Source organism: Crinia signifera, chromosome 19 (genome assembly GCF_055691185.1).
Source record: "Crinia signifera chromosome 19, ASM5569118v1, whole genome shotgun sequence".
NCBI lineage: Eukaryota > Metazoa > Chordata > Amphibia > Anura > Myobatrachidae > Crinia > Crinia signifera.
In genome coordinates this window covers 11,526,336-11,598,424 of record NC_139226.1, presented here as the reverse complement: position 1 = coordinate 11,598,424, position 72,089 = coordinate 11,526,336, and the positions used below count along the sequence as shown (strand labels likewise).

Below are 72,089 nucleotides of genomic sequence, written 5' to 3'. Positions count from 1 at the left end.
TGTAATTCCATTACAAACTCCTGATATATGTGCATTTGTCATTTGCAGCATCTCAGTGTAATACCAGCAACCACATGACTGCATAGTAATAGGACACTGTGCTGGCAACAGCATTGCAACATTGTTCTAAACTCTTTGCTTCTGTGTTACTACTTACAGTATATCAGTAATTTGATGTAACAATAATAAGTGGGATAATACCACATTAGAAGCATATCTAATATTCCCTTATAAGGTATATTTTCGCTAGCTTGCGATCAAGTACATGTAGCTAAACGATATAAAAGTACAGCAGCTATTAAACACACGTTTACAGTAATAGTGACTGTTATACTTCTTGTAATGGGCATTACGGTGTGTAATGGACCCGATTTTTGCCCCCTATGCGATGAAACATTGTATAAGCACCCTAAAGGGTGCTTTCAAGCGTGGCGAGCCCCGCGAGGGGACGCGGATACCTTCACAGGTATCCGCATCCCTTCGTGGGCTTCACAGGTATCCCCGTCTGCTCGCCACGCTTCGAGCTCGCCACGCTTCGAGCTCGCCACACTTTCTATTCTCAACTCCACACCGACGTGGATAGTGGGGGTATGAAAAGGTCGGAGGACGCGTACTGCCGCCCCTCGTGGGCTCGCTGCGCTCACCACGCTTCGGGTTCACGTTTATAGTGGGGGGGTGGCGTGGAGGTGCATTTAACATTGTAAGCACCCATCAGGGTAATAAATTATACAATTTGTAATCGCATCGCATTGTATGGCATTGTATGTCGTATACAATGTCATACAATTTTAAAATTGTATGACATTGTACAATATCGCGCGATATCGCATCGCATGCCTTTTGGTATGCGATGCGATGGGCGCCGCTATAATACACAAGTACCCCAAATTTAACCGTACTTGTTTCCTAGCAGGGTGCCCAGTTTTCATACGTATGCTACCGTACTGAAATCGCATCGCATGGGCCGTTTTAGTGCGATCGCATACGATTTTATAGGGTGCGATGCCATGTCATTAGCTATACACTTGTATGACATACAATGAGGTTTTACTGACCCCCCCACTATCCACGCCACCCCCAAGCGTGACCAACGCAGCGGAACGCATCCTCCTGACCTTTTTATACCCCCACTATCCACATCGGTGTGGAGTTGAATTAATATAGTGTGGCGAGCACAGCGAGCTACTGAGCCTGAAGCGTGGCGATCCCCGCGACGGGACACGGAATACATGTAAAGTAATCCGCATCCCCTCGCTGCACTCGCCACACTATTTAAATCAACTCCACACCGATGTGGATAGTGGGGGTATGAAAAGGTCAGGAGGACGTGTTCCGACGCCGCTCGCGGGGGGTGAATAAAACCTTATTGTATGTCATACAAGTGCATAGCTAATGGCATGGAATCGCAGCCTATAAAATCACATGCGATCGCATGCAATTTTGCGGGAGATGCGATGCGATACCCTGGGGCCAACAGAGCAGTGAATAAATTACATTAAAAAATTGCATTGCATCGCACGGCACTAAAACGGCCCAAGCGATGCGATGCGATTTTAGTACGGAGAATAGCCCTGTACGCTTAGAGCGTACTGGGCACCCTGCTAGGAAACAAGTACAAGGGAGAAACCTCCACATGAGTGACTTAGGGCCAGATGTATCAAGCTTCAAAACTTTATAAAGTGGAGAGTGACAAACAACCAGTCAATCGGCTCCTAACTGTCCAACCAGGTCCACAAGAAGCCTAAAAAGCTTCTTCCCTCAAGCGGTTCACCTGTTGACACATGAACTCATGAACACCTCACTGTCTAGTCGCGCCATAACCCTTTGCACATAATGTAACACGGTGTCCCCTCAGAAAAACTTCCTGTATTACTGTACATGTTCCCCCACCTGTTTATACTATATGCTATTTACTTGTTACCCACCTGGCTGCTGCACAGCAAACCGAAAACCAATTCCTAGCATACGCAAGTATACCTGGCCAATAAATGATGATTCAGATTTTTTTTCAAACCCAGCCTGTAGCATGGCAGTTAGGTGCTGATTGGCATTGGCAAGTGCATATACAGTTGCTGATGTTGGAGATGTAGGGAGCAACACCACAGGGGGGGACGGTGAAGCTGTAGTTCCAGTTGCCCAGAAATCCCCCTTCCCCACACACACTTATACCCCTTTCACACCAGAAATGCAGAGACAAACCCGGGAATTAAATTCCAGGGACAAGCAGGGACATTCCCGGGTTGGGACCCATTCACACATGCTTTTGAAGCAGGGACAACTCGGGTCAACACCTTTCACACTGAACCCGGGATGACCCTGCATTTCTATGAGAATAGCATTGAAAATGACCTTTTTTAGGCTCACATTAGATTATGGATTATTAATAATTAAGACACAAAACATTTGTAGTATTTAAGCCTTTGTTTACTTGTATAAAACAAATTAAAAGGCATATGAAAGCATCTTCCCCTCTAGTGATTAATTGCTCTCTCACCTCCTCATTTGTCCAAGACATGGCACACATTGCAGGCTTTCAGGGGTTAAAATGCACTTCTGGGGTCTGTGGTGCCACAGAACATGCACACTGTCTCCCTGCACACTGTATGCTGCCTCTGGGCGTGTCTGTGAGTGTCCACCACAACAGGAAATTGCCCTGCGAGCAAATCAGCACTAGCAGAGGCAACACGGGAAGCAGGGACATGTCCCTGCACCTTTCAAACCAGCCAGTAGTCCGGGAAGGACCCGGGAGCAACCCTGCTACCTAGCAGGGTTGAATTGCCGGCAAATTAACCCGGGAATTTGTCCCTGGAACCTTTCACACCAGAGCTAGTCCTGGGTTGTTCCCGGACCCAACCCGGGAATTTAGGCTGGTGTGAAAGGGGTATTAAGGTGCCCATACACGTTACAATTATTGTATAAATAATGTATACAGTATCGCATCTCATGGCATCTCGGTTTTGCGATGAGATGAGATCTAGTACAAAAAGTATGTGCAGCACGTACTTTTTATACTAGATCTCATCTCATCTCATTGCAAAATCGAGATGCGATATTGTATACAATATTGTATGCAATAATTGTAACGTGTATGGGCACCTTTAGGGTTGCCACCTCAGGCATCTTCGATTCCTGGAGATTCCCCCAACACACACACACACACACCTTCATGTGCGCGTGCGCTCCCGGAAAAGTGGGCGTGGCTTTGTAAAACACACATGGCCTCTTCAGAAAAGTGGGCGTGGCCTCTAATACAGACATGTATTGAAGTCCCTATTATTACATTTAATAACACATTTCCCCTACTGACAACTCCTACAGAGATACCTCATACATCCTCCCCTCACACTGACACCAGTGAAAACAACTTCACAGCAACCTCCCCCACCCCCTCACTTCTCTAACATGCATATCTGCCCCAAACACTGACTGTCCACACACACAAATCCCACCCTCAACACTGGCCTCACCATTTCCTCAGCTGACAGCACAGAGTGCCCCTGGGATTGATACACAGTAGCAGCCGGTTTATCTCTCCCCTCAGGCTCAGTTTGGGAGGAAGCGCTGCTGCAGCATCCTCAGCTGTTAGCTGCACAGTGCTCCTCCATCCTCTCCTGCAGCCCAGTTTAAATATTTCTGGAGGTAGAGGGAGCTGTGTGGCGGGCAGCAACTCGCAAGTGCTGGAGATGCACTGTGCATGCCCTGTGCCCTTTCTGGCACCCGGAGCTCACGCTCCGCTGGAACCACCCTCCCTATGCCCCTGACAGTGTGCACACTCAGTTTGGAGGCTGTGGAGGCTTTCAAAGTCACCCGGATTCTGGGAGAATTCCAGAATCCGGGAGACTGCAAAAACATCCTGGAGGGTTGCCACCAATTCACGGAGAATCCAGGAAATCCTGGAGAGGTGGCAACCCTACACACACTACATGTGGTGTAAAGGGTGAAATGAATCTGTGCACATGCCAAGTGGCAGCAGAACTTCCTACCATGTCTGCTGTGTGTGAGTGTGGATCTGAGCGCTCACTCAGCAGAGTTATATAAGTGGCTTACTGTGATGATTGGGCTTGCATAGGTCCTGTGTATTGTATTACATAACCTGCACTGTGATTGGAGCAGACTATAGTTGCATGCTGATTACGCATTAACTGCATTTCCTGACGCACTGCAGGATATACATCCGATTCAGATGGATTGGGCCATGATCGCATCGCATTGGACCAGCTGCACATAAGGTTTGCTAAATCTTATGTGGAGCCGGGCGGGGGACACCGCAAGCCAACCAGAGAGGCAGGCAGGGGAAGCCGGTCAGCAGGGTGGCACATTTGAAAAGATCCACAGGTGGAGCTAATTATAGCACTTAGCTGCATCTGTGGATCTTTTCAAATGTGCCTGAATAATGAGTGCACCTGCCAGGTGACCTGGAAAACGTGCACTGTTGGGGGGTACTTGAGGACCAGGGTTGGGAACCACTGCTGAATGGTCCGGGCATGTAGCAAAAATGGAACAGTCCGGTCCACACCACGAGGCTGTAATCTCCCCTTCCCCGTGTCCCTGGGGAAAGCTATCACAGGCACTCCCCCTGACAAGACACCCCCAGGATGGGACACGCCCTGGACAAAACACCCCCAAGATAGGACACCCCCCAGACCGGACACTACAAGCTCAGGAATGCAAAGTTTAATGTATGGTCCGGCGTTCCGGGGTCTAGTCCAGTTCTGGTTTTCACTCACTCTCCCACAAGTATCGAGCAGGGAGAGTCACGGAACTCTCATTGGGGAGAAGCAGCAGTCACAACCTTGCTATCAGGAACTGTCACTTTCCTCTTTCTATTACCTAAGCAGCAGTCACAACCTTGCTATCAGGAACTGTCACTTTCCTCTTTCTATTACCCAAGCAGCAGTCACAACCTTGCTATCAGGAACTGTCACTTTCCTCTTTCTATTACCCAAGCAGCAGTCACAACCTTGCTATCAGGAACTGTCACTTTCCTCTTTCTATTACCCAAGAGAATACATATGGAACGGAAACTGGGTAGGACTACTGATAGCTACAGCTATGCTTGCATGAGTAATTACGTGCCACGCTATATAGGTGATGCGGTTTAAATATTGACTTGAACTCTCTCTGACTATGCTTTAATACAGGGATGGGGAACTTTGGCCCTCCAGCTGTTGTGGAACTACACATCCCAGCATGCCTTGTTACAGTTTTGCTATAAGGCCATTCTACAACTGTTGCAGGGCATGCTGATATTATTTAGTTCAACAACAGCTGGAGGGCCGAAGTTTCCCCATCCCTGCTTTAAAACCACCATCAGGGTAAGGAATGGGATCATTGGACAGGCAAGCATTAGGTCGACCTATTGCTTGTCTATCCAGTTACAGTATCCCCAGGGTAAAACCCAATAGGATACTGTCTCCTTAAATAACTCATTACATTTATGCTGCTTTCAGACCGGAAAACTGGCTTTGACCAGGTATTTTAAAACGGGTCTGCCAGCTAAAACCCCTTTCACACTGCATGTCTCTAAACGGTATTTCAGTGCAGTGAACGCACTGCATGGAACACGTCGCAACCCAGGGAGCATGCTGATCGACCAACACCATCTGGTAAGAAACCACTATTTTGTTGCTGCACACTTACAACTGTATTGATCCATACCCTTATACCGGAGGTACCCACATCCAGCCCAACACAGACGCAAGGACCAGCAGTGGTGAACCCCCAGCCTCAATCTTACCAGCTGAACCCATACCCAGCCCAACACAGATACAAGGGCCAGTCGGGGTGAACCCTCAGCCTCAAGTTTGCCAGTTGTGAGTAGCAGCCCGTTGTGGGACAGTTTCGCTATTAATTCACCATTTCACAACACTGCATTGGACATCCAACCACAACACCCAGCCCACAGTTATTGTTCCAGACATCAATAACATTAAGCCAGGTTTTAGTTGGAACCAGCAGATATTTACCCATTGACTATTCCAACCCCTGAGCGCCAGTACTACCCCCTTTTTTTGTTCTTGTCGTATCTAGGGGGGAACAGGACTGCCCCTCACCAGTACAGGCAGCTAAGGGTTGCTCTCTCAGAGCGCCTTGTAATCACCCCAATCCCAATGTTTTTGTGATAACTTAAAACAATTTTCGAAGAAGACTTTTTTTTATACACGACTCCTTTTTAATGTATATTTAATACAATGTGTACATTTTATACTGCTATTTGAAGCCATTGCACTCCTGGTAAGTGTGCTTCCACAAAGTACAGTTTTTATTTTCTTTCTCTGATAATACAATGTCCTGTATAAATGACCATAGGGCTTGAGCAGCGTTCTATACCACCATGAGCCAGCCCCTCCCCAAAAGCACCTGTGACATTATTAAGTCACACCTAGTGGGTGATGACCAGTGGCGGCTCCAGAGGTGCGGCTGCAGCACAGTTCATAATTCAAATAGGGAGAAACACCAACTGCCAGTGAGTCAGCCTGGAATGGCAGTTGGTGTTCCTTCCCTATTTGAATTTTTAACTGTGCTGCAGCTCCACCCCTGGAGCGTCTTCCAGTGGTGGCCTAGAACTAGGAAGTAGACCACTGCCCAGAGTGACCTATGGGGGCTTTGGGCAGCTCTGCAGCAGTGCTACTGGCTACAGAGGATGCTCCAGGCACCCTGCAGGCCACATGCAGTACAGACAGCAATGGTGGCCACAGTTACAGTCCTGCACGCTGCCTGACACCACCGTTTGCACACCACAAGTTACAGCCCGGAATGGCTATAATTGGTCAATGTATTAAAATCATGATTTCAAGAGTATTTGAAATTGCCAATTATATTTAAATGTGAGGTGTTTGCACTTGCTGCTATCAGCCGGGGCTATATAGATAATTGTGAGTGACAGATTTATTGCCTCTGGTTTACCAGATAATCAGGGATTAAGGGCTGTAATTGACACCATTGTGGTAAATGACTGGTGAAAGCTTCCTGTTGTCGGATTAATTGAGCATGAATCATCTGCGGCGAAAGCTCCCGCAGGGCTCTAGAGTCTGTATTACAGGCATCTCTTGGTTAGAAGTCCCTGGGGAAGGTTATTTATACCTTGTATTTATATGACCCGTGTCAAGAATTTAGGACTTGTGGCCTCATATGTTCAATGAGCTCCTCAGTTACTTCTGGTATCTTTTCACTGAGTTCCACAATGTGCTATTTTAAGGCCCAGTCACACATTGAGATGTATTGTAAGCAATGGCGGCTCCAGAGGTGGGGATGCAGCACAGTCCAAAATTTAAATAGGGGAGAAACACTAACTGTCAGTTTGGAATGGCAGTTGGTGGCAGTTGATTTGCCTCCCCTATTTGAATTTTGAGCTTCTTGGTGTATAGATCGCCCATACACACATAGCAATCTCTGCTAACTGATGTTTTGTACGCACTTGCTAGGCCATCTAACTAGATTTTGCCTGCATGTGCTAAACAACTGAGGCGGCCATGGTAAATTAAATCGCAGAACCGCGCCTCATTATCGCTATGGGGTGTACACCCGGAGCTTCATTTCTAAGTGATCTAGATCGATCGCTTGGAAAATAGGCAAAAATCGCCCTGTGTGTATGCCCCTTTAGAGATACCCATTTTTTAAAGCGGCAATCATTTACATGGCAAATTCAACCTGGTTTTGCATTGGAATTGGTTGCCGCTTTAAAAAAAAAAAATTAGAAAACTCTCCCAACATCTCTCACATTCTGATTGTCACACCCTATTACATTTGGCCCCTGTGTCCCTTATTAGCCCTGTAAAGAGGCAGCATAAGAGAGACGAGGGCCTGTGTGCAGGCTCCGTGTGGACCCCCTCCTCTTTGGCAGCGCGGTAGACTCTGACTATGGCCCTTATTCAGATCTGTTCTCAAAATGGGCAAAACCATGTGCACTGCAGGTGGGGCAGATGTAACATGTGCAGAGAGAGTTAGATTTGTGTGAGTTATTTTGTTTGTTTTGTTTCTGTGCTGGGTGAATACTGTCTGCATTATTTTTACACTGCAATTTAGATTTCAGTATCAACACACCCCACCCAAATGTATCTCTCTGCACATGTTACATCTGCCCCACCTGCAGTGCACACGGTTTTGCCCATATTGAGAACAAATTTGTAAAGCGATCAGATCTGAATAAGGGCCTGTGTGTGCAGATCTCTGGGAGCATGGCATCCGTGTCAAGGTCCTTGTGGCTTTTCTACTCGTGAAACTGCCAATGAATGTGGTATAATCATGAACACTGTATAATAAATCCTGTACATTAGTTGCTACAGTTTTTCATTACCATTGGTGTTAATTGCTACTGTAACAACATCCAGTGCCAGATAGAATAAAGCAACACAGGCCAGACACTCTGGGAAATGTGCCAAAGTCAATTACTTACAACCCACATTGAAACAATTGTTACAAGTTTAAAATCTTACATGTCCAGACGGGGTTAATGGGACTTAAGACTCAAGCCAAAAAACATTGGTAACAATAAACCATACTATATCTCCCTCTAGGCCAGTGATTCCCAAACTTTTTTGAATGAAGGTACCCTAAAAAATCCAAAAAATTTCACGGCACCCCTAGACCAAAAGTTTCTTTATTGAGAAATTTAGAATAAAGTAATTTGTGTTTATACGTCATCTTTATGGTGAGAGACAGGATTTGCTTCTGTTTTTCCACCTATTTTATTATTTATTTACTGGTTTTGTCTATACAATGATCATAGAGAATTTGAATAAGTCCAGTACCACCAACCAGAGGCACCTCTGCAAGTGTCCGAAGCACCCCTGGGTGCAACGGCATACAGTTTAGGAGGGATGCGGTCATTTGGTCTACAGCATGATGGTCGACAGTCATTAGGTCGACACCATTAGGTCTACATGGGTCTAGGTCGACATGGTTCTAAGTCGAACGGTCATTAGTTCGACAGGTCGTTAGTTCGACAGGTCATAAGTGCGACAATGTCTTGGTTGACAGTCAAAAGGTCAACATGGGGTTTTTCACCGTTTTTTGAGCCGACATGTGCCGACAGGCGGTATTTCATGCCCTACCATCCACTAGGGCGCGGTGAGAGAATAAAATAGTGTGAAGAGCGCAGCGAGGAACCGTGCCCGACACATCGCGAGCGATGTGAAGGGATGCGGTGCACTTCAAACTGTTGACATTCAGGTAAAAAAAAAACTGTGAAAAACCCCATGTCGACCTTTTGACTGTTGACCTAGACATTGTCGAACTAATGACCTTTTGACCTTTTCCCATGTCGACCTTTTCCCATGTTGACCTTATGGTGTCTACCTAATGACTATCGACCAACATGCTGTAGACCAAATGATCCCAACCCAGTTTAGGAACCACTGATTTATACCCTATAGCAGGACTGGGCAATTGTGGCCCTCCAGATGTTGAGGAACTACACATCCCAGGATGCTTTGCATTAGTTTTGCTATGTGGCCATGCTGAAACTGATGCAAGGCATGCTGGGATGTGTAGTTCCTCAACATCTGGAGGGCCGCAATTGCCCAGCCCTGCCCTATAGTATCAGTATATTTTTCACGGCACCGCTAGGCCAAAAGTTTGTTACGGAGAATTTCATAAGAAAATATTAAATGAAATAAGTTGTGATTACATTTTATCCTTCGGTCCAGTTATGTGCTGAGGAACATGATTCACTTGTGTTTACCCACATGTTAGGATTGGAAACCACAAGCACCACAAGCACCCCAGGGAGCCTAGGCGCACAGTTTGGGAACCACTGCTCTAGCCTAAAACTGTTAGAAGCAGTGGTTACATAAGGAAAGCCCAATTAATAGATACATAAAGGAGATCCTCATTAAACCCTATATATAAGCCTACTTGCTGATACCCTGTTTTTCTGTTACGTACAACCTCGTTAACAGCTCTACTCCTAAAAGTTTTTCTTGGAAACTTTATTATACTCTATAAAAACAATATCCCAGTTTCTAGGGTCGGACCCAGCTTCAGACCCCATCGATACCCCTTTTACACCATCGCAAAAACCATCGCAAAACCCGGGTCAGCGGCAGGTCAGACCTGGGTCAGCGGAGTCTACCCATGTCCCTTTACACGGGACTTCTACCCAGGTTGAACACGGCTAGGACCTGGGTAGAGGGCAGTGTAAACGGGTATACCGGGTCATCCGATTACCGTTTACATCAATGGGGGAAGCCCAACCTCCGGACCGCAGCATCCGCAGGTTTAGACTACAGCAAAGGCAGGGAGGAGGTGAATGGATGCCTATGTGCAGGATCCATTCACCTCCCGGACGAGGGCTAGGGGGGTGCACAGGGGTTGGGGGCAGCCCAGCAGCTTACCTTGGTGCTGGGCTTGGTCCCAGTGCTGCAGTCCGGGGCCCAGCGCGGCAATCCCGGTGCTTGGAGATGATGTCATAATCTCCAAGTGGCAGCTCAGGAACCGCTTCTGTCGGGGGGAGGAGCGCCGGTGAAGGTTCCCTTGTAGGACACCGGCGTAAAAGGTAACAAATGCCTTGTTGCACCCAGGTTGAAGCTGGGTCCAAAAACCTCGGTGAGACCTGCCGTTTTGTTGTAAAAGGGGTATTACACAGCACTTCGACGTGGGTCTGCACCATTCACACTGAACCTGGGTCAGCCCTGCTTTTTCTTGTGGATGTCATTAAAAATTACCAGTGAGAGAGATACCACCTGGTTGCTGCACAAATGGGGATCCTGGTTGAATTATAGGCAGGGGGGGGGGGGAGCACCCACAGTAAAGTACAGGACAGGACCAGGAGGGAGCGTGGCTAGACGACATAGGGATGGGGTGCCCATGGAGGGGGCAAGGAGGTGGGAGCTGTGCTCTGGGGAGTGCGCCTGCTCTGCGGGACGCAGCTGTAGGATAGGCTGGGGATGCACTGCGGCCTAATGCTGGAGCCAATCTGACTGGTGCAGTGACCTACAGTATAAGGCTGTAGTCTTGTTCATTGCTGTGCCATCCTCTCACCCCATGTGCCTGGTAGAGCCGCACATGCAGGTAGAGGGGCTACAGGTGTGCAATCACAGCATTAGTCCTAGGCATAGACCACCTGCACTTATGCATGGTGCTGTCACTTGTCCTATGGAGAGGGCAAGGATGTGGGAGCCGTGGGTTGACCAAGTGGGAGGGGGGGGGATACATGGAGGTAACTACCCTTTCCCCCTACAGCGGTGGGGTCCTGTGGCGAATGGGCAGTCAGCGGCGGGGTCCCTGTGGCAGATGGGAAGCGCTACTAGTTCCCATCAGCTGCAGGGACCCTGCTGCTGACTGTCCATCCACCACAGGAACCCCGCTGCCTCCCCAGCGCTGCACAGACCCCGCTGCGGCGCTGCTTCTGGGAGGATACCACCAACTTCACCCTGTGCTGGCACCATTTACATCGGCCTCTACCCAAGTCCTAGCCATGTTCAATCCAGGACCTGTGTAGAAGTTCTGTGTAAATGGACATGGGTTGACCCATTTATACCGCCACTGACCCGGGTTTTTGTGGCGTTGTAAAAGGGGTATTAATAGGCTCCACTAATTCTTCAACATGGCTCATATGTAATCATTCCAATGGAAATTGATACTGTTTATGGGAATGTACAGCAATACAGAGATTCTGGCTGACAATAAGAAAGATTGCAGTGGCTGATCTGGTAAAATATTTATCATTAACCCCATCAAGGGTCATCTTCGGATTTTTTTCTACTCCAAAAAATTCCAATTGAGTTAAATAACTATTTCTGTACTTCGCTTCAGTGGATACAAACGGAAATGAGATGACAAATGCATAAATGTTTCCACCTGACTACTGGCATTAATCTACAATGATCTAAAAAGAACCGCCCATTACCCAACAACGTAGCTAAATTTACATCTCATATTTGATATTGTGCAAATAGCGACTATATGAAGAAAATGTTATGTAACACCTTTATTGTGCAACTTGTAATTCAATCATACAAGTGTTACTACAAGAAGAAAAGAATGAGACAATGTATGCAGACATTTTACTATTGTTCAATGCTTTATTGTAATTTCTCCATTAATTGCAATACAAACATTTTTGAAAAAATAAATAAAAATAAACATCTCTCCTCCTTCTGCTGTCTCCAGAAAGTACAACGATAGGACAACAGGCCCAATAGCACTCTACCAAACTACAATATATAAGGGGATGTGGAATAAAAAAAATGTAACCATAGATTTAACTACACCCAGAATCCTTTACAGACGCATAATATAATAATACAATTATATAATAGATATATCAATAAATTATGGAACACCATGCAATCCCAAAATGTACTATTAAAGTTACATAAAAAGATATAGGGTGAAATTTAATAGGAAGAGCGATTCAGAAAGTGAGAGATTTGGTAAGACATCTCCAGTTTTTTTTTTTTAAAGCGGCAATCATTTACACTGCAAAACAAGTTTGATTTTGCTGTGTAAATGATTGCCGCTTTAAAGAAAAAAATATTACCAAATCTCTCACTTTCTGAATCTCTCATCCAATAAGGTTCATGAATATCAGGTAGACTGAGTCGTTTTTTAATTAATCGTCTCGCTTGACGATCACAAAGATATATCTTACTGTAACACAAACTAATGTGTGTCATTGTTGTTTGTATGTGATTTTAACCTCTCTCTTTTTTACCCACAATACTTTTGTTCCCTTTGCTGACCTCACAATAAATCAATTACTGTAGACAAAGGGAAATTTTGAGTAAATAATTAAAAAATGCTATTGCACCATTATACAACAGGGTGCGCCCAACCTACGCAACCCCATTTCTCTTTTCTTTTGCTCTTCGACTTCTCTACTGCACATGGACAAATCACCGCAAACATGGCCGCCACACTATTGTCACAGAGATTTCTGCTTCTCTACTGCACATGGACCAATCACCGCAAACATGGCCGCCACACTATTGTCACAGAGATTTCTGCTTCTCTGCTGCACTGGCTGACACGGGATTCTGGAGTTAAGTTTAATTATGGATTTAGGGTGGGCAGTATGCTTGACACCCCCCATGTGCAAGTGTGTAGTCCAGGGAGCCCACCACATGCTATGAATAAGAAGCTCCACCATTGTGAGTGACACCAACCTACCTCCATGAGAGTGCTGACTGCAGCTAACCACAGGATTTATATTTTACTAAATGATTGTATTTTGTTCCCCATTATCCTCCAGCTATTCTGTCATACTTTATGCTCCCCCCAGTTTATGTAACCCACCCGTACTTATTAAAGGAGCGTAGATTACCTACAGTAGTACTAAATACTTCCTCCACCCAAGCTGCTTTTAAAGACTTTAATGTTAGCTTGTGGTAACCTAACCTATGGGCGGGATGTGATGCCAACCGAGTTTGGCGGCCGTGCGGGATGCCAGACGAACTCGGACCTTTTTCTAATGGGGTAATCACTTCCAAGGCATGGATTTTCCTTGTGATTACCTCTTTAAGAAGCGTCCACGTTTGGCGGACGCCCCACTATTTCTATAATTAAATGAATGTTGAACCCTAAGTGTAGTGAATAGATGATGTCAATCCAGTATGTTAATAAACCCTTCAATTGTCAATATTTATATACCGGTTTCTTCTCTTCTCTCCCCAGGATCAATAAAAGATGAAGTAACACTGGGAGTACATCTAGGAGACTACATCTCCAATCATAAGGGGCCTACACACGTAGAGATCTGCTGAGAACACTCAGAATGCTCAGCATCGCTCAGTACACAGTGATGTGCCAACGCTGAGCGATCTGTCAGGGCCAGTGTCCTGTGTGTGGTGTGAACACTGGCCCTGACCAATTGGATATTATTCGCCGGGTGATATCGATGTGCGGGGCTGTGCATCGCTGTCGCCCCTGCACATGGAGTGATGTCATTTTCTATGTGATCTAGTGATGTCACTACGTGTGTAGACCCCATTACTGTGGAATGGATCTCTCCCTTTCACTGTGCCACTTGGCAACTGTTTTATGGAAACAATGTATCAGTACCATCTGCACGTGGGAATCTATTACTATTAATCCAGAGATGCAACAGATTTCCCAATATTGGTATTGCTGCAGCTGGATATTATCCTGGTCATATAATTCAGGTGACTCCTCTGGTTATTAAATCCCTCTTATAGAAAAGTCTGAAAATCCCAGCAAATACCATGTCATTTTGCAGAGAGAAGCCTGACCACTCTTCACACAGAAGAACAAATTACCGGGTTGATAATTTCTACCCTGTAATTTGCTGAATAACATGGGTATTCCTTCTGTGTGAAAGGGTATTAATTTCCTATTCTCAGTATTTCTCTTCTGAAATGACTCTAACAAGTGATAGTGTGGATATAGAACCTGATCCACATGAGTTGTAACTCCTGGCGGCAGGCTGCGGAGAGGGGGCGGGAAACAGCACAGGCCAAGGCCACACCCACACCTACCCCGGGTCCTACCCCCGTGATGTGCCTGCAAATCGAGCATTACATGTACTTGTCTCCATGTAACACGGCATCGGTATCACTATTGCAGCGGCCAGTCCACAGTTGCTGAGGACTTTGCGATGGATCAGACGGGCGTTTGTCTTCTTTTCTGGGCGTCCCCTTCGCTTGCGACGATTAGCAATTCCATAGCCTGAAGTATTGCACCAGCATAGGCGTGTGTGTATAAACCTGAATTACTTCAATAAATCAATGAAATGATCAAATAGAAATAATTATTTAAGAACTACTTAAACTCATTATAGCTTGGCTTTGATCTAAGACAGAATCTAGAGGAAGTTGTAGAACAAGTTACGTGGCTGTTGTGAATATGATCACCCGAGGGCTCAGTGCTGAGCGGAATCCAGGTTTCCTGGCAATGCCATGGAGAGTGCTAGCAGTTCTTAAGGTGCCCATACACGGTACAATTGTGCTGTGCAATGTGATACGCGCTCCCACGGGCATCCCATCGCACAGCACATAAAGTCTCTGAATCCTGTACTTTTTGAACTAAGTCCCGATCGCATATAATGGCAGATGGTCAGTCTGAGGAATGCCACCATCAACAGGGCTGCCAAAAGGGGGGTGCTGTGGGTACAGGCCTCTGGAAGGGCCCATGCAGCTAATTTTGCCCACCGCAAACCCCCCCCCCCCCCCCAACTGCCTCTGCTGCACTCAGCCTGCTGAACAAAGCATTTCCCAGAGCGCAGACTTATTCAACCAGGATGCCGGCGGCCAATTAAAATGCTGCACCGGCTTTTGAGCCAATCAGAGCTCGCGTACCAGCAGCCAATCAGAGCTGCTGCCGGTACGCAAGCTCTGATTGGCTCAGCAGCCGGTGCTGCATTTTAATTGGCCACCGGCATCCTGAGTTGAAGAAGAAAGGAAATAAGTCCCGGTCCCCAAAATTCCTGATGGCAGCCCTGACCATCAATCTAGAATCACCACATATCATACTAAGGACGCTGGTTTTGACCATAATGTCTCATTAATGATTGCAATAAAGAGCACGAAGCACAACCGTGTGTCAGTATTTGTGTGTAACCACCATCACTGTTTTACAGTCCTTACCTGAGGATTCATCCACTTTTCCAAAACCGCAGACATCCACACTCTACACACAGGTCATCCTGTAATGCTGGGGTGATTTACCACTAAGGGGGTACATAGTATGAGAGAGGGACCTCTATGATATTGTGATCAGCAGACATTAACCACTATGGGGCCACAGGTATCATTTGGAAAGAGGGAACATTCCGCTGTCCACCGAGGGTTCCCCAGAAGTGGTTGCAGCCAGAATGAAAGGGGGAGATATCCCCCCATCCCTGGGCTACACAATGGGGGGGGGGGGATCGCATACAGTTGTCAGAGAATAACTATCAAATTATCGGACCAAAAGATGTGATTCTTCTTTTGAGATATGTCGACAGTCAATAGGTTGACAGCATATGGTCAACATGCACAAGATCAAAGCAAGAAGTTGACCCAAGCAAAAAGATGAAAAAACATCAACATGAGTTTTTTACGATTCTTTTTATTTACTTTACTTTACCATACAGGTGAACTACGGTGGGAAACTGGTTGCACTAGTTGAGGGTCCACATGGACACAGACACGAAAAACTTGTCAGCTTTTTGCTTGTGTTGATGTTTTTCCAGGGTTGACCTTTTGGTACCCATGAGTCTCTCTGTGTCGGTAAGGTGGAGATAGAACAAGGTTAGTTCTCTCTACTACTTTGCAGACTTTTTCTCAGAGGGAGATGTGTTTAATGGGTGTGGTACAGGGGTCCGACAGCCGGGATCCCGACAGTCATTAGCCCGACATCGGGATCCCGAATGCCCGGACTCAGACAGCATGGTGAACGCAACAAAGCCCCTTGCGGGCTCGCTGCGGGCACGGTGGCTTGGGCACCTGTGTCAGCGTTTTGACAGTTTAGATCCTGACGTCAGGCAAATGAATGTCGGGATTCCGACTGTCAGGACCGCATCCAGAACCCGTGTTTAATGGCACAAAGATGTCCCTGGTACTGTGACAGCGTCTATTATAGGTGACATTTAAGTAAGCTCCACCCAGCTGAGTGCCTGCAATCTGTGACAACCACAGCACTGATGTGATTAAAGAGTCGTTGTAATCAGCACAGGACCAGGATAATCAAAATAAGTAGCTGCAGTAGTAACAGCTTGGGCAATAAAGATAATGGTTTTTATTGAGTGCAGTGCCAGGACTGGAACAATGATCCTTCCCTCTCACTATTAACCACTTACTGGTCACCATGATCAGTCACACCTCGAGGTCCATACACACTGGGTTATTTTGATCTCAAAATCGCCTAGTGTGTATGGGTGGGCGATGAGCGTTATTGTGCTCTCCCACATCATTGCCATCCTTCGTCCGCCAGCCGTTGTCCTGTTTCACAGGCTGAGTAAATCGTTTCCCACAGTCTCCTACCGTGGAAAGTGGTTCACCCCCAGTAAAAAAAAAAAAAAAAAAAAAAAAAAAAAAAAAATCGCTGGGTCGGTTAAAAATCACTCTGTGTGTATGCACCGAGTGATTTATCGGCTAGCGATATTCAAAATCGCCAAGTGCACATGCACCTGAACTCACAGGACATCTTCTATATGGGGGTTGAGCATGTTGGAGATCTGCCCCCCCCCCCCCCCCAAATTAGGCATGATGATGTCACACACATAAGTTTGGACCTAGTCCGGAGGGAGGGACGAACAACACACTCAGCTGTCCCCGTCTCTGCTATACGCAATAGGCAGTGTGTATAGTATCTCCAATTGGCGGCAGTGGCTAAGCTCAGACTGAGCCAATGAGTCTCCGGGACGCGGGACATTAATTCATGTGACTTATTGTGTGCATGGCCGAGCGGGCATCAGCGAGTGAATCATGTCGGCAGTGGCCACACTTGTCACTCGCCTCTGGCCACTCGGCCATGCACATAATGAAAGAGTCGGTGACAGACTGACAGCTGCCACCCATAATAGGTACCGCCCCTAGGACTGTGCCTCAAAGGCTAGCGACAAATCTGTCCCTGGACTTGGCCTTCACAGAAATTGTAACAAACTAATACAATAAAATGTTACGCAATAACACTATAAAACACCACGAGAGCAAACACAGGAGTCACCAGTAGAGTTTTATTCAGAGGTGCTTATCAGTGTAGTGATTACATAGTAGAGACGGCAAATAGTGAATCAATCCAATAAGTACATGTAATGTAAAGGAATATAAATGTAACACAAATACAGAGTAAATAAACTCAACAAGCGATTAAAAAAAAAAAATCGGTACTTGTGAGTTATCCGGGCGTCCGATTTTTAAATCGGGTCGGATCGGGACATCGCATCGCATCGCATGCGACCATCGGATGCGATGCGATGCGATGACCCGATTTTTCCATAGGAATCAATGTTAAAATGGACTGAGTCCATTTTAACATGGAATTCAATGGGAAAAAGGGTCCTTTTCATACCCCTACTATCCAAGTGGGCATGGAGTTGGATATAAACCTGTGGCGAGCGTAGCGAGCCACCGAGCCCGAAGCGTGGCGAGCCCCGCGAGGGGACACAGAATACCGTCCCCTCGCAGGGCTCGCTACGCTTCGGGCTCGGTGGCTCGCTACGCTCGCCACAGGTTTATATCCAACTCCATGCCCACTTGGATAGTAGGGGTATGAAAAGGACCCCTTTTTCCATAGGAATCATTTTAACATTGATTCCTATGGAAAAATCGGGTCATCGCATCCGATGGTCGCATGCGATGCGATGCGATATCGCATCGCATCGCATCTGATTGTATGCCTTAACTTAAGGCATACAATCAAAAAATCGGACGCCCGGATAACTCACAAGTGCCAAAAAATCAAATACAATATGATAAAATCAAATAAAGCAGACTTTACATTTCTGAAAATGTAGTAAGACGAGTCCTTGGGGCTGGTGCAGAGCTACCCATTTGTCATGTTTTTGTTTTTTAGCAGGGGGGCAAAACACAGATTCCATTATTTATTAACAGTTTCTTATATAGTGCACACATATTCCGCAGCGCTGTACAGAGAATATTGGACCATTCACATCAGTCCCTGCCCCAGTGGAGCTTACAATCTATATTCCCTACCACATATACACACGCACACAGACATGCAAGGGTTAATTTTGTTGGAAGCCAACTAACCTACCAGTATATTTTTGGATTGTGGGAGGAAACCGGAGTACCCGGAGGAAACCCACGCAAGCACGGGGAGAATATACAAACTCCACACAGTTAGAGCCATGGTGGGATAGAACCCATGATCTCAGGGCTGGGACACAGTAATGTAACCATTACACCGTCCGTGCTGCCCCAGATTCCATGATGCGTGTTTGTGGGTTGTCCTTTGTGGCTTGGCACCATAGCCTATTTTTCAGGGAAATTTTTATATTTTGTGGGGACAGCTGCTGGTAGAGGCTTATTGGTAAATTTTGGTGGATCTATTAACCCATGGCAAATTACTGTGGCTAATCGAATTCTCTACCCCAATACCCCCTCCCCCAACGCGATTTTGAATTGCCACTTTGACAGTGTATATAATATATATATTTTTTTTTTCATCCTCCCTCTAGCACAGTGGTGGCCAACCTGTGGCTCTTGAGCCTCATGCGGCTCTCCCCCTTGTAAAGTGCGGCTCCTGCTCCCACTGCTGCCTCCGCCCACCGTCTGTCCCAGTCCCCCCTGCTACCGGTTCCCTGAATCCCTTCTCCTTCTGAGGGGAGGAGAGCACGCATCACGCATCTCTCCTACCCCTTACTGTGCATCCTTGTGACTGGGCTGTCTGCCAATCAGAGCTTGTGGGCCAGCAGCCAATCAGGAGCCTGCCAGCGAGCTTCGATTGGTGGGCGGCCCAGTCACAGGGAAGTGAGGGGGAAGGAGACACGCGGTGTGCTGTGCTCTCCTCCCATCGGTGACATGACAGGAGGACTGCAGGGGGACACCAGACTGTCCTCTCCCCGCCTGGCAGCAGCAGGAACAACGGTGAGTGCTGCTGCTGGGAAATTTGCACTGTGGGGGCATAGCAGTTTGTGGCACTGTGGGGGCATAGCAGTTTGTGGCACTGTGGGGGCATAGCAGTTTGTGGCACTGTGGGGGCATACCAGCTTTTTGGCACTGTGGGGGCATACCCGGCACCGTGTGGTGCATACCTGGCACCGTGGGGGGCATATGTGTATCTGGCACTATTGGAGGCATATTTGTATCACACCCACCCAAGGGGTCAAAATAGACTATACCCCTTTTTTTGGCGCATCTGTCCCTGCCCCAGTGGAGATGATCTCTGTTCTCTACAAAACTACAAAAGAACACACACACAGCAAAGTGTAGTCACACCTCCATCCTCCCTCTGGCGGGCACCACACAAGCACGGGGGTGGGAGGAAGAAATATAAACTCATTTACACCAATATGACATTTTGGTACATTGTATTGATCACTGTTAATGAAAATGTATTTATAATGCAATTATCCCAAGAGAAGTTCTAAGTACGACGCCAACACTCCCTGCTGACCACCAGCTGCATTCACTGCACACACGTACATAATGTATCACATCCATACGCACTAATGCTGAAAGAGGAGGGTTTAACTGTACGGACTATCAGGGAGGCTTCATGCCTTATCCCATGATGGCCACCGAGATCTCTACTATAGCAATGGCAGGGGCCCTCTTGTCTTTTACGGTGTGAGAACAGCAGTAGGTCATCCCACTCTGCTCCACCTACTAGTGCATATAACAGTGAGTACAGTTGTACCTGCTTTACACTTCATATACACTGGTTATATAACTAGGCTTTTTGTAGTTGGAACGCATTTTTCTACACGCGTGTACACATATCCTACAGCTGTAACACACGTAACAGCCCATGCATGAAACACACAATAACAGACAGTACGAGGATATTATTTATGCAGTACATTCCTGCTTCAGTACAATTGTGTTTTTGTCTGTTGCTATTTTTAGAACTATTTCTTTCTTTTATAAAAAAAACGCCTGGGAATAATGACCTATTGTTAATGCTTTTTGCATTAATCTTGGGGATGGATCATTGGAACATAGCGCTACGCTCACCATGCTTCAGGCACAGAGCCTCGCTGCGCTCGGCACACTATTTTATTCTCCCACCACACCCTAGTGGATGGCATGAAATAGCACCTGTTGGCACATGTCGGCTCAAAAAAAATGGTACTTATGTAGTAACTGGGCTGCCGATTTTGAAATCGGGTCCATCGCATCGCACCCGAACATATCGCATGCGATGCGATGCGATGCGATGGACCCGATTTTTCCATAGGATTCAATGTTAAAATGGACTCTGTCCATTTTAACATAGAATTCAATGGGAAAAGGGGTCCTTTTCATACCCCTACTATCCAAGTGGGCATGGAGTTGGATATAAACCTGTGGCGAGCGTAGCGAGCCACCGAGCCCGAAGCGTGGCGAGCGTAGCGAGCCCCGCGAGGGGACACAGAATACCGTCCCCTCGCGGGGCTCGCTTCGCTCGCCACGCTTCGGGCTCGGTGGCTCGCTACGCTCGCCACAGGTTTATATCCAACTCCATGCCCACTTGGATAGTAGGGGTATGAAAAGGACCCCTTTTTCCCATTGAATTCCATGTTAAAATGGACTCAGTCCATTTTAACATTGAATCCTATGGTAAAATCGGGTCATCGCATCGCATCGCATGGTCGTATGCGATGCGATATCGCATCGCATCGCATCTGATTGTATGCCTTAACTTAAGGCATACAATCAAAAAAATCGGCAGCCCAGATACTACATAAGTACCAAAAAAATATATAAAAGTGAAAAAACCATGTCGACCATTTGACTGTCGAACTTGCCCAAGTCGACCTAATGACCCTCTCGACCTAACCCATGTAGACCTAGTGACCGTATCCCTTAATTTTACAGAAGCAACTGGTATTTCAGGCTTTAGCGACTCATCTATGGGGAACCCCCGACTTCACGTCAGGTTACAGAACACTTCCTCGGCTTTGTTTTCTAGAAGGAATAAAGGCAGCAGGAAATCTGCCCGGACATGTCTGTATAACAAGCATTAGAATACTGTCCCATTATCACCGCTACAATAATGTTCTTATGGTTATAATGTGCCCTGTGGCAGTGTCACCAAGTGGCAAATGATAGAATACATAGCCTGTCTATAACTGTGTCTCAATATACATACAGTGTACTGAGCACGGTCAATGACACTGTAGACCTTGGGTAATGGAAATCTGGGTGTGAGCGGCATAATCAGAGGGCAACACAACAGTCACCGTGTGAACCCTCCTTATTACTATCACCCTATCAGAAGGGCGATAGCACTGGGGCGTTAGGTGAAAATGCCTCATTCACCTAAGAATTATTTCCTAGAGAACACAAAACACATTGTTTCCCATTGTTTATCTTTTTTTATTTTGTTTATTTTAAAGGAACGTGGAACTGTGAGCCCACGTCCAGTCATCCAGGCCACCGCTGCCGCATGAGATGGCACACGCCAGGCAACACATACGCAGCTTTGTTCATGACTGGTTGGCTAAGCGCTGCCAGTCAGTACCAATAGCCTCGCTCATTGGTCATGGCAACATTTTCTTGTTTAATAGGGTCCAAAAATATATTTTCTATTATTGTAATGTGTTAAAAAAATATTATTCGACACCAGCCATATACAGATGGATCCGGGCTCTTCTTTGCAGGGGATGGCGATGCCATCCGCCATCCCCCGCCACCCGCTTTTGCGAAAGGGGACGCGCGCGAAGAGGGGACGTGCAACGGCTTCCCCCGGGTCACCGCCGGCTTGTCGGCAGTCACCCGGGGTCCCCACCGCCTCCCTGCACCCCCCCCCCCCCCCCTAAACCTGTCCGTCTCCCTGAAGCGGAGACGGACAGGTTTCCATCCCCCCCGGCGCGCAGACACTGAGACGCGCTTGCGCATGAGACGCACGCGCGTCTCAGTCAGATGGCGAGCCGGGCTGCTGGCGGATCGCCAGCAGCGACGTTCTGGCGATTCGCCAGCAAAGAAGAGCCCAGCCCCATCTGTAGAATAGTTGTGCCCCGAACACTGTATTGAGCACGGCCAATCACAATGTACTATGTAATATATATTTATTTTGTCCACCAAAATGTTTTAGATATCCAGCTCCCTTGCTCCCCTCGGTCAGTATGACGGACAGCGTTCCCATGCTGCAGTCAGTACAGAACTATGGGGCGTATTTATCAATTTTCCTGTTTTAGACAATTGTCCTCTTGTATCACCGATATAAGAAATGTAAAAACCGCCTGCAATGTGCTCGGTGTGAAGGGACTTCACCAACAGTCTCTTCACTCATCTGCGCCAGCTACTGACCACACACCACGCATGTGCAGCAGATAGTGCTGGGGAGGGTTCTGGGGGATCCTTCTCCCAGTTTTTTTTTGCGAAATGTAGCAGAATGGCTACAACGGCCCATCGCCATCTTCAGATGGCGTTAGCTGTATGGACCATTTCTGGAACGCTTGGAATTTCATAGTACAGTGACCTCTAGGCCGCAGCTGCTGTTAGAATGGAGGGACCAAAGAAAATATGGAGCCATCTGCGGTACATTTGGGAGATACGAAATATTTGCAGGAATTCTATATTTTGCAGAAATATCCCACAAATATTTTTCTGATAAATAGGCCTGTTAGAGGTTTTCCACCTTCAGATAACTTCACATTTAAGGCTTGTACGGTATCTGGGCCCGGGGTCATCAATGTCTAGGACAATAGTCACTAAGTCGACCACTATTGGTCAAAAGTGACTAGGTCGACACCTGAGAATAGTCGACAATGGCAGGTTAACACGTATATGGGCAAAATGTTCATGCTTTTTGTTTATACCAACTTGGTTCGTACTTCACTATCCAAGTGGGCACAGAGTTAGCTTATAACAGTGTGCCAGGCGTAGCGGGCACAATGCCCAAAGCATGGCCAGCCATGGGAGGGGACGTGGTACAATTATATGGTGTCCATGTCTACGTATGCGAACATAGACACCAAAAGAAACGTGAAAAAACTTGTGCCGGCATTTTGAATGTCGAATATGTACATGTCAACTTTATACTTGTGTCAAGATTCAGTCACTGTCGACATAGGGTACATAGACCTTAGGTGTCGACCTATTATCCCAGAACCACTTGTAGACCCTCGGGGTTATAGTCCACCAAACCCCGCCTTGCAAATGATGGCCTGGCCGCCACCCATTCCCAGTGTGTGTTCGCACGCATTGGCTGTGAATGGATCTTTTACATAAACATCCATCAACCGCCTGCGGACGAACACCCACATCATTCGATGGTCGCCGGCCATTGAATGATATGGAGGCACACGCACATCTAAGGTTGCTCAGAGCACTCTGAAGGAAGTGGGCGGGCAGCTGACATCCGGTGATCGGCCCGGGAACAACCATGAAACGCTGGACGTTGCCATATGCAAATAGGCCAGCCCCCCGCCCCTCGCCAGCACACTTGGGATCGTGTGCCCAGTGAACAAACTGTTCGCCGTGGACGCACGCACCCGGCGTATACACATGCGCAGAAATGACCCTGAGCATGCGCCCACCACTGATGCCCTTGCGAAGATTCTGGCCATGCGAACGAACCAGAATAAGGGCCCCTGTCAGCAGTGTTTGCTAAATACATAGGAGGGATTAGGATTTGCAGAGAATAATCCCTGTACGCAGCGGGTTATTCTCTCCCCTTACTGTCCTGCGCAAAGACCTTGCAGCGTCGTCATAGGACGTCGAAGGTGGAAAACCTCAACAAGGAGCCAATGCAGCCAATGAGCGGAACTCACAGACATGACACAGTGGGGCAGATGTAGGACCGGTCGTTATGGGGGAGAAGGGGTATCAGCGCACGTTATGTACACTGCTACCGCTTCTCCCCCATGTATGACGGAGCCAGAGTGCGGTAAAGGACAGGAGCGCTATGTGCCCCTGTCCATATCGGCGCTGCTATATAAATGTTAGCAGCAGGCTGGCGAAGCCCTATCTAAACAGCATGGACAGTGCTTTCCCCTCCTGTTAGGTCTGGGCTACGCTGGGGATCTCGCGTGAGCAGCGAGATCCCGCGCATGCCCAGTGCAGCCGGCCGGGGGACAGGAGAAAGCGCATCAGTGTAAACTGATGCACTATCTCCAGGAGGGGACATCGCCGGAGGGGGCAGTTAACATCTTGTCTGCCGAAGCGGGCGAGCGCTAATACATCTTGTCGATGTCCCTTTCTGCTTCTCCTCGCTAATGGAGGCGAAGCAGGAAGTATTATAGCGGCCCCAATATCTGATAGCAAATGCATAAATTCAATGGATAGTTTAAATCAATTACAATTTACAGGGTGGCAAAAGGAGTTCCACACACACATTTGACCTGATGACTAAATTATTGGGGCGGCTGTAATTTTTCAATTGGTGGGGGGGGGCAGGTAAGTCCCCCAATGATATTCATTTAATTTACCAACATATATGTTGCACGTAGTCACGTCTGTTAGTTCCAGCCATGGGACATATTGTATTTGCTCAGTGACTGGTCCCAGCCAATAGAATAAGCTCAGTTCTATTACCCGGGGCGACACTGGGAAATACCATATGGCTGCAATGGATCACTCGGTCCTGTAATGACAGTGATCCCGGAACGTCGTGCGTCAGCCCAGGGGGGTGCGTAAAGGAGCGGAACCTTCATTCTCTGTAAATCAAATGTAAATAGAATTTAAAATAAATAAATAAAAAGTGCTACAACACATAGGGGGTGATCAAATGTCTGAGAGAAATAAAGTGAATTTGCCGATAGCAACCAGCGTCTGTCATTTCATAGGGTGTGCTCGATAAATGACAGAAGCCGATTGGTTGCTTTGGGCTACTTCCCCACTTTAGAGCTCTCCGAGGCTTGATACTGCGCCCCTTCTGTGAAATGCCAAATGTAATAGTGTTCAGCATTAGCAAAACGGTCATGATTGTGGTTAAATGGTAAATTTACCCCCCCCCCCCCCCATCAAATAATTTATATTCAAATCAATGCTCCACAGTATAGTCTCATATAGTAAACCTGCAGCTACTTATATAGGTCTTACATTTAAAGTAAACTTTCATACCATGAATTAATAAAGTCACAAGCACCAGTAAGTCACAGGGGACAGTTTGGGACATACATAAAAGAGACATACATTAAGATACACACACACACACACACACACACACCAGAGATTACATAGGCTATGGTATAGTGAGCATCAGAAATCTATGTATACAGCTAAACGTTTGACAACCCCTCCTGCTCCCACACTAAATATTAGCAGGTCAGTATTGTATATACTGTATACTACAAAGGGCCTTATTCAGAGTGAGACGTAACACAACTTGCACCAAAACCACCTCCAGATGTTCTCCAGCCCCCCTCAGTCCCAGGTCACCTACGGGAATCACACCGATACGACTGAACAAGCAGTGATTGTGTTTAACCCTTTGAGTGACATCTGTGAGAGATGCGCAAAATATCAGCTAGGAATTCCGGCGTCGCTCTCATTTGTTATATAAATGTTAAAAAAAATGCCGTGTAAAAAAAAAAAAAGGATTAAATTTACTATATAAAAAGGTAACATTACGGGTCATGATGATGAAGAACAATGTTGATTTGGCAATTTTCACGCCTATTTTGACAAATTCACTTGGCACTCAAAGGGTTAATCCCAACTCTGAAAAAGGCCTACAATTCATATTTGTTTAATTTATTGTTAAACAACAATTATTTCTGGATTAGTTAAAAAAAAAAAAAAAAAAAAAACACAACACACATACACAGTACGTCACTTATTACAGGTTCCGTATTTGTTTCCTCTTTGGTCTCATTGGCCGTATTCTACATCAATACTTTTCTTCTCCTTTTTCACTTATTGAACCTTTGAAGAAAAAAAAAAAATTGCTTTGTTTATTCAAGACATAGAAATAAGGAGGCGTAATTAGCAGGGGATACGGTCATTGGGTCACAAGCATTAGGTCGACATGGCCATTAGGTCGACAGGGTTATTAGGTAGACAGGGGATGTTTTTACTGTTTGAGCCGACATGTGCCGACAGGCAGTATTTCATGCCCTACACTAGGGTGTGGTGGGACAATAAAATAGTGTGCCGAGCGCAGAGGCACCGACCCCGAAGCATGGCGAGCGCATGACATTCCCAAAAAAAAAAAAAAAAAAAACGACTTTTTCAATGTCGACCTTACCCATGTTGACCTAATGACCCTGTCGACCTTCCTGCATGTTGTCCTTAACTCATGTCGACCTAAATGCTGTTGAGCATAATGCTGGTGACCTAATGATAAATTAGCAGTTAAATGAAAATAAATTAGCAACATTTAAGATAAAAAAATACATTGGGGGTTATTCAGACCTGATTGCTGGGCTGCGAATTTACTGGCTGGGTGACTATCGAATAGCTGCTCATGTGTACAGATCATAGTGCGCATGTATGAGGCCATCCAGCAAAGAAACAGTCTTTTCTAATCGCAGGTCGGTCGAAAGCCGATTGGCAGGAAGTGGGAAGTGGCCATCTGTGGGTGGTAACCGGTCATTTTCTGGGAGTGTCAGGTAATATGCAGGTGTGGCCAGGTGTGTGAGGGGAAGTCATGTGATGTCCGCTCCGCCCCCGATCAGCCTGATTCTATCACAGCCGCTGAGTAAGTCCTGGGCTACGCACACACTGCACACACTGGGGAATCATTACATGGTGAGCGGCTGTTATCTGGGAGTGTCAGGTGATACGCAGGCGTGGCCAGGTGTGTGAGGGGAAGTCATGTGACATCAGCTCCGCCCCCGATCAGCCTGTTCCTATCACAGCCGCTGAGTAAGTCCTGGGTTACGAACACAGACTGGGAAATCATTCAATGTTGAGTGAGTTGCATATGGATTTGCAGCTGGCTGCGATAGTTTAGCAAGCCAATCATTGGCTTGCAAGGGGCGTGGCTTCACTTTGTCTGGGCGATAGCTATGTGATCGCAGGGTGCTGCTAAATCACGCCACAGCGGTTAAGACTGAATAACCCCCATTGTTCAATGAATTTATGCTGTTTAGTGTAACCTTGCATTTCTCCTCACAGCGCCAAGTACATCCGGAGCGGCTCCTGGACGTAGTGTGTGGGGTGTAATGGTCTGATATGGGAGGTACAGAGGCTGGGAGGTACAGAGGCTGTTAGGTGATGCTAGGCTCCTCCTGCCGCTGTGTTAATACACCCCCCCCCCCCCCCCCCCCCCCGAGGAGGGAAGGTGTAATAGTAAGAGGTTGCACATTTTAAGCAACTCTGTATGTGTGTGTAAGAGCGGTCAGCAAACACAACCTGTCATTGGAAGCATAACAAGCACAGGGCCTGGGAGCCTGGTTCAGAGGTGGATGCTGTGAGGAGGCACGGATAGGGCTTGCCTGCATGTCGCAGTTGCTGAACCTTAAGCATTTGTATCTGTAACTGAGCAAATATCAGTATAGGTTCCGCCTCTGAATCAGGCCCATTGTCAATAGTAGATGTACGCTAAATTACGTCAACTAAAAGCAAATCCCGGCCAAGTCCAGCCAGCCCTGCTTTGGACCGTACGCTACGTGTGAGTTGCTTTACAAGCAGCAGTTTAACAAAGCGTCCTGTTAGAATCCCCTGCAGTGGCAGAATTGTTACTGTGGCACATAGTACAGAAATAATCGTAACAATGTATCTTACATCCTCAGTCATCCCCAGTAGTAAGGAAAAAACTGTTACAGTGATTACACCACAGTAGTTAAATAAACCACATACATGCAGCCACATAAAAAAACACTTTAACCCCTTCCTGACAGAGCCAGTTTTTGCGTTCCTGACAGAGCCCTTTTTTTCAAATCTGACATGTCTCACTTAAGTGGGGATAACTTTTTTTTGCTTTTACTTATCCCAGTGATTTTGAGATTGTTTTTTCGTGACACATTGTACTTCAAATTAGTGGTAAATTTGGGTCGATACAGTCTGTGTTTTTTTGTGAAAAATACCAAAATGTCGTAAAAAAATGGAAAATTTAGCAATTTGCAAAATGTTAAATTTTCTGCTTGTGAGACAAATAATCATACCACTCAAAATAGTTAATAACTAACATAGACCATATGTCTACTTTATGTTGACATCATTATTTCAACTTCCTTTTAATTTTTTTGGACACTAGGAGGCTTACAATATGAATAGCAAATTCTCAAATTTTCAAGAAAATTTCAAACACTGATTTTTTTAGGGACCAGTTCAGTTCTGATGTGACTTTGAGGGACTTGTATGTGAGACACCCCCATAAATGATACCATTTCAAAAACTGCACCCCTCACAGTATTCAAAACAGCATTTTGGAAGTTTGTTAACCCTTTAGGTGTTTCACAGGAATTAAAACAAAGTGTAGGTGAAATTTAAAAATTTCATTTTTTTTGCAGATTTGCAATTTTAATACATTTTTCTAAGGAACACAGTACATTTTACTAGAGAAATGTGACTAAAAATTGATTCCCCCAATTCTTTTGTTTTCATAAATATCCTATATGTGGCCCTAGTGTGCACGTTGACCAAACCACAGGCTTCATAATAGAAGGAGCACCTACTTGATTTTGGAGCCTCCTTTTTATGAGATTATTTTTTAGGCACCATGTAGGTTTCTAGGCACCATAAGATGCTAAAAGTTAGGAACCCCCCCACAAGTGACCCCATTTTGCAAACTACACCCCTCAGGGAATTCATCTAGGGGTATAGTGTACATTTCAAACCCCCAGGGGTTTCACCAATTTTGATACAAGTGGGCAGTGAAAATGAAAAATTACATTTTTTTACACAAAAATGCAGTTCTGGCTCAAAATTTTTCATTTTCAGAAGGTATGAAGGAGAAAAAGCACCCCAAAATATGTGCCCCAATTTCTCCCGAGTACGGCAATGCCTCACATGTGACCAAAAAATACCAGTTGGGTGCATGGCAGGACTCAGAAGGGAAGGAGTGATTTTTGGATTTTGCAGCTCAGATTCTGGTGGAATTTTGGTGGGTGCTATGTCGCATTAGCAAGACCCCCCAAGCACCAATACAGTGGAACCCCCCCACAAGTGACCCCATTTTGCAAACTACACCCCTCAGGGAATTAATCTAGGGGTATAGTGTACATTTCAAACCCCCAGGGGTTTCACCAATTTTGATACAACTGGGCAGTGAAAATGAAAAATTACATTTTTTTACACAAAAATGCAGTTCTGGCTCAAAATTTTTCATTTTCAGAAGGAATGAAGGAGACAAAGCACCCCAAAATGTGCCCCAATTTCTCCCGAGTACGGCAATGCCTCATGTGTGACCAAAAAGTGGCAGGACTCAGAAGGGAAGGAGTGATATTTGGATTTTGCAGCACAAATTCTGGTGGAATGATGGTGGGTGCTATGTCGCATTAGCAAGACCCCCAAAGCACCAATACAGTGGAACCCCCCCACAAGTGACCCCATTTTGCAAACTACACCCCTCAGGGAATTCATCTAGGGGTATAGTGTACATTTCAAACCCCCAGGGGTTTCACCAATTTTGATACAAGTGGGCAGTGAAAATGAAAAATTACATTTTTTTACACAAAAATGCAGTTCTGGCTCAAAATTTTTCATTTTCATAAGGTATGAAGGAGAAAAAGCACCCCAAAATCTGTGCCCCAATTTCTCCCGAGTATGGCAATGCCTCATATGTGACCAAAAAATACCAGTTGGGTGCATGGCAGGACTCAGAAGGGAAGGAGTGATTTTTGGATTTTGCAGCTCAGATTCTGGTGGAATGTTGGTGGGTGCTATGTGGCATTAGCAAGACCCCCGAAGCACGGTGAAATGATGAACCTAATAATCCATAGATGTGTGGTATATTTTAAAACACTCCTTTATACATAGGCCGGGTTTGTCGGGGCAAGTTTCACAGTGGAAAATAGTTTCCTTTCTTATTCCCTTTTTATAGCAAACTTTGCACCTTTTTTGTGTCCTGCCCTTTCTTGCAGTGGAGGGGATTTCGTTCGGAAAATGCTGCCCTGGTACAATACGGGGGCCAGTACTAGAAGTACTGGGGCCCTCTGCCTGCTGGTTCCCAAATACTAGGCCCTTTATGACTTCCTCTTGAAAGTGCATAAATGTCCCCCTCTGGCCGGTAGAACGGAATAGCACGTAAGCGTTATACAGTGCCATCTGGATGATATACACGGCCAGCTTCTTGTACCAGATTTTTGTTTTCCGCAGGGCACTGTACGGCTTCAGTACCTGATCTGAAAGATCCACTCCGCCCATGTACCTATTGTAATCCAGGATACAATTAGGTTTTGAGGTGTGGGTACTGGTACCTCGTACAGGGACGGAGGTGGTACTGTCTCCGTGAATTGTTGTCAGTATAAGGACATCCCTCTTGTCCTTATATTTGACCAACAACATATTTTCGGTGCATATTCCCCTGCTTTCACCCCTTCTCATTACTTGGGCAATGTGCGTTTTTGGGAGGCCTCTTTGGTTCTTGCGCACAGTACCGCAAGCTGCTGTACCTCTTGAACCAAGGGCCTTAAACAGGGGGATGCTAGTGTAAAAGTTATCCACATAGAGGTGATAACCTTTATCCAGGAAGGGGTGCACTAAATCCTAGACAATTTTTCCACTAACACCTACGAGGGAGGGGGGGCATTCTGGCGGTTCAATTCTTGAATCCTTCCCTTCATATACCCTAAACCTGTGAGTGTACCCTGAGGTGCTTTCACACAGCTTATACATTTTTATGCCATACCTTGCCCTCTTACTGGGAAGGTACTGGCGGAATTTAACCCTTCCTTTAAAATGTATAAGGGACTCGTCTATGCAAATGAATTTATCTGGGATGTACATCTCTTCAAATTTGGCACTGAAATGATCAATGACCGGCCTGACTTTGAATAGCCGGTCAAAGGTGGGATCATCTCTGGGTGGGCACTGTGCATTATCGTTGTAATGCAAAAATTTAAGGATCGTCTCAAATCGAGCCCGGGGCATGGCCATACGGTAAAATGGGGTGCTGTACAGAACATCTGTACTCCAATATTGCCTAATTTCTGGCTTTTTTACTATGCCCATATGAAACACCAGACCCCAAAACGTCATCATCTCTACTGCATCTACAGGGGTCCACCTAGCAAATGATGACGTGGGGTTTTGAGCAATAAACTGCTGGGCATATAAATTAGTTTGGTCCACCATTAAATTTATAAAATCATCAGAGAAAAATAATTTGAAAAAGTCAATTTCTCTGAGACCTGTGGAATCAAATTGGATTCCTGGCATGGCCAAAAACTCAGGAACCTGGGGCTCAAAATTGTCTGGTGGTGGGGTCCATACGAGATCAATTATTGGGGGGGGGGGGTCTCAGCTGCTCTACGGGGGCGTCTTTGAGGGGGTCCCTCATCACCAGAGGAGGAAGAGGAGCTTAAGGCGAATCCTTCAAATTCCCCGCTTGCATCACTGGCTGTGTCAGAGTCAGAAGCAAGCATGGCATATGCCTCCTCTGCTGAATACATTCTTCTGGATGACTGGGATGACATTTGGGATGCCATTTTTATTTTTGTGTTACTGGTAGTGAAATGTTTCAACACGTGTATAGTGTAGGGGGGGGTACAAACTTTATTTCAACCAGGGGGGTATGTAGTATGTAGTGTGTATGTAGTGCAGAAAAAAAAAAATACTTTATACAAAAAAAAAAAAAATGAAGGGGTTAAAAAAAAAAAAAATTGAAGGGGTTTAAAAAAAAAAAAATAGATCAACCCTGTGCCGAAAAAGATGATCAGTGATGTACGTCACTGATCAGCGCACAGCGGCCACAGGACACCCCCAAAATCACAGTGTGTGTAAAAAAAAAAATTAAAAAAAGACCCCACAGCACACACAAAAAAAAAAAAGGTGATCAGTGATGCGACACTGATTACCAGTGAGGGGCAGCAGGTGCACAACCTTTGGTGCAACTGACAGTGCAACTGGCAGGTATATATAAAAAAAAAAAACCTCTGCACCCCTAAAAAGTTGCTGATCACCTCAGATATAGTGATCAGCACAAAAGGCGGGGGCAGCAGACACAAAATTTAGCACTCTCTATCACTCTCTGTCACTATCTCTCTCTATCTCTCACTATCTATCACTCTATGACACTGCAGCAGCAGCACTGACAGTTATATATATGAAAAATAACCCCTGCACCCCCAAAAAGTTGCTGGGGGTGCACAAAAGGGGGGCAGCAGACACAAAATATAGCAGTCTCTATCACTCTCTGTCACTATCTCTCTCTATCTCTCTATCTCTCACTATCTATCACTCTATGACACTGCAGCAGCAGCACTGACAGGTATATATATATATATATATATATATATATATATATATATATATATATATATATATATATATATATATATATATATATATATATATATATATATAAAAAATACCCTGCGCCCCCAAAAAGTTGCTGATCAGTTAATTTATACTGATCAGCACAAAAGGGGGGGCAGCAGTCAGTTATATAAAAAATATATAGCACGATCTGTCACTATCTCTCTATCTCTCTCTCTCTATCTCTCTCTATCTATAACTCTATTACACTGCAGCAGCACAAAATATAGCACTCTCTGTCACCAGGCCTCTCTATCTCTCTCTCTCTAGCTCTCTCTCTAACTCGATGACACTGCAGCAGCACAACACAGCACAGGATGTCACAAGATGAAGCAAGATCCCAAGCAGTGATCAGGTAAGTATTGAGCAAGGTTCTGGTCAGTAAATGGCGACAGCTGGGCACGGTGACCGCACTGCACGCTATTCCAGACCGGAATGGCGTCTGCAGTGTAGTCCCCGTTAGTTTAAACCCCCCTCCATGGCTGTGATTGGTCCGTCGGTCCGACGGACCAATCACGGCCTTTGGGGGCGGGCGGGGTGACACCAGTGTCACCCTTACACCCCGCGGTGATTGGTGCTGTACTTTACAGCACCAATCACCTCCGATCCCGTGTCACCGGCGAACGTTATTCGCCGGTGACACAGAAAACGCTGTAATTGGCTGTTCACACTGAACAGCCAATCACAGCGATCGCAGCCCCCCCTGGGCATGCAGGGACATGTCTGCTGTCAGGGACAGCAGACATCGTCCCTCTGTCACTGCGTCTCTAGACGCAGTGACAGTTAGAAGTCATGACGTATATATACGTCATGTGTCGGGAAGTACTTCCCGGCCATGACGTATATATACGTCAAATGTCGGGAAGGGGTTAAACCTTAATCGCTGTACCTTGTATTTGCAAACACGTAGTTCCTACTCAACAGAAACCAAATGGGGCGGTTTATGATGAAGATCAGGGGCCAGATGCACTAAGCTTCAAGTGGAGAGTGATAAACCACCAGCTCCTAACTGCCATGTTACAGACTGGGTTTGAAATATGAGTCAGGAGCTGAGAGAGATATCACTGACACTTAGCATGCAGCAGAGGGGTAAGCAACCAGCTCATAACTGTCATTTTTAATTGCGTCATCCTGCAATGTGACAGGAACTGACTGGCTGGCTGTTTATCACTTTTTGAAGCTTGATACATCTGCCCTTTGTGCGGTTTGTTACATGACCTCCCATGTGGTGTCACTGCATCCCAGTTTGAGAATGATCTTTCCAGCATACTTACAATGCCAACAGAGGAGATTGCGGCGCCATCTTTGTGGGCGATGTTGCGATCCCAGCGCCGGTCTCCTGATCAGTTTCCTGATTTCGGCATCTGCATCCCGAACACCGGCGCGCTAACCAGGTCCGTGCAAACCAGATGCTGATGGTGAGAAAGGTGGCAATGAGCATGATGGGACTTCTAATTCAGGTTACTAATATTTCCAACACCCAGCAAGCAGCATTCTGTGCGACCTGGTCATATGCACTGTATGAAGTATGGCCGTCACTGACACTGCTTTTACACTAATACATACTGGTATTAGGAACACTTCCAATCAGAGTCAGATTTGGGATTAACAGCATTTACACTGCGGTGCCGAATCGTGATATTCCCGGGTCAGCACCGTTCACACCGCACATGGATGCATTGTGTTCAGCACTGGCGATTGGTGCTGGTAAATCCGCTGTCGGAGACCCCCATAGCGGCTATGTCAGGATGGGGGCAAGCCCAGCATTCGGGAAAGTTACAGAAATGAACGAATGTGCGCTGGATGTACCCTATGTGTGCAAAACCCTTTTACTATTTGAAGCTGTAGTGAGATGTGTGGGTACTAAACCACATGAACAGAGACAAAAATAAAAGATACAGACACTGCGCTAATAGGATAGGCAAATCTTATGTGCAGCCATTCCGACCTCCCGACTCCGATCTTATACGCACGGGACCGCGCATCAGGTTGGACTGGGTGTCTAGACCTGCGATTTGGCAAGATTTCACTGCCCGATCCATCTGAATTGGATCAAATTGGGACAAAATCGCATAGTGTATGGGGGCCTTTACAACTAACAGTTGTCTCTTTCTGATTGCTTAAAAAACTTTTGAGCTTTCGCATGAACTGCATCTATCCCTTAACCTCATTCGTTGGGACTACTACTGCTCCAAAAAGTGGCATTATACCATCTAGGACAGGGCTGGGCAAAACCGGCCCTCCAGATGAACTATACATCCCAGCATGCCTTGCATCAGTTTCAGCATGGCCACATAGCAAAACTAATGCAAAGCATCCTGGGATGTGTAGTTCATTAACATCTGGAGGGCCGGTGTTGCCTGATCTAGGAGGTTCTCCTCGCTGCATTAACAGAACGATCTTTCTTGGAGGACTTGTTTGTTGATACTGTATTGTATTTCTTACTCTTATTCTTTTTGTGAATTGAATATTACATTTTTCTGTACTATTTTTGCGCAGTGTTTTTTTATCTTTTATTCTTGAAAGTTGCAGGGCTGCACCACGTCTGTCTGTATAGTACAGCATGCCCCGTCCCAACCTCCGGACTGGCCACAGGACACTGCGGTCGGTAGGTGAGGGCTCTCCTCCATTGATGTAAACAGGTTCCAGTTTGGACGACTGTTAACACTGCCCATGAACACGGGTCTCCCCTATATTCAACCCGTAACATTTCCAGAGTTGGATCTTTAACCCCAACATCTGGGAGAGATGCGCAAAAATATCTGCTAAAAATTCCAGCGTCGCTCACATTTGTTATATGAATTGAAATAAAAAATGTTGTGTAAAAAAAAGATTTCCTATATAAAGGTAAACTTACCAGTCATTCTGATTAATAAAAAGGGTTTGCTTCGCAATTTTCACACCAATTATCACAAATGTACTTGACACTCAAATGGGTCGATCCTATTAACCCCGAATGGTGCGGATGATTCGCGAGTTAGGGGTAATCCGGGTGCGGTTTTCAGCGTTAAAACTGCACCTGACCGGCAACTCGCACCCTTCGGGTGTAATAGGATCGACCCTATGGGGTTAGAGCAGTTACAAGTCATACAGGTAAACATCATGATTACAAGACGTAATACTCACCTGTAAACAAAACCCAAGATGAAGACAAGTACGAAAGCAAATATAATCCCCATATGCTCACGTACAGGGTCATCGGCAGTCATCGTTTCTGGACCAATTGAAGGAATTGGACATGCTGGGTGACAGAAGACAAAAATATACAGTTACCTGAAGGACAATTCATTTCATTGTTACAGTAGGTCTTCTCGAGAAAGAAAGAGGCACCAGGTTCTCCAACAGAGGAAATTCTAAGAACATCTAGAGCATGGGTCCTCAAACTGCGGCCCTCCAGATGTTGTGAAACTACAAATCCCAGCATGCCTTGCCACCGTTTTGCTATAAGGGAGTGTTAAAACTGTGGCAAGGCATGCTGGGATTTGTAGTTTCACAACATCTGGAGGGCCGCAGTTTGAGGACCCATGATCTAGAGCAGGCATGTCAAACGTTGGCCCTCCAGATGTTGCGAAACTACACATCCCAGCATGCTTTGCCACAGTTTTGCTATTAGAGAATGCTAAAACTATTGCAAAGCATGCTGGGATGTGTAGTTTCAAAACATCTGGAGGGCCAACGTTGGACATGCCTGATCTAGAGGCTTCATGGTAACCTCTACTACAGTGGTTGGAAAGGGAAGGTAAGAAGAGTAATATGGAGACGGTGTTATTGCGGAGGCCGCACGCACTATGAAACCTGTTCAGGAGCTACAACCGCATTTTCTGATAGGCAGATTATGCCTTCCTATTACTAGTATTTATAAAATATGATCTTCCAGTGGTAATAGGTTATAATTGTAGGCCACTGGAGCCCAGCCTAAATACATGCCCCAGATCCTTCAAAGCTTAAAGCCAGCTCTGCCCATATTGAGATGCAATGTTTTGCTTTTAATCGTAATGACAAAAATACCTTCTGTAAGATGTCCCCAGAGCATCTGCTGCGGTGGTCACACTATTACCGGACAGGCAGCGTAATGGGGAACATGGCACAGATATTTTCTGGTTCGTTACAAACATTTTCTACCGCACAAGTTTTTTTCAGATTTCTGTATCCACCAACAGCAAAATGACACCGTACCTTTACTCAAGGATGGGATGTACATGCCGCGTTCATTATCTCTGCCGTATTCCAGGTTGAAACTGGTGTTTTCCGCCGCTTGTGTCTGCATAGACAGGTGAGTCTTGTTCAGCAACGTGGCTGTGGCATTCGATACACAATTCACAACTTCTCCAAACTTTACGGTTTTGTCAATCCGGCAATATTCCTTCCCAAGCACCTCCAATCTGATTATCAGCGTCTGATCGGAGAAATCTGTTCCACTGAAGTCTACACAGGAATTCATAGCTGCATCAGCTGTGAGGGGAGAGACCACAAATATTAGTATCACCTCAACCGCAGCTCGGAAAGGAAGTTCAGAGTTATCATGGTTTAGAACAGGGAATTAAGTACTTATGTATTAGCAGGGTACCCATTACGTAGTTTGCGTAGTGGTGTATTGAGAATACCAATACTATGGTGGCTACGTAAAGTACGTAATTTACGCAAACTAAGTAACTTATGTAAACTACGTAATTTACGTAGTTGGAGCTGTGCTAATACATAAAGTTTCATATCCCCACTATCCACGTAATACCCCCATTGTCCACATGGGCGTGCGCGAGCCACCGAGCCCGAAGCGTAGCGAGGGGACGCGGACCATATACACATAACGTACAACTAGATTTTGTAAATGTCAGTGTCTACACTGAGGGTTCTAGCAGTGTTTATATAGGTAAATGCCCTTTCACATAGAAACAAAAACAGTAGAAAAATAATACATAAAACGCGCTGGAAACATTATATATATATATATCTTAATTTGAGGCAGATCATTGATTTAACCCTTAATTAGGTGCTCGTTTGCTATCTAATAGAATTTAAAAAAAAGTTTTTTGAAATAAAAAAGTCTCTGGGAAAAAAAAAAACCTCGGTGTCCTCGAATATTGTGCCATCGTCTTGTGAGGTAGATGGTGGAAACTTAGGTCCACTTAAGGGAGATAGGAGCATGCACTCCCTATTCCCTCGTCTGGCCAGACAGTTTATTTGCGAAGTAGAACAGGAGAATTCTCCCAATGCCTGCTAGTTGTAAGCCACCCCAATTGTGGTAGCAATTTTGTCCTGCAGACTCAGGATGCCTGGACTTCTGATATATAGTTGGAGTTGCAACTCCCTTTGCTAACAGTTTTCCTTTGATGGGGTGGAAATATGTAAAAATGAGGCCTACTATCTGAGGAAGCCGCTGATACCCCAGGGAGGATATAAAATCCTCACACAGTGGGGCCCCCGTGTCATGTCTCCCTTCTTCTGAGTGCCTGTAGGTATGTTTGACACACTGGGCGGTATTCAATGAGGCTGATTCGCCAGGTTTTTATGGCGATTTTGTGCTGTAAGGCGAATTTCTGACTAAAACGGTGAATCACCCTATTCAATGACCACATGGCGAATACATTTCAAGGTTTTTTTTCGCCATGATTCACCGAGTAGCAATCGCTATCTTTTTATGGTGAAGTGGAAGGTGAACTTTTAAAATAAAGTGTTTTGTTTTTTACAATTGGTGTAAAAAAAAACAGGAATTTTATTCCGAGGAGGGGCATGCTATTTTTATTCATGTGCTGTAAGCACATGAATATATATTTAATTTAAAAAAAAACATTTTTTTTTTTACACAGACCAGCCAGCAGGGGGCCGGAGCCGAGCCGCTCATTAGATATTCTTATATTCACTTCACCCGATCATTACATATTCATGATCGGGTGTAGTGAATATACCCGGTCCCCTGCTGGCACCCCCGGGGGGCAGCCTGTGCTGCCTGGCACCCGGGGAGCCCACCTCCCCCCCCACAAACGTTCTGGGGCAGGCAGAGAGATTTCCATCTCCCTACCTGCCACCGTCCTCAGGCTCCCTGCCGCGTCCGCCGCAGGAGCTCAAATTCGCCGGTCAGGGGCAGCGAGCCCCTGACTCGTTGAATACTGGAGCCGGCGAGACTCCGGAATGCGGCGGGCAGTGGCGAATGTGCAGCGAATCCTAAACAGAATTCGCTGCACGTCGTCAGTACTCTCATTGAATACTAAAAGACAGAAGGACAATCTCAGTGTCACTGACAATAGGCGCTCTTAGATATAAAGGAAATAATTTGTTACTCCCCTCTGAATATCTTTTATGGTGTCCTCTTTTCTCATGTATTACTTCTCTCCTCAGGTTACATGAAAGAAATAAGGGAACACAATACACGTATCCTCGTGCAATATTGAAATGGGTATTCAAGGGTTTGTATCATATAGCTTTCAGATATAATACAAATAAATTGACCACCGGTATGTGGTTTTAGAATACGGAGGCTGCCCTCCTATACCATCTACTCACAGTGGATCACTGGAACAACAGCATAACACAGGGGTCTTTTATCTCTCTCCACTCCACTCTTTTTGCTCCCAATCAATTTTCTAGAGCAAGAAGGAAGTGCCGGGGTGAATCTTTTTAAAAGTAGTTTTATTTATAAGAAAAGCACAAATGAACATCGGTAAAAAATGTGATGGGAGTACTTAGCTCAGATGGTATTGGTCAGGTATTTTCCAAGATGTAGATACAGGAAAAAAAATAATATCGGGGCCCCAATGTCCTTCCCGCTTCCAATAAGAGCCAGTCCCCAACACTGCAATAGTAACAGAAGAGTCCCCACCAACGCGTTTCGATCTGTTTATAGATCTTTATCAAGGTGTGCAGGTACTCTTCTGTTGTGGGTTTATATAGCACACTAATTGACTAATGTGTGACAGCTGTAAAATACCATGTATACATAATATGTTCTTCATATAGGTAACATGTGTTAGTATTAATAAAACCTATTCCGGGGTTCCACTAGATGTACCCAGACTAATAAAATGCATAGATAATAAATCTCTTCTAGAAAAAATGTCCAAATTTTACTATAAACAGAGTCCAGGGTTCAAGTGACGTATTTCCGGTCAGTTGCGGAACGTCACTTCCGGTCGCGTCATACCCGGAAGTTTCTGTATCAGCATATATGCGGTTCGTTGCTTCCTGGATAGTTGCGTCCATCCTCCGATCACCTGACCTCTATAGGTCATGTGCCCTTGATCCTCTGTCTGGGCAGTAATATCTTGTTTATCTTCCGGACGCATAGTGGCGATACGTCACTTCCGGAAGTGACGTATCGCCACTATGCGTCCGGAAGATAAACAAGATATTACTGCCCAGACAGAGGATCAAGGGCACATGACCTATAGAGGTCAGGTGATCGGAGGATGGACGCAACTATCCAGGAAGCAACGAACCGCATATATGCTGATACAGAAACTTCCGGGTATGACGCGACCGGAAGTGACGTTCCGCAACTGACCGGAAATACGTCACTTGAACCCTGGACTCTGTTTATAGTAAAATTTGGACATTTTTTCTAGAAGAGATTTATTATCTATGCATTTTATTAGTCTGGGTACATCTAGTGGAACCCCGGAATAGGTTTTATTAATACTAACACATGTTACCTATATGAAGAACATATTATGTATACATGGTATTTTACAGCTGTCACACATTAGTCAATTAGTGTGCTATATAAACCCACAACAGAAGAGTACCTGCACACCTTGATAAAGATCTATAAACAGATCGAAACGCGTTGGTGGGGACTCTTCTGTTACTATTGCAGTGTTGGGGACTGGCTCTTATTGGAAGCGGGAAGGACATTGGGGCCCCGATATTTTTTTTCCTGTATCTACATCTTGGAAAATACCTGACCAATACCATCTGAGCTAAGTACTCCCATCACATTTTTTACCGATGTTCATTTGTGCTTTTCTTATAAATAAAACTACTTTTAAAAAGATTCACCCCGGCACTTCCTTCTTGCTCTAGAAAATTGATTGGGAGCAAAAAGAGTGGAGTGGAGAGAGATAAAAGACCCCTGTGTTATGCTGTTGTTCCAGTGATCCACTGTGAGTAGATGGTATAGGAGGGCAGCCTCCGTATTCTAAAACCACATACCGGTGGTCAATTTATTTGTATTATATCTGAAAGCTATATGATACAAACCCTTGAATACCCATTTCAATATTGCACGAGGATACGTGTATTGTGTTCCCTTATTTCTTTCATGTAACCTGAGGAGAGAAGTAATACATGAGAAAAGAGGACACCATAAAAGATATTCAGAGGGGAGTAACAAATTATTTCCTTTATATCTAAGAGCGCCTATTGTCAGTGACACTGAGATTGTCCTTCTGTCTTTTTGCATTTTCCTAGGGGTGTGGTGACATCCCTCTAATCTCTTTTTGACACCAGGCTGCTATCTTTCAGCGCGGACATTTATATATCCTATTTTTTCTAATAGTCTCATTGAATACTGCCCACTATATCTGACACTGGTCTTAAGAACAGAGAGCCGGGACGGAGTGGGGGGGCTGCAAGTAGAGAGCTGGGCAGGGGAGGCAGTGGGTGCACTGGGCCGGGCAGTGAACGCCGCAAGGGGAACAGAGAATGGGGAGCCGGGCATAAGCGGGCACACATAGAAAAAAAAACACACAGTCAGTGATTGGCTGCGAGCTCTCTCAGTCTGACTGTCCATTCATTTCTATGTGGTTTTTTTTCTATGTGTGCCCGCTGATGCCCGGCTCCCCATTTTCCGTTCCCCTTGCGGCATTCACTGCCAGACCCAGTGCGCCCACTGCCTCCCCTGTCTCTCTACTTGCAGCACCCCCTGCTCGGCACCCGGCTTCCCATCAACGCCTCCCTGCTTGCAGCCCCCACCCTGCTCGGCTCCCGCCTCCACCCGGCTTCCCATACGCCACGTCCCCTGCCCGCCTGCACATAAGATTTACCAAATCTTATGTGCAGCCCATCCGACCTCCCGACTGACCCGATGCGCACGGGACCGCAAATCGGGTCGGACGGGATGTCTGCACATGCAATTTGGGGCGATTTCACAGCCAGATACATCCAAATCGGGTGAAATTAGGCCCAAATCGCATAATAATAAATAGGATGCGGTCATTTGGTCTACAGCATGATGGTCGATAGTCATTAGGTCGACACCATTAGGTCGACATGGGTAAAGGTCTACATGGTTCTAGGTCGAAAGGTCATTAGTTCGACAATGTCTAGTTCGACAGTCAAAAGGTCGACATGGGTTTTTTCAGTTTTTTTGAGCGGACATGTGCCAACAGGCGGTACTTCAGCCCCTACCATCCACTAGGGCATGGTGGGAGAATTAAATAGTGTGCCGAACGCAGCGAGGCACCGCGCCCGACGCATCGCGAGCGCAGCGAGCGATGCGAGGGGATGCGGTGCACTTGAAACTGTGTCCATGTCGACTGTGTTGACATTCAGGTAAAAAAACTGTGAAAACCCCATGTCGACCTTTTGACTGTCGACATAGACATTGTCGAACCAATGACCTGTCGAACTAACGACCTGTTGACCTAGAACCGTCGACCTAGACCCATGTCGACCTAATGGTTTCGTGTGAGGATTTTATATCCTTGTTAATTCACAGTGTCTGTGTTAGAAAATGTATGTTTTGGGTCTTATATTTCGTATGTTTTGTGAATAAAAATTAAATTTTATCGAACTCTTTTCAGTGCATCACATAGGCCCTTATTCTGATCGGTGCGGATATATCCGCGTGCGTTCGGGCCGCCGATGTTTTGTGTCTGCGCATGTGCAGAGGCGTCTCTGCGCATGTGCGAGCGGGGCGTACGGCCAAATCCCGCATGAAATGTGAACACTCCGAACAGGGGGTGGAGAGGGGCGTGAAGGGCTAATTACCATATGCATACGCCCCGCGTTTCATGGGAGTTCCCATGAAAACGCTGGGCGTACGTATGGTAATGCAGTCGTGACGCACGTGTAGGGGGCGGACATATGACATCGCCGGATGTCAGCTGCCCGCCCAGATCCCTGCTTTTGCACGGAAAAATGTCCGTGTGGTCTGAGGTTGCGGGAGCTGGTGGACCACTCGGTCCTGCATTCGATGGTCTGCGACCATCGAATGATGGGGGAGGTTCCCTTAGATGGAGGAGGCGTATTCCGTGAAAAATACATGTGCGGTCCGTTCGGCCAGCTTCTTACCGCATACGGACGGAGTTGGCGATCCGTATGGAAGGCGGGGTTTCGCACGCACGGTCCTGGCCGCATAATCGGCTCCGGCCGCACCGATCAGAATAAGGGCCATAGAGACATTCTTTTCTTTCTTCTGAAATTATATTAGTCAGACCCAACAAGGTCTGGCGCAAACTCTGCACTAGTGCGCTGTCCTGCCTGCTGGATGACTCAACCCCGCTAGATGTGTCGCTTCAGGGTAACACTGAAAGAAAGTGCTCGTCCTTTACCTCATCTTGTGCAATGAATGCAGTAATAACATTATCCATATAACAGGCCTGGGACACAAACACCAGACAGGAATACTAGAATAAATGGATGTAAGGGTGACAGAGAATAGGGCCACTAGCCGACGGCTAGTTAGACGCCTAAAGATGGTCATCCGCATCTAGATCAAAATTCACGCAAGTTAAATACAAATCGTTAGGTCGACTGACACCACAAGTTTTTTCATATTTTTTTAGTAGCAAAATGGACACTGTCGGCACACTATTATATTCTCACTCAGGATGCGGTTATTTGGTCTACAGCATGATGGTCGACAGTCATTAGGTCGACAGGTCATTATTTCGACAGGTCATTAGTTTGACAATGTCCAGGTCAACAGTTAAAAGGTCAACATGGGTTTTTTCACTGTTTTTTGAGCCGACAGGCGGTATTTCATGCCCTACCATCCACTAGGGCGTGGTGGGAGAATATAATAGTGTACCAGGCGTAGCGAGGCACCGTGCCCGATGCATTGCACTTTAAACTGTGTTCATGTCGACTGCATTGACATTCAGGTAAAAAAAGAAAAAAAAACAGTGAAAAACCCCATGTCCACCTTCTGACTCTTGACCTAGACATTGTTGATCTAATGACCTGTCAAACTAATGACCTTTCAACCTAGACCCATGTCGACCTAATGGTGTAGACCAAATGATCTCAACCCTCTCACTCTATGTCCACTTGGATAGTAAATATGAACCAAGTCGGTCTAAACCAGGCATGTCCAAACTGTGACCCTCCAGCTGTTGTGCAACTACACATCCCAGCATGACTTGCCACAGTTGTAGCATTCCCTTATAGTAAAACTGTGGCAAGGCATGATGGGACCTGTAGTTTCACAACAGCTGGAGGGCCACAGTTTGGACATGCCTGGTCTACACCAAAAACAAGAAAAACTTGTGTCGAACGAATACTTTCATCTAACTTTCGTGACAGTTGATCTAGAAGGGATCGGCGCGTCGTCTGTATACAGGGGCACCATAGCGGTATATATTTATTAATTTGTGGGGTTAAAGAAATTACATATGTTGCCCATAGCAACCTAGATTCTACTTATTGTGTATCTATCACCTTCTGCCCTTGTACAAGATTACAGGGAGAATGTGATTGGTTGCTACATCTCTCACCTGGGTATCTGCAATCTCTCAATAAATACTTAGTCACGGGGGTGTCTTGCCCAGGGGGATGCCTGTGATAGATTTCACCAGGGACATGGGGAAGGGGTGATTACAGCCTCCCGGTGTGGTCCGGACCATTCTGGTTCTTGCCACATGGCCAGACCATACAGGGAGGCTTTATTCTCGCCCTCCTCCTCTACCTGGTGACAGCTGTCACATGCAGCCCTCCGGACAGGCACACTACAAGCTCCGGAATGCAGAGTTTGATGTCCGGTCCGGCGTCTTGTCTGGGTCCGGTTTTTAGCCATACCGTCATTCCGCATGTAACATATGTGTAATGGTCTTAGCAAGATGTGTACCAAAAATATAGTTGATATGTTGAATAATTTCAGAAACATATAAATGACACTTTCTCCCATTATAGTGAATTGGCATTCCTTATCAGCAGACCAGACTGTCATTCCCCTGTCATTCCTTTTAGTACATCCCCATACCCCTCACCTTCTCCTCTCCAGTCCGTGCAATCCCTGCTGATGTGATGGGGGTGAGAATCTGCCCCCTGATGGGTAACTGCCCCCTGTCCAGTCCTCGGGGGTTCCCCCTGGAGCGATCACTGTCCGGCTTCCAGCGACTTTATAGAACTTTGTAGAAGTTACAGAGGCCCCGGGCCGGACACAGTGTAGCGGGTGGTGGTGCTGCAGGAATTCCAGGAATCCGCCTCTGTGCTGCGGGAGGGAGAAGCCCGGGGGTCTCAGCCGCAGGGATAGCGCCGCACACTTGTCACAGGCTCAGCGCTGTCTGCTCGTGCGGGGACTGGGAGTGAATGCCCGCCCCACACAGGGCGGCCAGGTGCTGCGAGCGGCTCTGTCACGTGATCAATCATCTACACAGAGGTGGGAGGAGTCACTTCCCTACAAGGAGCGAGAGGCTGGGAGATCACTGATTTCATCACTCCATTTCCCTGCTGCATATAAAGTAAACTATTGCTATTTATAAACCCTTTTTTTTTTTTATGACTGACTATAAGTTACTTTATAAACAGGATTGGCTTGTTATGACCCATGGCTGCAGGTAACATCATGGCTGCAGGTAGCATCATCTCTCCTGCTGGATAAGAGGTGTTCTCTCCCTGCTTTCCTCCAATGTCCCAACTGGATCATGTGTCCACCCTGCTAAGAGCCATAACTACACATTGTAATGCACTGTGCCATAAAGGGAATTGTTGTCCAGGGCCATCGTAACAGCATCACGGGCACCTGGGCAAAGCAGTGCAGCGGGGCCCCTGCCTAATATACAGTGGCGTAAGTTCATCCCAGTCGCCCGGAGGCAAGGTAGATGCTGGTGCCCCCCCCCCCCCCCCCATGTCCGATTTTATATATATATATATATATATATATATATATATATATATATATATATATATATATATATATATATACATATATATTCCGGTGCCCTCAGTTTAGATATTTGTAGCACTGAAAAAAACAGATGGCGGCACTCGGAGAATGATGAATAAATAATGTATTAAAAAAAGATTGCATACAACAAATACAACATAGGACCCCTTATACTATTTAGTACTAGTGCCCCTTACACATTGTGCCACATGGTATGAGACTAAATTCAAGGACAAATGGACAGGGAGTGGGAACACAGGTAGAGTGACAGTGAGGACATAGAGAGAGACAACGGGGACACAGGGACAGCCACATATGTATATTGGGCATCACTGTGTGGCATATGTATAATGGGTATCACGTGGTAGTGGGTGACAGGAGGTGTGGGGTGACAGGAGGTGTGGGCACAATGGATGTGGGGTGACGGACTGTAACTGGTGGGTAGTAGGTGTGGGGTGACAACTTGTGAGTGGTGGGAGTTACGGCGTGACAGACTGTGAGTAGGTAGGATGTGTAATGCGGTCGCAGTCGGGGGGGGGGGTTAGTGTATCTCATATTTGGGGTGGGCAAGCTGCCCCCCCCCCTTGCCCCATATTCCGACGCGGCACCCCTGGTTAAGGTTCAGGCAGGGAGGTGAGCTGTGGGACAGACTGCAGAACAGTCTGCCAAAGATGGTCTCCTCCTCCTCCTCTGCCAGGGGACCCCAGCATGAGGGACACATTTTTTTTTTTTTACCATCAGACAGAAATGGTGCCCAACTTTGGCCACGGTATACAGTGTAATATATATATATATATATATATATATATATATATATATATTTACACTGATCCCGATGGTCAATCATGCAGGCACTGGCAGCCACAGCATATCCAGCCCGGCTTCTTGCTGACTGCTGTGGCCCCACACGCTGCAGTGTCTCCTACCCGGCTCCCGGCACCGACCTCATCACACTGCTGCGGCGCTGCTAGTCTCATTCGGCACCCGCGCGCACTGGCTGTGAAGTGTCTTGCCCCGGCCCTACTCCTCCTCGATCGTCACTGTTTGCTGGCTCTCACTAAAAGCAATGAGTGAGTACAGCGGCAGCCCATCGGGTGACAGGGAGGAGGAGGGGGGGGGGCGCGCGCGCGTCAAGACGCTGCAGTGAAACTGATCGGTGAGATTGCTGGAGCAAAGCTGTCAGTGTCCTGCGGCTGCAAACTAGGATGAAGGTACCGCCGAGCAGCACTACACTCAGGACTAGTGTCGGGGCTAATGAGCGGAACATTTGGAGGCAATGGAGCCAGTGCCCCCTTTAAGGCTGGCGCCCGGCGGCAGATGACTCCATTGCCTCCGGGAGTTCCGCCACTGCTAATATATATATATATATATATATATATGTATGGAAGGAAAAGCAGGTGATGGACGTGCGGCGCTGATTCCTTAGCACCACTCCAGCAACGGACTAGCTCAAACAGGGTACACCTGGGGCTAGTGCACTATATCCACAATATGAATAGCAGCCACCTCTCTGAACTCTCGGGACTCACGAGAGGGGGAAGAATCTGTCAAAAAGAAGGACAAGAGGGGCGCTCCATAGTGCATAAATGACAATTTAATAACAACATATAAAAACACGGTCCAGGAAAAGCAACACTGTACTCGTACCGAACCATGCAGCGCTGTGGGCTGGGTACCACAAGATATTCAAATTTTGAATGCCAGGCAAAGCTCCTACCACCAAACGCCGGGGCACCGCTGGAAACCACGAACCACCACTGGGGATCACCGTCAACAGGTGTCAGTGTATCGGGAACCACACGGGAACAGCTACGGAGAAGGGAGCCGGGCAGCAGTTGGAGCAGACGTCACAGGCCCCGCCCTAACGCGTTTCGTAGTACAACTTCGTCAGAGGGCGTGGCCTGTGACTGACGGCTCGCTGGTTAAGTAGCAGTGACCAACCAATCAGTGCGTTTATGGTTTTTAACCTGTATCAGCTGTGTGAGAGCTTTGCTAAGTAAATCACCTGGACACAGCCCAATATAGCAATAAAATGTGAACTAATGAAGGAAACAATATCCACAAACGTTCACCACATTAAAAGTATATATAAATATTGAACATGGGAATTAAAATTATTTGTATATATTATCTTTAGTAAAACAAGGTACACGCTGTAGAGTGGATGGTCACCGTAGGCACATACAATAAATTTACAAAGGGATCAATTATAATTGCAATTACAATCCATTTTGAACATTTTCATAAAACATATCAATTGATAACCGCTAATTACAGTGGAAAAATTGATACATAATGTGCAGTATGCAGAGACAAAAGAAAAAATATATGTATACACATTATCAAAACCTGGGAGGATTAATATATTGTGGATTTGACATATAGTCAAAATACACTAAGATAAACAGAGAAACAGTTTCAATACAGGAGAAAAAGTAATTATTATTAAACAGGAGGAAGAATTGAGTCTGTTATTATTACAGATCATTCTAAGCCGCTTCATAGGACATATTACTTGATAGTCACTAAATGTAATGAAAGAATTCATACACACTATCCAATCTCCATAGACAACCAATCGGTATCAAAACCTAAGATAATTAGGATATCATGGATTTATACATAGAGCCACACTAACGTGGACAAAAAGATAGTTTCAGGGGACACAAGAGACTAATAAGGTTAATATACAGGACTGGCCAAGAAAATACATTATTAATTTGTATAACACAGATGGAATCAACGATTAATAAAAGGGGTAATTTCATAGCCCTCATTTAAACCTATAGGGGTAAGGGTATTGAGGGTTATGATCCAAAACGTTTCACGTCTTAGGAGGGCCCGGTCTCTGTCGCCGCCCCTTTTATGCGGTAGTACTATTTCAATGCCTTTAAACTTAAGACCAGAGGGGTCACTATTGTGGGCATTCTTGAAGTGACGTGGGACACTATGATTAACCAATCCATGCTTGATATTGCGTGTGTGCTCCAGTATGCGGGTCTTTAAAGATCTTTTAGTCTTTCCTACATACTGGAGCCCACACGGACAAATCAATAAATAGACCACATAGGTCGAGTTGCAATTTACAAATTGTTTAACTTTATGGGGGTCACCATCAGGAGATTTAAACAGTGGTCCTTTCTCGACCAGAGGGCAAACCTTACATCGGCTACAAGGAAAGCAGCCTTTCAGACTCAAGAAAGTTGTACTTGATGGACCATTGTCACCCTGATTGACCACCTCCAACTGGCTCTTAGAGACCATGGCCTTGATGGTTTTTGCCCGGGTATAGACAATTTTAGGCATATCATGAAGATGTGGACCAAGGATTGGATCTCTTTTCAAAATGTGCCAGTTCTTTTTTAGGGTTTTAGAGATATCCCGTTCGGCACTGTTATATTTAGTAATAAACAAGCAATCCTTTTTATTATCCATAGTCTGATCTTTTACTTTATATTGGAGGATCTCCTCTCGCACTGAGTTTTTTGCCTTATCCAAAGCAGTTTGAATAATTTCCTTGGGGTAACCCCTCTCTCTAAACCTTTGAGTATAAACCTTAGATTGTTCATCAAAGGTGTCTAGGTTGGTGCAATTTCTGCGCAATCGCAGAAATTGCGAGTAGGGGATGTTATTCTTCCAGGGCTTAAAATGGCAACTCTCGTATTCCAAATAGCTATTGCTATCAACGCTCTTAAAAAATGTGCGAGTTTCTATATCAGAAGACATGGGGAAATTCTCCACACTAAGGACAAGGTCCAGAAATTCAATGCTGGTAGTTTGAAAATTGGAGGTGAAAACCAGGTTGTAAGAATTCATATTGATATCCATCATAAATTGATTGAAGGTTGTTTCATTGCCTCTCCAGATAATCAAAATATCGTCGATATATCGACGGAAGAAGAAAATATTTTGGCCCAATTCTCCTGCTAATAATTGGGTTTCCCACTCCCCCATATAAAGGTTTGCCAGACTTGGGGCGCAAATCGTCCCCATAGCTGTACCCCACTGCTGCAAAAACCAGTCCCCCAAAAATTCAAAATAATTGTGTTTTAACACAAAATTTAAACATTCACAAATGAATTCTTTAGCTATTTCAGATATGGATGGGTCTCTAGAGAGTACTGCCTGTACTGCGGCAATGCCACCTTCATGTGGGATCGCTGTATAAAGGGACTGTACATCTATACTTGCCCAACACAGTCCCTCTTCCCATTTGAGGTCCTTGACCAACTGAAGCATATGCGTGGAGTCCCTTACAAATGACTTAAGCTTGGGTACATAGTTCTTAATAACTGCATCCACATACTCGGACACTCTAGATGTGAGGGACCCAACTCCTGCCACGATTGGACGACCAGGAGGTCGATCCAACCCTTTATGTATTTTGGGCAGGTGATAGAATGTTGCCAGATTAGGCAATGGATTGTACAAGTACTTAAATTCGTCAAGGCTCAAGATTTTTGACTCCACACCTTTTTTCAAGAGGCTTTCAAGGTTTTTCACGAATAAAGGGGTGGGGTCAGTCTCCAATCTCCTGTAGGACTTTGTGTCCCCAAGCAGGCGATATGCTTCCTCGACATAGAATTCTCTGGACCACTACCCCACCCCCCTTATCCGCACTTTTAATGACAATCTCCGTATTACTGGAAAGGTCTCTCAAAGATTCAGACTCCCTCCTGGTAAGATTACTTTTAGATTTTTTTGTGTTATTAATTTTGAAACCATCGATGTCTTTTTTAACTAAATCAGAGAACATCTCCACAAAGGGGCCACGTGATTCGACCGGATATTAGGTCGATTTTAGTTTAAGACCAGAAAGAGAAATATCGGGACTAGTACCACTGTCCCAATTTCTAATTACAGCATCCGATTTCTTTAGAAAATGGCGCTTAAGGGTAAGCTTCCTGACGAAGAGGTTGAGGTCAATATATAAGTCAAATTTGGAGGGGCCGACGGTCGGGGCAAAAGACAGTCCTTTCTGAAGGACCTTTGTTTCTAGGGGGGTCAAAGTTTTTTTAGATAAATTAAAAACACCCCCATTGTTCTCTCTAGTACTTATTGGAGAGTTCTCATTTTTGGCTCCCTTCCGCCTTGATCCTGCTCCTCTCTTTCCCCTCTGCCTCTTTTTATACCCACTGGTGTTCTGTTTGGATTCTGTGACAACCTTTGGCCTTGCTGTGGCCGACCCTGGCCTAAAAAATGCTCATCTGTATTTTCAGATCGTAATCTTTCAAAACGGTTGTTGTGTACACAACCTGTCGGTTGCATATCAGAATAGTTATTATAATTCCGCTTGAATTTTTGATTACCCTTTTTATATGGGGTCCTTTTGTTCCTATATGGGACCTGATGCCACCGATTATCGGACTCATATCGATTAGATGGCCTAAATGGGCGATTCTCTGAAGCATCCCTCACTCTATCACGGGACATATCATTTCTATTTCTCTGAGCATTACGTTCAGTGTGCCAACTTCTGACTCTATTGGTTTCATAATCTAATTTATCTCTTTGAAATTTCTTATATTTAGTGTCAATTACTTTTGTTTCAATATTATTGACCTTTTTATCAATCTCCTCCTTATTTTTTTTATATAATTCATTATCTTTAAGTTTCTCAATCTCAGGTTTTAAATCCTCCAACTGTTTATCTACATCCTTAAGCATTTTTTTCTTTTCTGCTACCAAAAGGCGCATAAGCCCAAAGGAGCAGTCATCTAATATTTTATACCACTCAGTCATAAAATTCTCATTATCCTGGCCACTGGTGGGTAACTTGTTAAGTCTTAGGCCTCGGGGGACACGCCCGCACTGCAGATATCTATCAAGGCCTTTTATATCCCACCAAATTTTAGTCTCACGGACTAATAATTTTTCAAGCGAGGATAAGACATTGGATGTGTCGACAGTGGGTTCAAAAACCTCACGTGGACAGATTTTCTCATCAAAAATACGGGAGCACTCTTGCATTCTCCTATCATTTAGTTCATCTGTTCTGAACATTCTCATAAAACTCAAAACACACAGCACAATAAAACAATATCAATATACAATAAAAAAAAAAGTCCAGGCGACACCTACTGCAGCACACACGCAATATCAAGCATGGATTGGTTAATCATAGTGTCCCACGTCACTTCAAGAATGCCCACAATAGTGACCCCTCTGGTCTTAAGTTTAAAGGCATTGAAATGGTACTACCGCATAAAAGGGGCGGCGACAGAGACCGGGCCCTCCTAAGACGTGAAACGTTTTGGATCATAACCCTCAATACCCTTACCCCTATGGGTTTAAATGAGGGCTATGAAATTACCCCTTTTATTAATCGTTGATTCCATCTGTGTTATACAAATTAATAATGTATTTTCTTGGCCAGTCCTGTATATTAACCTTATTAGTCTCTTGTGTCCCCTGAAACTATCTTTTTGTCCACCTTAGTGTGGCTCCATGTATAAATCCATGATATCCTAATTATCTTAGGTTTTGACACAGATTGGTTGTTCATGGAGATTGCATAGTGTGTATGAATTCTTTCATTACATTTTGTGACTATCAAGTAATATGTCCTATGAAGCGGCTTAGAATGATCTGTAATAATAACAGACTCAATTCTTCCTGCTGTTTAATATTAATAATTACTTTTTCTCCTGTATTGAAACTGTTTCTCTGTTTATCTTAGTGTAGTTTGTTTATATGTCAAATCCACAATATATTAATCTTCCCAGGTTTTGATAATGTGTATACATATATTTTTTCTTTTGTCTCTGCATACTGCACATTATGTATCAATTTTTCCACTGCAATTAGCGGTTATCAATTGATATGTTTTATGAAAATGTTCAAAATGGATTGTAATTGCAATTATAATTGATCCCTTTGCAAAATTATTGTATGTGCCTACGGTGACCATCCACTCTACAGCGTGTACCTTGTTTTACTAAAGATAATATATACAAATAATTTTAATTCCCATGTTCAATATTTATATATACTTTTAATGTGGTGAACGTTTGTGGATATTGTTTCCTTCATTAGTTCACATTTTATTGCTATACTGGGCTGTGTCCAGGCGATTTACTTAGCAAAGCTCTCACACAGCTGATATAGGTTAAAAACCATAAACGCACTGATTGGTTGGCCACTATGAGGGTTATGAAATTACCCCCTTTTTTTAATCGTTGATTCCATCTGTGTTCTACAAATTAATAATGTATTTTCTTGGCCAGTCCTGTATATTAACCTTATTAGTCCCTTGTGTCCCCTGAAACTATCTTTTTGTCCACGTTAGTGTGGCTCTATGTATAAATCCATGATATCCTAATTATCTTAGGTTTTGATACCGATTGGTTGTCTATGGAGATTGGATAGTGTGTATGAATTCTTTCATTACATTTAGTGACTATCAAGTAATATGTCCTATGAAGCGGCTTAGAATGATCTGTAATAATAACAGACTCAATTCTTCCTCCTGTTTAATAATAATTACTTTTTCTCCTGTATTGAAACTGTTTCTCTGTTTATCTTAGTGTATTTTGACTATATGTCAAATCCACAATATATTAATCCTCCCAGGTTTTGATAATGTGTATACATATATTTTTTCTTTTGTCTCTGCATACTGCACATTATGTATCAATTTTTCCACTGTAATTAGCGGTTATCAATTGATATGTTTTATTAAAATGTTTAAAATGGATTGTAATTGCAATTATAATTGATCCCTTTGTAAGTTTATTGTATGTGCCTACGGTGACCATCCACTCTACAGCGTGTACCTTGTTTTACTAAAGATAATATATACAAATAATTTTAATTCCCATGTTCAATATTTATATATACTTTTAATGTGGTGAACGTTTGTGGATATTGTTTCCTTCATTAGTTCACATTTTATTGCTATATTGGGCTGTGTCCAGGTGATTTACTTAGCAAAGCTCTCACACAGCTGATACAGGTTAAAAACCATAAACGCACTGATTGGTTGGTCACTGCTACTTAACCAGCGAGCCGTCAGTCACAGGCCACGCCCTCTGACGAAGTTGTACTACGAAACGCGTTAGGGCGTGACGTCTGCTCCAACTGCTGCCCGGCTCCCTCCTCCGTAGCTGTTCCCGTGTGGTTCCCGATACACTGACACCTGTTGACGGTGATCCCCAGTGGTGGTTCGTGGTTTCCAGCGGTGCCCCGGCGTTTGGTGGTAGGAGCTTTGCCTGGCATTCAAAATTTGAATATCTTGTGGTACCCAGCCCACAGCGCTGCATGGTTCGGTACGAGTACAGTGTTGCTTTTCCTGGACCGTGTTTTTATATGTTGTTATTAAATTGTCATTTATGCACTATGGAGCGCCCCTCTTGTCCTTCTTTTTGACATATATATATATATAAATACACCTGCCACTACTACATTGCTGGTCCTGCTATACCTTGCACTATATTACTGGTCCATCTAGAAGTTTCACTGAACAGTAAAACATCACCGTACGGCCTCGGCTTATGAGATGCGCTATGCATCCCAATGGTCAGGATGCCGGCATTCAATATACGGACACCAGCATCCCAACTGCCATCAAAAGTGCGGCGCTGGAACTTTGATGCCAACACAGGAATATCGTCAGCCGTCATCCCAATCAGTGAGTATGTGTGATAGGTTAGGGCAGTGGTTCCCAAACTGTGCGCCTAGGCTCCCTGGGGTGCCTCGGGACACTTGCAGGGGTGCCTCAGGTCGGTCGTCCAGGACCAATTCAAATTATTTATGATCAATTATTTCAAGACAAAACCAGTGCTTGTGGCTGCCAATCATAATATGTGTACAATCAGAACCAAATCCTGCCCTTTACCACATAACTGAACCAAAGAAGCACATATAAACACAATCTACTTCATTTGATATATATATATTTTTGGGGCCTAGGGGTGCCGTGAAAAAATTCTGATACTCTAGGGTGCCGTGATTAGAAAAAGATTGGCAACCCCTGGGTTAGGGTAAGGCCAGAGAGGGGGCTTAGGTTTGGTTGTGCTGTGGGGTGGGGTGGGGGGTCAGGTTTAGGGGTGGGTTAGGGTCAGGCTACGGGGGAGGGGGTTAGAGTGAAGCCCTGGCACTCAGCATCCTGGCTTGCCCGGTGACTTCTGTTGAAGCAAGCTGGTGTGGCAGGACTTACAACAAATGAAGGTACTCTTTACCTAGGACGGCGCCCATCGCGTCCATCGCATGCACTAAAGTAATGGGTGCGACGCGACCGACGCGATGCCCACGATTTCCCATAGGGATCAATGTTAAATTTTTCAATGGATGCGATTTTTCAGTTCAATGCCTCAATGCCCGCGATTTTGCCATAGGAAACAATGTTAAATGGGCCACAGAGCCCAAATAGGCACCCTTAGCAGTGAAATGTCCCCCACAATTGTTAACGACACCCCACGATCCACGGCAACCCGAAGCGTGGCGAGCGCAGCGGTACGCGTCCTCCGACCTTTTCATACCCCCACTATCCACGTCGGCGTGGAGTTGAGAATAGAATAGTGTGGCGAGCGCAGCGAGCCACCGAGCCCGAAGCGTGGCGAGCGCAGCGAGCCCCGCGTGGGGACGCGGATACCTGTGAAGCCCGCGTAGGGCCGCGTTTACCTGTGAAGGTATCCGCGTCCGCTCGCCACACTATTCTATTCTCAACCCCACGCCGACGTGTATAGTGGGGGTATGAAAAGGTCGGAGGACGCGTACCGCCGCCCCTCGCGGGCTCGCTGCGTTCGCCACGCTTCGGGTTGGCGTGAATTGTGGGGTGTCGTTAACAATTGTGGGGGACATTTCACTGCTAAGGGTGCCCATTTAACATTGTTTCCTATGGCAAAATTGTGGGCATTGAGGCATTGAACTGACAAATCGCGTCCATTGAAAAATTTAACATTGATCCCTATGGGAAATCGCGGGCATCGCGTCGGTCGCGTCGCACCCATTACTGTAGTGCATGCGATGCCCGCGATTTTTTACACCCGATGACCGCGATGGACATCGTGGGCGCCGTGCTAGGTAAAGAGTACCCAAATGAACTACAGGAGACGCATCTTGTGGTTCAACGTTTCAACGCTAGTTCTGGCAGCAAGAGAGCAATGTGAGTCGGATAGACAATCGGTAGTGTATGGGACTATAGGGCAAGCTGGTGAGGGGATTTGGGACTGGCGGACAGTGCTGCAGATGGGGGAGCTATCTGATGGTGAAAGGCTTGGGGCTCCTAGGATTATGGGGCCCTTGGGCAACTTCCCATCAAGCCCATGGGTTAAGATGGCCCTGTTGTTGTTGTCGTCGTCGTCGCCCCCCCCTCCCCTTCCAGAAAGAGAATTATAGCCCCATCCACCCCCCAAAAGGAGAATTGATGTCTCTCCCTATTCATAATAAGGGAGGTGCATGCTAAAGGGGTAAGATCCGGCACACAACACATTTGGTTGACACACAAAAAGGTTGACATGGTTTAGGTCAACATTGACAAAAGGTAGACACAAGCAAAAAAGTCAACATGAAATGGGTCAACGCGAGTTTTTCATGTTTTTGTTTAACTGACCTTACTTCGCGATCGAGGTGTTCATAGAGTTAGACTGTAGTAGTGTGCAGCGGTAGGGGAAGCGGCAGCGGTAGGGGAAGCGGTACACTTATATAGTGTCCATTTTGCAGATTTTCACATATAGACACACAAATTGTTTTGAAAAACCTATGTCACCTATGTTTCCTGTGTCAACCATTTTCAGGTCGACCCTTTGCTGGTGATGATATTTTGTTGATGTCGACCTAAACCATGTCATTTGTCACCAAGCAGTGTTCAACATGAGTACTGTCAACCTAATGATCCACACCCATGGGTGTGAAGTTGGCTCAGGCTCTATGGAACTCACTTCCCCGGCACAGTTCGAGAGGCCCCACTCTACAACCCCTCAAAAACAGACTCAAGACTTCCCTGTTTACTCAAGCATTTCTGTACTTCCATTTAGTATCGTTTATGAAAAACTTTTCTGTACTTGAATCGCACAGCAAGGCAAACGCGTTCAATTTGGACTATAGAGCAGTGGTTCCCAAACTATCAAAATATTTTCAAGGCACCCCTAGGCCAAATGCTTCTTATCGAGAAATTCAGGGAAAAATATTAAATGAAGTGCATTGTGTTTATATGTCACAGTTATCTGGTGAGGGAGAGGATTTGCTTCTGTTTGTCCACATATATTATGATTGGCAGATGCAAGCACTGGTTTTGCCTGGTACATTGACCATAAATAATATGAATTGATCCTGGTCCACGAACCCAAGGCACCCCTGCAAGTGTCCTGAGGCACCCCAGGGTGCCTAGGCACACAGTTTTGGAACCACTGCTATAGAGTCTTGCCTGGACAGTCTATTCTTCTATTCGATTTCGATGCTGGGGGGCCGCACATAGCGATCGAATCAAAATCTAATCCATTTCAATTTGATTTTGCTTATGCAAAATCGAAAAAGAAAAATAGACCACATCAAACCGTGTCTACATTGCATTAGTCATGTTACACCGCATAGTAGTAGTATCCGTTCGTCACATTACACCGCATAGTAGTAGTAGTATCCCTTCATCACAATACACCGCATAGTAGTAGCATCCGTTCAACACATTACACCGCATAGTAATAGTATCCGTTTGTCACATTACACCGCATAGTAGTAGTATCCGTTCAACACATTACACCGCATAGTAGTAGTATCCGTTCGTTATTTTACACCGCATAGTAGTAGTATCCGTTTGTCACATTACACCGCATAGTAGTAGTATCCGTTTGTCACATTACACCGCATAGTAGTAGTAGTATCCGTTTGTCACATTACACCGCATAGTAGTTGTATCCGTTTGTCACATTACACCGCATAGTAGTAGTATCCATTCGTCACATTTCACCGCATAGTAGTAGTATCCGTTCGTCACATTACACCGCATAGTAGTAGTATCCGTTCGTCACATTACACCGCATAGTAGTAGTATCCGTTCGTCACATTACACCGCATAGTAGTAGTATCCGTTCGTCACATTACACCGCATAGTAGTAGTATCCGTTCGTCACATTACACCGCATAGTAGTAGTATCCGTTCGTCACATTACACCGCATAGTAGTAGTATCCGTTCGTCACATTACACCGCATAGTAGTAGTATCCGTTCGTCACATTACAACGCATAGTAGTAGTATCCGTTCGTCACATTACACCGCATAGTAGTAGTATCCGTTCGTCACATTACACCGCATAGTAGTAGTATCCGTTCGTCACATTACAACGCATAGTAGTAGTATCCGTTCGTCACATTACACCGCATAGTAGTAGTATCCGTTCGTCACATTACACCGCATAGTAGTAGTATCCGTTCATCACATTACACCGCATAGTAGTACAACACCCCTTATATTCATTGTTAGAAGCTGTAGTAAATTTGCCCCTGAGAGTCACCGGTGCAGACATTTATACAGTCACAACATCAAAAGAAGTAGAAAAGTCGGTACTTGTTTCCTAGCACGGCCACAATCGCGGGCATCGTGTGTCATTTTTAGTGGTATACGACGCGACCGACGCGATGCCCCCGATTTTCCCATTGAAATGCATTGAAAACAGTGAAAATCGTGTCGGTCGCGTCGTATGCGGCTAAAAAAGGCTTAAATGGTGCAGAAGCGATGCCCACGACTTCCCCATAGGAAACAATGTTAAATGGCTCGATGTACCCGCGATGCCCCCGATTTCCCATAGGGAACAATGTTAAATGCCTCAATTTCACCAAATCATCATAGGGAACAATGGTAAATGGGCCAGAAACCCCCCAAAACACCCCTGAACAGTGAAATTTCCCCCCCAAACTATTTTACGCCACCCCACGATCAACGCGAACCCGAAGCGTGGCGAGCGCAGCGAGCCCGCGAGGGGCGGCGGTACGCGTCCTCCGACCTTTTCATACCCCCACTATCCACGTGGGCGTGGAGTTGAGAATAGAATAGTGTGGCGAGCGCAGCGAGCCACCGAGCCCGAAGCGTGGCGAGGGGACGCGGATACCTTCACAGGTAAACGCGTCCCTTCGTGGGCTTCACAGGTATCCGCGTGCGCTCGCCACGCTTCGGGCTCGCTGCGCTCGCCACACTATTCTATTCTCAACTCCACGCTGACGTGGATTGTGGGGGTATGAAAAGGTCGGAGGACGCGTACCGCCGCCCCTCGCGGGCTCGCTGCGCTCGCCACGCTTCGGGTTCGCGTTGATCGTGGGGTTCGCGTTGATTCGCGTAAAATACTTTTGGGGGGACATTTCACTGTTCAGGGGTGTTTTGGGGGGTTTCTGGCCCATTTACCGTTGTTTCCTATGGTAAATCGGGGGCATCGCGGCTAAATTAAGGGCATTTAACATTGTTCCCTATGGGGAAATCGCGGGCATCGCGTCGCAGCAATCGCACCCGATTTTTTAGTGCATGCGATGGCCGCGATGCCCCCAATTTTCCCTTACGATGCCCACGATCATGATCGTGCTAGGAAACAAGTACCGAAAAGTCTGTGTCAGGTATAGGGGCTCTCATGAGAACATCATCTCAAATGAAGGAATCAGGTGATCACAAGACAGATCTGAGAAATGTTCACCCCAACAAAAAAAATTGGTATCAATATAGCGTTAAATATCCCCAAATAGAATGACAGCTATTATATTACTTGTTACAATAATATCTTTTCATTTTTCTTAGTTTTATACCCCTTTTACTAATTACCGGGTACAAGCCATTTTGACCCAGTAAATAGTGCGATGTTAAAGGGGTTACCGTGTCCCTAAAACGGGTAGCAACACGGCAGTACGAACCGGTAAGAAAGCAGGGTTCTTCCCGGTTCGTTGCACTGTGGCTTGGCGGTGTGAGTGGGTTAAATGGGTTTTTCGTCATAATTTTTTTTATTTTGTATTTTTGATTCTTAATCTAATTAATCTGTGACCTTTAAATACTGAGACGCTGGCTATAAAGTGAAATGTTCATGATTAAGGCTTCTACAGGGTATCGCCAGCAAAAGCTCCGCAGTGCTGACTCGGCGTGGGGGGGTAGAGAATACGCAAATGCGGTAAATACCACAATAACGGGGTGCATCCTGCTCATTGTGAGTTTATTGTTACTGCTTCTAATACTTTGTTGGCATATTAAGTGGAACTGCCTTTATTAATACACTATAGCTGGTTTCACATTGCAAAAACCTGCTTTCAACCCGTTTTTGTAAACATGTCTTAAACCGGGTCAAAAGCCAGTTAAACCCCGATGTTGTAAAGGTATATTGCAGTTTCAATACCATTTTTGTACCTTTAAGATTCAACCAGTTTTACCCATAGAAAGCCATACAATGTCATGTTAAATGTTTATTTCCTGCTTGTGGGCGGGGATCATGCAGGGAGATAACCTATAACCCTTGTGTGGTCATCATTTGTAGCAAATACCGTTTCTTTTTTAGCTAAAGGTTTTGTGCATGGGAGTTGCCATTGCAACATGCCGAATACGGCTCAACACACACACATACTCCCTTCACCCTGCCCGCCTACTTCTGTGACATCAGAAGTTGGCTGGAAAAAAAAAGTTTGCTGATTAGAAGAAAAGTTGCCCGGGTGGGGCACAGCCTTCTGGTTCAAAAGTGATATCTCAGTTAAAACTGAATTTTAATGTTTAAAAGAAGAGGTCTGTTTTAGTCAGACCTAAATAACATTGGACAAAGACACAACAACATCAAACATATATCAAATTCCCACTCATCTTTGTAATGTGGGAAATAAATAAGTCACTGATTGTGAGAAAGCAGTGAAATATCAGCTTTTCTGTCTTGTTAAAGACTCTGAGTATGAAGGGGAATATTTAATAAAACCTGTGAGGGTTAATGAAACAACTTCATACTAATGATTTAGACAACTTGCCTCAAAGTTTCTATATGATAATATCATGTAACAATGTAATCATTTACTAACATCTAGTCAATACAATGTAGCTGCTATGGGAGTTTCAGAGTAAGATAATAAAGAAGATAAGAAATTACACTTAAGACTAGGTGATTCATCGCGCCCTACGGGCGCTCTTCACACCGTCGTAAGGGGCTGCGCCCCCTTAATTTGTGAACATTTGTATATGAGAAATATGGTTAGCATTGTATGAAAGATGCCTGTATTGCAACTTGAGTTATAGGTAAAATATGTTAAATAGAGAGCATATGATGTGGAAGGGGGTGTGTATTGTTTTGTTTAATTAAAAAGCGGTTACAGAGTAAGATGTACATTGATAGTGTGGATGGTACAGTGACATTTGTGGGTGTGGGGGGGGGGCTGTGTGTGCATGTTGTTTAGGTGTGTGTGTGTGTGTGCAATAGTATAGTAGGGTGTTTTTGAGTCAGCGGCTCCCCACTGGCGGAGGTCACGACACAGGAAAACAGGAGGCTGTGTAGTGATAGGGGTGTGTGGACATAAGGGGGACTAAAGAGGAGAGTGGTAGATACTGTGCAGCTTCTGCCAGTGGGTGAGGGTCCAGTGTGGCAGTACAGGAGTACAGGATGGTGGCCCTCAGTCAGTGTCTCCTCCTACTGGGTGGGAGTTAGGGTACATGGGAGCAGGAGGCTGGGCTATGAGGCATGATAGGGGCATGTGGGCAACACAGCGTCAGCGACTCCCCAGTGGTGGAAGTTACGGTTCAGGAGAGCAGGAAGCTGGGTAGTGATAGGGGTGTGTGAGTATACGGGGGACTAAAGAAGGGCTTAGGGGTGCCGTGAATTGTGGGAGGGGCGTGGGGGGTGCCGTGAATCAATGGAGGGAGGGGGCGCAGGTGTCCGCGAATCGCGGGAGAGGGCGGGGGTCAGCAAAGCGTGGGAGGGGGCGTGAATTGCGGGAGGGGGGGTTGCGAATTGCGGGAGGGGGGGTGTGCGGGGGTGACGAGAATCGTGGGAGGGGGCGTGAATCGTGGGGGGGTGCGCGGGGGGTCCGTGAATTGCGGGAGGGGGGGGCACGGGGCGCGATAAATCACCTAGTTGGCTATATATTCTTGTAGAAGGATGGTAGGATGTTGCTGTCATTCAGAATGCATTTACATAAACAGTAATAGTAGCAGTAAAAGATCTGACTTAAAACACCTACAGTAAAACAGAACAGGTGTTATATATTAAACAAAGAATTGGTTGATGATGTGTAGGTTGGTTTGCACATAGTTGTCACTGTAAAAAAATTGCTACAAAAAAAATCAACACAGAAAGGTCAACACATGTAAATGTTGACATAAGTGTGGCACTTCATTGGTGTCCATGTCGACACATGAGAATGAATATGAGAACATTCAAAAAAGAAAAATAAATCTTCAAAAACTCATGTCAACCTTTTTCATTGTCGACCATAGCCGTGTCAGTGTTTTGCATGTGCCATTTAATCCTGGGGTTGCCGTGAATCGCGAGTGGGAGTGGGGGGGGGAGGGAGGAGGTGAGGTGTGTCCGCGAATCACGGGAGGAGGGGTCGTGGGTGGATGCCGTGAATTGCGGGAGGGGGGTGTGGGTGGCGCGAATCGTGGGAGGGGGGGATGCGGGGGGTTGCAGTGAATCGTGGGAGGGTGGGTCACAGGGGCGGGGGGTTGCCGCAATTACGGGGGGGGGGGGAATCGTGGTAGGGGGGTCGCGGGGGGTGGGAGGGTACCGCGAGGAAGGGGGAGCCTGGGGGGTTGGCACAAATCGTGGGAGGGGGGGGGGTCGCGGGGTGCCACGAATCGCAGGAGGGGGTGTGTCCGCAAATTGCGGGAGTCACCGCGAATTGGGGGGGGGGTGCTGCGAATCGCGGGAGGGGGGGTCGCCGGAAGGTGCCGCGAATCGCCACAAGAAAAAATCAACACAGAAAGGTCAACACATGTAAATGTTGACATAAGTGTGACATTTCATTGGTGTCCATGTCGACACATGAGAATGAATATGAAAACATTGAAAAAGTGAAAAATAAATCTTCAAAAACTCATGTCAACCTTTTTCATTGTCGACCATAGCCATGTCAGTGTTTTGCATGTGCCATTTAATCGTGGGGTTGCTGTGAATGGGGGGGGAGGGACACATTGCTCTGTTTCTGGACTTTCTTCTTAATTTATGGATTACCATCACCTGTGCTTAAACACCTTTCTTATCAATTACCCTGTTTAGAACAGGTGATGACAATCATAAATTAAGATGGAAGTCCACAAACAGAGCATTCTGTCCCTCCTGGAGAGGGTCATGTTGGGAGGTATGGAGGTATGGGGCGCTCACCTGGTGTGTCTGGTGAGTAGCTGTGTCTTTGCTGTGTAACATGGAGAGGCAGAGGGTGTCTGGCACTGTCTGTGGGCTCACTGGGCTGGTTCTCTGTCATGTGAGTCAGAGGCTCCACCCAGCGTTACAGCTTCAGACACACTTTGAGTGACAGATGTAGCCAAATATATAAGAGATGAATGAATGTTACTCAAAAGAGTGGCTGCTACCCGCGCATGTGATGAAGTTCAGTGAATGCACAGTTGAGCGGACCCTATGAGTGTCACAAGTATAGGGATAGGGAAAAAGAAAGGTTTCTGCTGTTGCCAGGGGTAACCGATCAGACCCTGTTGTGTATACAACAGTGCAGAGTCAGAATTGGCACCTCTGGAAATGAGAGAACCAAATTTAGGGCCTTATTCTGATCGGTGCGGCCCGATCAGAAATATGCGGTCATGTCCGTGCAGGCGAATCCCCGCCTTCCATACGGATCGCCACCTCCGTCCGTATGCGGATATGTGGCGGCCCGCATGAAAGTGGACGGGGATACGCCTCCTCCATGTTGGGAGCAGCCCCTGCATTCGATGGTCGCCGAACATCGAATGCAGGGCCGCACGCTCCACCAGGTCCCGCCACCCAAGACCACACGGACACTTGTCCGTGTGAAATCATGTATGGGGGCGGGCAGCTGACATCCGGCGATGTCAGATGCCCGCCCCCTACACACGCGTCACGGCTTCATTACCATGCATATGCCCCGCGTTTGCATGGGAACGCCCATGAAACGCGGGGCGTATGCATAGGGTAATGAGGCTAAGTAGCCTCTCACGCCCCCTGTGCGGCGTAGAAAGAATACGTGCGGCGAAATCGCCTGCACATGCGCAGACGATCAACATCGGCGGGACGTTCGCATTCGGTAAAATCTGCACCGATCAGAATAAGGCCCTTAGTAAGAGTAATAAATAGGTGAAATATCAATCACTATGTTTCCCTAGTGTATGCTGCTGCCCATTGTATACAGTAATAACTGTAGTGAACAATGGGTGAGCGATGACACTCTGGTAGTGAGATATATAGAAAAGTGTTAGAGGTGCGTTTTGGCATGCGGTCCTCAAATGTCCCCAGTTTAAACCCTGTTGTCAAATATTGACATTGCAGGGAGAACAACACAGGTTCACAGGTGCACCACTGGGATGCCGTTTGCAGGAAAAAGTTAGAGCAGTAGGAAATAGAATATTTACTCATGAGTGGCAGCAATTATAGATTCCTTCTTAGAGATAACCAGCAAGTAGTGTGGGAATTACAACAATGTTACGTGCATGATTTTAATAACCCCCATTAGCGGCAAACAGCAACTGTCACTTTTGCAATTTTTTGTACAAGTGCAGATGGGAGGCCTTAGATAGGTGGCTCTAAGATGATTCTCATTGCAACAACATATTTTTAGACAATCGTTTATCAGTGGGCTGTTGTCACCTTCGGATTGAATTTCCTTTATATAAGTGCAGTGAGAAGCCTTAGACAAACAACTGAAAAGTGATTTCCCAATGTTATAACACACTTTAAGACAATAGTTTTTCAGTGTAATAATGAGACAGAAAAGGGTTTGGAAGTAGCAACAGCAACATTGGAATGCAAGTGCCGCAGTGGCTGCCAAACTCACGGACCAAGACTTTTGGGTAACTTCAGTCAGATGACATTGCTTGGTGTGGATGCACACATCTGCAGGGAAAGACTCTGGATGTCAAAGGCAGCCGTCAGCTGTAATGCGGGGCTGTCCGGTGTTGTATGTGTCTATAGCCAGACACTGAGTGTAGCAGTGGATGTAGTGAGCTTCTGCCGGCACCGGGGTCTCTGTAAATCTGACCGCTTGCGCCGGGCGCTCTGGTCACTCACGCGCCAGCGTGAAAGGTGACCGTCTGTTGGAGATGTTTGTGTCGGGTGCTCTGGTCACTCCCGCACCGGCGTGAAAAGGTGCCAGTCTGTTGGAGCCGCTTGCACTGGGTGCTCTGATTGCTCTCACACGGCGTGAGGGTGATAGTCTGTGAATGCCGCTTGTGAGGGGGAGGGAAAATCAGCTGCTGTTGTTTCATTAACCCTCACAGGTTTTATTAAATATTTCCCTTCATACTCAGAGTCTTTAACAAGACAGAAAAGCTGATATTTCACTGCTTTCTCACAATTAGTGACTTATTTATTTCCCACATTACAAAGATGAGTGGGAATTTGATATATGTTTGATGTTGTTGTGTCTTTGTCCAATGTTATTTAGGTCTGACTAAAACAGACCTCTTCTTTTAAACATTAAAATTCAGTTTTAACTGAAATATCACTTTTGAACCAGAAGGCTGTGCCCCACGCGGGCAACTTTTCTTCTAACCAGCAAACTTTTTTTTTCCAGCCAACTTCTGATGTCACAGAAGTAGGCGGGCAGGGTGAAGGGAGTATGTGTGTGTGTTGAGCCCTATTCGGCATGTTGCAATGGCAACTCCCATGCACAAAACCTTTAGCTAAAAAAGAAACTGTATTTGCTACAAATGATGACCACACAAGGGTCATAGGTTATCTCCCTGCATGATCCCCGCCCACAAGCAGGAAATAAACATTTAACATGACATTGTATGGCTTTCTATGGGTGAAACTGGTTGAATCTTAAAGGTACAAAAATGGTATTGAAACTGCAATATACCTTTACAACATCGGGGTTTAACTGGCTTTTGACCCGGTTTAAGACACGTTTACAAAAACGGGTTAGAAGCAGGTTTTTGCAATGTGAAACCAGCTATAGTGTATTAATATAGGCAGTTCCACTTCATATGCCAACAAAGTATTATGCTGCTTTCAGACCGCATAACTGGCTTTGACCCTGTATTTGGAAACGTTTCCAAAAACGGGTCTGCCAGATAAAACCCCTTTCACACCGCAGCACTTAAACGGTATATTACCGTTTAAGTGCCGATTTTTTGACACTGGCAGACCCGTTTTTGGAAACTTTCCAAATACAGGGTCAAAGCCAGTGCAGCCTTCAGCCCTCCCCTCCGTGCAGCTCCCCCCCTCGCGTGTCGACCGAGAGCATGTCGACGCCCCCCGCGCATGTCGACGCCCCCCGCGCGTGTCGACGCCCCCACCCCGCGTGTCGGCGCCCCCCCCCCCGTGTCGACTTACCCCGTGCCGGTACCTCCGTTGTGGACTGCAGCTCAGTATGCTCGGAAAGCACTTATGAAAAAAGTGTCTTCCAGAAAATGGCTGCCCCATAGGAAACCCTGTTTAAAAAAACTGTCTTCCGTATGGGGGGCAGCCATTTTCTGAAAGACACTTTTTTCATAAGTGCTTTCCGAGCATACTGAGCTGCAGTGCCGGGAACCACAACGGAGATACCGGCACGTGGTAAGTCGACACGGGGGGGGCGCCGACACGCGCGGGGGGGTCGACACGCGGGGGGCGTCGACACGCGCGGGGGGGGCGTCGACACACGCGCGGGGGGTGTCGACACGCGCGGGGGGGGGGCTCCAGTGCTGTGAATACTTAATGAGCGCTCATTAAGTATTCACTGTGCTGAATTTAGGACCCAGCTCATTGGCTGGGTCCTAAATACCGTTTCTGAGCCGATTTTTGCGCTAAAATACCGGTTCAGAAACGGGTAGGACCCTGCATTTTAACCGGTTAGAAAAAACGGCATTTTCTAACCGGTTAAGTGGGACTGGACCTTTCAGACCGCACACATTACCGTTTTAAAACGGTAAAAAAACGTCAATTTACCGTTTTAAAAGTGCGGTCTGAAAGGGGCATTAGAAGCAGTAACAATAAACTCACAATGAGCAGGATGCACCCCGTTATTGTGGTTTTTACCGCATTTGCGTATTCTCTACCCCCCCTGTAGAAGCCTTAATCATGAACATTTAACTTTATAGCCAGCGTCTCAGTATTTAAAGGTCAAAGATTAATTAGATTAATAATCAAAAATACAAAATAAAAAAAATTATGACAACAATATGCGCGCACATACATGAAAAAATTATTTTAATTGCTGATCTGTTCAGATTAATGTAATGCCGATATTTCTCAATACAATTTGCACATTGGGGATGATCTCTGATGTTCTATAAAGGTCACCCAGATGTTAACACAGTCTCCAAGTAGTGTCTAGCAAAATACTGCGTGCTTAATGGCAATATTAAACCTGTTTATAACAGACTACCGGTTCCGGGTTCATGGCGTGAGGCAGCACTCGATGGAGCTCCGCCGTGTCCCGCCAGCAAAACACTTTTAACGGCCGCAAAAGCCTCTATTTCAGCCCGACCCACACCCCCACGTCCTCACCCAGCTGGGAATGGATCGATCTATCACCCCCGCAGCACCGGGCACCGCGCTCCCGCCGAGACAGGAGAAATGCTGTGCGGACTCTAATATGGCGCCGGAGAAGGGCTCCCCTGATCTCTCCCCTGCCAGCAAGAAGGCATCAGCGGTGAGCCTGGACCCACAGGAGAAGATATCCCGCCTGCTAGACTCCCAGGTAACATATGGGGACATTGTAGAAGCAATTAAAAGCACGATGGCCCCCCTGCTTTTACAAGCAGTCAGTGACATCTCCTCACAACTGAAAACGCTGACACACAAGGTTACCACTGCTGAGAATCATTTGGGAGCCCTCTCTTACGAGGTAGCAGATATCACACAGTCAGTCAAGTCACTAACTACAGACAATTACCACGTCTGGAACAAGTTAGATGAAATCGAAAATAGGTCCAGGAGGAATAACATCAGACTTGTGGGCCTCCCAGAAGCTGTGAAAGGACCGGCCATTGCACACTTTGTCAGGCACACTCTCCCTGCTATACTAGGGATCACAACAGAGTGCGCAGACTTAGTAGTGGAACGGGCTCACAGGGTGGGCCCCACTCCCTCCCCTAACAAACCGAGACCACGGGTCATTCTATTCAGATGCCTCAATTACCTTCACAAACAATTGATTAGGTCTGCCTCCAGGCGAGTTAAAGACATTCAATGGGAAGGCAATAAGCTATTGATTTTTCAGGACTACTCAGTGGAACTGACCAAGGCCCGGAAAACTTTTTCCCCAATTTGCTCTAAGCTCATTGCAGAGGGTCACAAATTTGGCCTCCTCTATCCCGCCAGATTGCGCATTTATGACGGCGCCTCCCATAGAGACTTTCTTTCGCCAAGAGACGCCGAGGCTTACCTCCGCAATCAAATCTTTGACTCCAATCAAGACATCTCTGACCCTGCTCAAGTCCCTAAAGCCTCTTCCCGCCCAGGATAACCCTCTGTTGTTCGTTCCTCGCACTGACCCATAACTGGTGTAGTCGGACTTTCCTACAGTGCTTCGCAGAAGCTGACACCAAAACCCGTGAAACCTACTTGGAACTGTTAAAGTTACTACGAATACCTCCTCCTGGGACACCCCAGACATTCTAGTTATAAATACTTGTTCTTAACAGGTTTGATTGTTAGCTGCCTATGGCAATCACTATTGTAGTATTCTCTTGTGTTATTTACTCAGGTGTATTGGTTGTGTTTTTTTTTTGTCTTTATCTGGGGTGATAATTATCTTTACTTCATTTGTATATTTAATCCTTCGCGTCAAGGATTACCTCCAGATGTGATTATCTAAAAAATAATTTGTTTTTCTCATTGTTGATCTTTTAGGAAATGTTTAGGCTGTTCTTATCTAAATGTGCTGGTAAATTGCTGGCGGCATTGGTGGAGCTGGTTGTTAATGTCCTCTCACCCACAATGCCCCATAGGATTCTTGCTCCGAATTATTTCAGGCGCAGGACGCCTAGGTTACTTTACCGGAAGGAGCTCATGCACTTCTCCGTCTACTTTACAAACTTAACTTTGCTACTCCTCTGTGATGAGCTAACCGATTTTGTAGTTCTCCACCTATTTTGTTATGTTTTTATCTTAATTTGTATGTCGACTCTCCTCTCCCTCTCTCCCTCCCCCCCCCCCTCCCTCGCTGCCTATCGGGTGCTTCTGAGACCGGTGAAGAAGATTCGTCTCCCAAAACTAACCATATATTCAACCTGAATATAGGCTCCTGGAACGTGAGAGGAATAAACACGCCGGCCAAGAGACGTAAGATTTTGATTCATCTAAATAAGGCAGGTATTCACTTGGCATTTTTTACAGGAAACCCACTTAGTTCCTGCAGAGGTGGCTAAGCTGAACATGTTGGGCAGGAGAGTACTGGGTTCTAGCCCCTTCAATTCAAAGGCTAGGGGAGTGGTGGTATTGATTAAAACTGGTGTTCCCTGTGAGGTTACTGACACCCTGACTGACCCTGAGGGACGTTTCCTTATTATATCCTTGACCATCCATTCTTAACAAGTCACCATCTGCAATATCTATGCCCCAAATGTGTACTCGAAACCTTTCTTACAAAATCTCCAGGCCCAACTGTCTCTCAAACTCTTCACGCCACTTATTATCTGTGGGGATTTCAATTTGATTTCCTCCACTACCATGGACAGATCCACTCGCCCTAAGAAAAGGACCACCCTCCCAAAATATGGCATCCCAGCATTTGCTGAAAGACTTCAGACAGTAGATATATGTCGGGCCCTTCACCCCACAGATAGAGAGTTTTCATGCCTTTCCGCAGCTCATGGCTCACTCTCAAGACTTGATTATATACTAATCTCTCAATCACTGTTACCGATGGTTAGCACAGCTGATATGGGACCTATACTTTTATCAGACCACGCGCTTATAACGATGACCCTTGGTCTTACCCCCTCCTCTCCATTAGCCAGAGAATGGAAATTCCCGGCCCACCTAGTCAAGTCACATAAATTTCAAGAGCATCTAAATTCGGCCTGGGACACCTATAAACTAAATAACATATCTCACTTAGAACAAAACCCATCCTTATTCTGGATGACTGCCAAAGCGGTAATCAGAGGTGAAATAATCGCTTACGTAGCGAACCTAAATAAAAAACATGCATCTACCTACTTAGACCTACAAGCTAAGCTTACTTCTACTTACCAGACATATACTACATCTCACCGCACAGAGGCAAAACTGGCCTACCAGACCGCCCGCCTGAATTATGAGGAATACTTGCAGACCCAAGGGGACAGGCACCTTTTCTCAGCTAATTACAAATTTTATAAATACAGCAACAAGACAGGGAAATTACTCTCTAACCTTCTTAAAGGCACGCGTCAACCCCCAGTCATACAACCACTTAAAAACTCCTCAGGAAACCTCACCACTAACAATGCAGAAATTGCTGAAATCTTTCGGCTATTCTACACGGACTTATACTCGGGCCCTCTACCTGACTCCTCCCCCCCTCACTCGCTCCCACCCCTCCCACCTTCCTTCTGGAAATCCTTGACCTTCCCCCAACTGACAACTGAACATATTACCTCTCTAAATGCCCCGATCACCCCAACCGAAGTAGAATCAGCCATTAAACACCTTAAAAGCGACAAGGCCCCAGGCCCTGACGGCTTTAATGCGGATTTTTATAAAATCCTGATGCCCAAAATCACCCCGTGTTTACTAGCTTCCTTCAATTTATCACCGCCTCTGATCTCCCCCCTTCTCATCTTAACTCAGCAACTTTAAAAGTCCTTCCCAAAAATGGTAGAGATCTCACCCTCCCTGCGTCTTACCGCCCAATATCTCTGCTTAACCTAGATTATAAATTATACACAAAAATCATTGCAGAGAGGTTGAAACCAATTCTTCCATCCATCATACACCCGGACGAGACGGGGTTTATCACGGGAAGGCACTCTGAAATCAACGTCCGCAAAACACTGACTGTTATCTCCAAATCTTCCCACCCAGATGCCCCTGATGACCCCATGCTTCTCTCCTTAGATGCGGAGAAAGCCTTTGATTTAGTACATTGGCAACACATCTATGACACTTTATTAACTTTCGGATTCCCAGAGAGCTTTCTCCGCATAATTCGGTGCATTAACACAAACCCATTGACAAGAATAGCATGTAATGGCCTTCTCTCTGATCCTTTTCAAATTAAGAAGGGCACACGCCAGGGATGCCCTCTCTCTCCCCTCCTTTTTGCTATCGCACTAGAGCATTGGTGGCCAACCTGTGGCTCTTGAGCCTCATGCGGCTCTCCCCCTTGTAAAGTGCGGCTCCTGCTCCCATTGCTGCCCGCCGCCCACCGTCTGTCCCAGTCCCCCCTGCTGCCGGTTCCCTGAATCCCTTCTCCTTCTAATGGGAGGAGAGCGCGCATTGCGCATCTCTCCTACCCCTTACTGTGCATCCTTGTGACTGGGCCGTCCGCCAATCAGAGCTCGTGGGCCAGCAGTCAATCAGGAGTCGGCCAGCGAGCTTTAATTGATTCCCAGTCACAGGGAAGTGCTCTCCTCCCATCTGTGACATGACAGGAGGACTGCAGGGGGACACCAGACTGTCCTCTCCCCGCCTGGCAGCAGCAGCAACAACAGTGAGTGCTGCTGATGGGAAATTTGCACTGTGGGGGCATAGCAGTTTGTGGCACTGTGGGGGCATACCAGCTTTTTGGCACTGTGGGGGCATACCCGGCACCGTGTGGTGCATACGTGTATCTGGCACTATTGGGGGCATATGTATATATGGCACTGCACTATTGAAAGCATATTTTTTTGGGCGCATGCGCCTTCGGTGCGCGCATGATGTCTGCTCTTTAGCTTGACTACCGATATTTTTCGGCTCTTTACCTCTGACCGGTTGGCCACCCCTGCACTAGAGCCCCTCACTATAGCCCTTTACACCTCCACTTTATATTCTGGAATACAAATACGCCCCCTTGAACTTTCCCTCTTTGCTGACGATATGCTCCTATTTATCTCCAATCCCTCCACCTCCATCCCTGAAATACTTCGACTCATAGACTCTACCGCATAAACT

At 45.9% G+C, this 72,089-nt stretch overlaps 1 protein-coding gene across 3 annotated transcripts; it reads right to left on the bottom strand.

Moving 5' to 3' along the window:
* Positions 1-22,416: 22,416 nt before the first annotated feature.
* On the bottom strand, positions 22,417-45,398 carry LOC146042112 (uncharacterized). Of its 3 annotated transcripts, XR_014463740.1 has the most exons (6): positions 45,056-45,398; positions 37,089-37,364; positions 36,039-36,153; positions 34,187-34,324; positions 26,314-26,414; positions 22,417-25,204 (listed from the first exon to the last, which is right to left on the bottom strand). XR_014463740.1 is itself a non-coding variant. In XM_083162036.1 (5 exons), the coding sequence occupies exons 2-5, from the start codon at positions 37,351-37,353 to the stop codon at positions 26,402-26,404; spliced, it is 531 nt and encodes a 176-aa protein (XP_083018162.1). In that variant the 5' UTR covers positions 37,354-37,364; positions 45,056-45,398; the 3' UTR covers positions 25,500-26,401. The 3 variants fall into 3 exon arrangements, 2 of the variants coding, with proteins under 2 accessions (XP_083018162.1, XP_083018163.1); XM_083162036.1 differs by lacking the exon at positions 22,417-25,204 and having other exon boundaries at positions 25,500-26,414; XM_083162037.1 differs by lacking the exons at positions 22,417-25,204; positions 34,187-34,324 and having other exon boundaries at positions 25,500-26,414.
* Between the last annotated feature and the right edge of the window lie 26,691 nt (positions 45,399-72,089).

Bases quoted from the DNA above. Each gene is read 5' to 3' on its own strand.
- LOC146042112 (XM_083162036.1), bottom strand. From the start codon at position 37,353: ATGAATTCCTGTGTAGACTTCAGTGGAACAGATTTCTCCGATCAGACG. The intron at 36,154-37,088 runs GTACGGTGTCAT...TCTGTCACCCAG, and splicing joins CATCCCATCCTTGAGTAAAG to CATGTCCAATTCCTTCAATT. The intron at 34,325-36,038 runs GTGAGTATTACG...TCTCACCATCAG, and splicing joins ATCTTGGGTTTTGTTTACAG to CATCTGGTTTGCACGGACCT.